At 36.4% G+C, this 72,089-nt stretch overlaps 3 protein-coding genes and 1 long non-coding RNA gene across 4 annotated transcripts in view; 2 read left to right on the forward strand and 2 right to left on the reverse strand.

Annotated features, from left to right (window-relative positions):
- The window catches only part of LOC114172498, a 1,788-nt gene extending 339 nt beyond the window's left edge, over nt 1–1,449 (forward strand). Inside the window, exons 2-3 of the mRNA XM_028056952.1 lie at nt 1–171; nt 319–1,449. The exon at nt 1–171 is cut by the window's left edge and continues 90 nt beyond it. Coding sequence (XP_027912753.1) covers nt 1–171; nt 319–1,449 — 1,302 coding nt within the window. The remainder of the gene's footprint in view (nt 172–318) is intronic.
- Nucleotides 1,450–42,264: 40,815 nt separating this feature from the next.
- Nucleotides 42,265–42,813, reverse strand: LOC114172497. Its single transcript, XR_003602096.1, has 2 exons — nt 42,610–42,813; nt 42,265–42,499 (listed from the first exon to the last, which is right to left on the reverse strand). It is a non-coding gene; the product is annotated as an uncharacterized LOC114172497 (long non-coding RNA).
- Nucleotides 42,814–44,335: 1,522 nt separating this feature from the next.
- On the reverse strand, nt 44,336–46,445 carry LOC114172499 (GTP 3',8-cyclase, mitochondrial-like). Its single transcript, XM_028056953.1, has 4 exons — nt 46,428–46,445; nt 45,370–45,990; nt 45,008–45,175; nt 44,336–44,389 (listed from the first exon to the last, which is right to left on the reverse strand). The coding sequence occupies exons 1-4, from the start codon at nt 46,443–46,445 to the stop codon at nt 44,336–44,338; spliced, it is 861 nt and encodes a 286-aa protein (XP_027912754.1).
- A 4,246-nt stretch (nt 46,446–50,691) lies between these two features.
- LOC114172500 lies at nt 50,692–52,445 on the forward strand. Its single transcript, XM_028056954.1, has 3 exons — nt 50,692–50,820; nt 50,907–51,362; nt 51,522–52,445. The coding sequence occupies exons 1-3, from the start codon at nt 50,692–50,694 to the stop codon at nt 52,443–52,445; spliced, it is 1,509 nt and encodes a 502-aa protein (XP_027912755.1).
- The last annotated feature ends 19,644 nt before the right edge of the window (nt 52,446–72,089 follow it).

Consider the following 72,089-nt stretch of genomic DNA (forward strand, 5'->3'; position numbering starts at 1 on the left):
GAAGCTGAGTTCCTTACCCTGCAGCAAGGGTCAATGTCAGTGCAGGCGTATGTGGATCGATTTGATTACTTGGCGAGGTTTTACTCCCAGGCGGTGACGGAGGAGTGGCATTGCAGGAAATTTGAAGGTGGCTTAAAGCATGAGCTGAGGCGTTTCATTGTACCACTGAGGGTCAGGGAGTTTCCTGTCTTGGTCGAGTAGGCCAAGAGTTTGGAGCAGCTGGAGATGGGACCCAGCAGAGTTAGCAGATCCCAGATAACTAGTGTTGAGGGGAGACAGTAGAAGACGCCCTATAACCGACCGCCATCATCCTCACAGAAGTTGCGGTGCTATAATTGTGGAGAGGAGCACTTGAGGAGAGATTGTACACAGCCTGCGGGTAGTGCGGGGAACAATGCTAGCACTCGCAAGTGCTATGCGTGTGATCAGCCAGGGCAATTTGCTAATAGATGTCCTAATAAGAAGACTACCACGGGAGCACGACCTCCACCATCTTCGTCAGACAGGCCTGGAGCAGCAGGCCGAGTCTTTGCTTTGACCAACACAGAGGCCACTCAATTAGGTAGTCTTATACTCGACTTCTGCTTATTGTTGGGTAACCGGGTGTTAGTGTTGTTTGATTCAGGAGCTTCGCACTCCTTTATATCTCATGACTGCGTGAAGAATCTTGGATTGTCGACTCGTGATCTGGGATGCGAGTTAATAGTCTCAACACCAGCATCTGGACAGGTTTCAACTAATTCTGCCTGTGTTGGATGCTCGATGGAGATAGAGGGCAGGCGATTCAAGGTGAACCTAGTATGCTTGCCTTTGGAGGGACTGGACGTGATACTGGGGATGGACTGGTTGTCAAGTAATCATATTGTTATTGATTGCGGACGACACAGAGTGGTGTTCCCAGAATCGGAAGGGTTAGAGTTGATTTCAACCCACAGAGCTTTAAAGGAGATTGAAGAAGGAGCTACTTTCTATATGATAGTGGCTGAGGGAGAAAAGAAAAGCTTAGAGGAAAAGATCAGGAGTATACCAGTAGTTAACGAGTATGCTGATGTTTTTCCCGATGAAATACCCGAATTGCCACCTAGCAGGGACATAGATTTCTCTATTGATCTAATCCCTGGGGCGGGTCCAATGTCGGCGGCTCCGTATAGAATAGCACCCGCAGAGTTGGTAGAACTGAAAAAGCAGATTGAGGATCTGCTAGAGAAGAAGTTTATCAGACCTAGTGCATCGTCGTGGGGAGCCCCTGTGTTACTAGTGAAAAAGAAGGATGAGAGTTCTCGGTTATGTGTAGACTATCAGCAGTTGAATAAACTGACGATAAAGAACAAGTACCCACTTCCGAAGAACGACGAATTGCTTGATCAATTAAGAGGGGCAGCTGTGTTTTCCAAAATTGACTTGAGGTCTGGATACCATCAGATCTTGGTTAAACCGGAAGATGTTTAGAAGACAACATTCAGGTCGAGGTATGGACATTACGAGTATGTAGTAATGCCATTTGGAGTGACTAATGCTCCAGCGGTCTTTATGGACTATATGAATCATATTTTTTTTGAAAAACCCTAGCCTTCACTTAATACTAATACCCTCCCATTTTGGATTTTTGGATATTTGGTTAAGATTCTATAAATTAAAACCTCTCCCTTTTTATTAGCTTCATGTAGCATCAACAAGTCTTTGAAAATAAAAACATAATACAAATGTTGCAAGTTGCAGCAACGAAGTTCTGTTTTTATTCTTTTGTGGCAGCAAAGAAATAGAAAGAAGAAAAAAAAAAGAGAATTGAAACCATGTTGCAACCACGTAAAAGTAGAGAGAAAATTATAAAAAGGTTTGAACACTAGCACCTTCGCACTACTGGCACACAGAACAACCATTACACTATATGCATCTCAATGATAAATTGTGCACTACAGTGTTATAAACACATATATTCCACATGCTATAATTAAAAAAAATAATTAAATAAAATAATTACTTGAATCACTCAAATTATCATTCCATAACCCACAATTAAATAAAATAATTAAGTTAGAATAAATCTATAGACTTAATCAAATCGTTAATTTTTCTATGTGTTTACCTTTATTCTAATTCTTCTTGGGTCTTACATTATCTCAATGAGGAACACTTGAATTCTATCCTCATGGCCCTCAAACCAAGCTTCAAGCCTACCATGATTTTCAATAATTGGAGAGGATAGTGTAAGAGGGGTGGAAATCTCCTCATCAAATTGGGTATTTCTTTGTTTGTGGGGCATGTTGTATTGTGGTTTGACTCTTACTAGTAGATATGAAGCATGATGCAAAAGCTAGTATTTATAGAATCAACATATTGAATTTTATAATCAATCAATTAATTTGTATAGTGATTTCGTATTCAATGAAGCATAAGCAATCAAAGCCAATTGAATGCATTATAATCTATGTATGATCATAAATCATGATGTTTCCCAAGCGTTTTATGTGTTATCTACTCAGTTTTGATCATAACAAATGCTTGCACACTGAGAATCATGTAATAAAAGTGCTTTATGGTCAATGTAATATGAAAAGACAATTTTAGCTTATGCAATAATTTTTACATGATGTTACCATAGTACATACAATATCACGTGATGAATTATTTGAGTCAACCAATTGAATTTAATTCATGTAGTTACAAATCAGCGTAAGTGAAATCAACACATAGAAAATGCATATTAAACATAATGTATGCATTGCTAGTTTAAGTGAAATCTATGTGTTGTTTTGTAGAATCAACATATTAAACATTTCACAGATCATATGTATTGCCTGTGGTGACATTTTAAGTGAAATCTATGTGTTGTTTTGTAAAATTCACAAATTAAAAAATTGACAAATCACACTTTATGTAGAATTTGACACTTTAAGTGAAATTTATGTGTTGTTTTGTAAAATCAACATGTTAAAATACTAACAAATCACACTTTTTGAAGAATTTATCAGTTTAAATGAAAATTAACAGTTGATTCATAAGATTAACAAGCCATAAATGTATCAAGTCACATTTTTAAGTCTAGAATGGCTAATTTTGTTATAAGCTTGTTAAGTCTATCATGAGCAAGTGGTTTAGTGAACAAATCAGCTAGTTGGTTTTCTCGTTTGACAAACTTTATTCACAATCACTTTTTTGTACACAATCTCTAATGAAATAATGTCTTATCTCAATATGTTTGGTTTTATAGTGGTATATTGGATTCTTAGTTAGATTAATTGCACTAGTGTTATCACAATACAAGGGTACATATTGCTGTTATATACTCCAACTTCACACCATACTCCAAGAGGTGATGTTTTAGCCATATTATTTGAGCACAACCATGACCAACTGTTATATACTCTACCTCAACTCTGGAGAGTGCCACACAAGCTTGCGTTTTGCTATTTGTAACATTCAGGTCTATATTACTAATTTAATAAAAGAAAGTAATATTTTAAGTAAATTGGCATGAAATATTCTTCCCAAAGCGCGAGAAAATTAAACTTTATTATTCACGCACAATTCAAATTCATACTTCAACCTTAAACATTACAAAATCCAAAGTTCCAAAAGCATAATTAAATAGATTACAAAATATATAAAATGGTCTTTAAAATATTTCCCAAGCTAGCCCCTTTCCGGCTTTATGCATCAACATCGTCACCTGCAACACATCTCCTCCTGTGTAACAACTTACACGATCATTGCCAAACACAAGCAAAAAGGGTGAGCTCAATATAATTAACTTGCATAAAGAATTTTATCATAAAACCCTCACCCAAAGCATTTTAACTTATCCCTAAACCCCTTTTGAGAACTTTTATTCTTATGCATAAGCAATCATGGCCTCCCACCATGTTCGTCCAGGTTCTACACACTTTGACAATGACCTTAAGATGACACATGTTGCCACAAGCCTACCACTCGTGGTTCATCCCCTATGAGAGTACCACTCGTAGGTCAACATGCATGGAAATATCATGTTAGGAACCACCATCTGTAACAACCAAATGGAGCTAACCAATACCAACCACCATCAGTATTCTCACACAGGATTCCCAACATCACTGGCCTACCCCCCGTGAGTGACAATCAAGTGGAGCTAGCCAATGCGAGCTTCCCACTCGTATGCTCACATAGGATTTCCAACATCACTAGTCAACCACTCGTGATTGTCGCGTATTTACAATCCATTACGAGCCACCACTTGTAAATGGGTTTCAACATGTCTTATACCCAAAGCCATTACCATAAGTTGTGTAAAACTCTCAATATCATCAACCTGGCCTATATAATATTAGTATATACTCAACCTTGGTCATAGATATTCCATATGCTTCTACAAACCCCCCCGTTCGTAGTCCAACTCTATGAATCTCCCCGCTCGTTGTCCAACATGCGTGAACACCTACTATGAACCTCCCCACACCGTATTAATCACATGTTTCCAACTTCATTACGAACCTCTACTCGTAAAAAGGATCCAAGCATAATTCCCACACCAAGACCATCACCCAAATCATGCAAAACAGACCACAAAAACCCAATGTCCTTACACTATCGCCTATCGTAGCTTAAGCGTTGCCAGGCGAAATGGTACTATAGACTGCATGACGATCTCAGATCACTGCCAAGCGCCATGCGGTGCAAGGTCTCCCTGGTTTTTCCTATCACCTAACGGTCCCCCCTTAGCCGCCAGGCGCAATACTAGTAGTGTGACAATTGTTAGTTTAACACCCCCAAGGCAGGTTTTAACATCTCAAACAGTCAAGTTACACATCTAGAACTCAAAATACGTGTTCATGCATCTCAACTTAAATCAATAACGCACTCACAAATCTCATATGCAACGACCATGTATATGTATACATGCATTAACAATTAAGACCATGCTAATGCTCAAACCATACAATATTAATCATGCTTTTTAGGAACACAAACCAGGTACCAATAATGCCATCCAACTAATGCAATGTCATAGAAGTATCTCAAACGATTCCCAAGATTATTCACTTTAACCCAGTCTCTCATGCCAACCCAAGCTTTAGCTTCAACATAATGCATTAGTCTCCCAATGGTTGACTTAGGCCCATTTTATCTTGACATTTTATGCATTGGAGTTACACCCAAAACCAAAATTTATGTTCAGCATGCAACTTCCACATAGTCATAATTTAGTAACTCTTATCTACACTATTTTCATTATTGCAATACTTCATGCCAATGTAATTTTAGCACATCCCACAAATTTATCATATGCATTAGACTCAACAATTGAATACACTTCCACAAATTTATCATATGCATTAGACTCAACAATTTAATACACTTGTCCATATATTACCGCATGCATAAACCAAGTGATGCATGACAGAACCCCAACCTGAAACCCAAAACAACCAACCAACTAGGGTTGCTAGATAGTGGCTATCGCCTAACGGTGACCATGTACTACCAGGAAGTACATCAGTTTCTAGAAAAATTCCCAGATTTTCCCGCACCTACGAGAAAATCCCTAAAACCACCACATACATAACCCCCCTTATCCCCTTGTACACAATTCACCTCAATCATATTTCCACCTTTCTTATAGCTTCAATTAAATAAACAAACACAATAGCAAAATAATTACAACATGGCCATCACATTTCCAATTCATTCCTAAATTCCAAAGTTAACCTGCATGTTTGTGCAATCATCAATTCACCAATATAGCATCCAACAAAGGCATTTCCAAATATTTATAACATGAGAGATCAATCTAAGGCAAGGAATTGATTACAACACCCAAGCATGCTACATAACTCAACCAAAAACAAAAATATGCCAACGCTGCTTACGCGCCTGGCAAGTCTCCAATGTCACTAGGCAGTTTTTGGGAAACCCAGAAACTAAGTTCAAAATAGCTTGTGTCGCCTGGTGACCCAAGAACATCGCTAGGCAATTTCTGGGCAAAAACATAGAAACACGATTTTTTTAGCACAAAACAAAAGTGGAAGAGGCTATCATGCATTCAACGTACCACGAAATATATACTTTATGAAATACACATAGGTGTAACTCCCCTTACCTGGAAATCTCGCTCCAATTGCACTCCTAACGCTCCTCTTTGTACAAAATTGATCCCCTTTGGCTCACATCACTTAGCACACATTTTGGCCTTCTAATTCTCTCTTGGCTAAACCCTCTCACAATTATACTTGTTGACTATATGAAAAGTTCCTATTTCCCTTCACCAAACTCACTCTTTCTCCTACTTTTCAGCCCTTTAATTTTAGTTAATAAAATTAAAATGAAGATGGAATAATATGTCATCAATAAACATTACTCTGGTGGTTTTAGCTCATCAAAGTCCATAATTTCCATCCTTCTGACTTCTCCACAAACGGTTAGGGTTTCTAGGTTTTTCCTAACATAGGAAAATAATAAAATATGAAAAAAATCTATTTCACGTAAGCCAAGGTTCGAACTCACCTCTACACCGCCAGGTAGCACGGGGCTGGCTACTAGGCACCATCTCAGGAAATTAGAATTTTATGTTTTGTGAGAGTTGTTAGGAAATGTTGGTTCTTAGAAAAGTGTTGGTTCATGTTATTCTTGAAGTTGAAAGTGGTAAATTGATGATAACACAGATTATGATGATAATAACTATATGATAGTAGAGGTGAATGAAGTAGAGTCTTGAAGGATTAAAACTAGAATGGCAAAGGGATATAGTCATAGGTTGAATACACTGGTCGTGGCATAAACGATTGACTGGGGATTTATGTAAAATGGTGGGAAATGCTGGCATAAAAGGGGCAGGACAGTGGATGGCACACTATGAAACAAGGAGTGTGAACTTGTGAACTCTTTCAGATTGTGAACCCAAAGTAGTAAATTGGAATATCGTGAGAAACATAGCTAAGTAACTGATTTTGTGGTTTAAACCAAATCCATTTGAGTGTGAACGGTCTAGAGGTGAACTAATTGGAGTGGAGTGAAATTGTTGAAGTGTATAGGACCAAATCCGAGACGGCAAACTATTTTGAGTGCTTGAACTTTTGTATTGTGCGAGTACTGGTATAGCGCCTGGCAGAGGTATTGAAACCGTCAGGCGATAGCTAGGAAACAATGAGGTCCTGGTGCGGGTGGCGCCTAGTGGAGAGGGAGGTCCCGCCAAGCGATAGAGGTAGGAACAATAGGCTACTGAAGTGCTGACGCCTGGCGGTGTGAAGAGTCCCGCCAGGCGGTGGTTGCAGAGGTTGATGGTTTAGAGGCGGTACGCGCCTGGCGGTACGCATCACCCGCCAGGCGGTCTGGAGGCGGCAACGCCCGGCGGTTTGTGTCCCCCATCAGGCGATTTTACTGTTGCAGCCTTGGGTTGTTGGATTTCTGCGTGCGTGATCTACATGGCTTTTGGTGATGCGTCAAAGGTGGGATTGCTGGTGTTCTTTGAGTTAAGCTCGGAACGTATCCCTTGAGTTGTGGCTCGGGATAGGGGTTTAAGCACGTGGTATTCCTTAAGTTGTGGCTCGGAATAACATCCCTTGAGTTGTGGCTCTGGATGGCGGATGAACACGAGGAACCATTGAGTTGAGCTCGGGTTGACGAGTGTTGTTAGTGTGAGTGTGCTGGTTGTGGCTAGTACCGATGGGTCCAGATAGATTGCCCTCCTCAGTAGTTGACTAACGAGTTTGGTAGTCTTGGGACGTTATGAACTATGTTCGTATTTGGGAACTCCACCTGCGTTACAGTGTATAATCCATAGCAATGGTTTCCCGCACATGCTCTATCGGTTGTTCGTCGATAGGTATGGCAGCAGGTCATCTTGAAGTACTAACTAGGAGGTGTAGAATGCAAATATCATGGTTGTAGCCATGCAAGATGGCGTTACAGTGTATGATCTGTAGCAATGGTTTCCCGCACGTGCTCTATCGGTTGTTCATCGATAGGTATAGCAGCAGGTCATCTTGAAGTACTTACTAGGAGGTGTAGAACGCAAATATCATGGTTGTAGCCATGCAAGATGGCGTTACAGTGTATGATCCATAGTAATGGTTTCCCACACGTGCTCAATCGGTTGTGGCCGATAGGTATGGCAGCAGGTCATCTTGAAGTACTTACTAGGAGGTGTATAACGCAAATATCATGGTTGTGGCCATGCAAGATGGAATCAAAGGAGAGAATTTCTTTGATGTATATTGGTGATTAATATATGTATATGTGTTTTATATGATTAATCTGTTAAGCTCACCCTATTTGTTTGTGTTTGGCGATGATCGTGTACGCAGTACACATGAGTAGATGATGTTGATGCAAGTGGTACTGTTGGAGCTTAACCACAGAGAGGGGATATCTCAGGAGTTTTATGTTTTTATTATTGGTGTTTGATATAATTTGTAAACATTTGCGAGATGTTTTTATATTATTTCCAGATGTTATAAATTATGGATTTTTGCTTTATTATTGGACGTTAATAAAAGTTTTAAATTTCCCGAGTTTTGGGAAATGAGGTATTATTAAATGCGACATGTTTATTTATTTTCTTTATTTTATTAAAATCCGTAATATCCGTCCGGGATGTTACACAGGACTGGAACCCAAGTCCTCACAACATCACCAAGTATTCTCAACTACTTGAGCTAGTACTGTTCCTTCTCATAACTCTCTGCATTAATTACTATAAAGATCCCTTCCATTGCATTTATATTAAATAATTTTATTTATTTATTTATTTTCCTGGGTCTTACACTATTCCATGATATCAAGCTTGAGCCAAGTAGATTACATGTCCCATTTATGCTTTTGCTATCCATAAGATAGTTTGTAGCAATTAGAGTGACAGCTTCTCTACAATTCTCCAATTCAAACTTTTTCAGTAGATCAAAACAGTATTTTGACTAACTTAAAAATATTCCTTACTTGAGTTGTTTGACTTGTAGCCCTAGAGAGTAGGTTAACTCACCTATAAAAAACATTTCAAATTCTCCCTACAAACGCTTCACACATATACTTATTATTTGAACCGAATATAATATCATCAATATATACTTGAACAAGTATGACATCACTTTCATGTTTTCTAATGAGGAGTGTTTTATCAACAACACCTCTAGCATATCCTTTTGAAAACTTAGCCTTTCATAACATTGTCGTGGTTCTTATTTTAAACCATACAAGGCCTTTTTCAAGTTGAAAACATGATTAGGATATAGGTAATCTTCAAAGCCAGGAGGTTGTGATACATACACTTCTTCATTTAAGAAACCATTCAAGAAGGAACTTTTAACATCCATTTGAGACAATTTAAAATTACACATGCAAGCATATACTAATAGTAATCTCATAGCTTCTAGTAAAGCCACATGTGAATATGTGTCACCAAAATCAATGCCTTCATCTTGATTATACCATTTAGTCACTAGCCTTCAAGTTCAACTTTGTAAATTTGTTTTTTTCACATGTCATATGCCTAGAAGAATCACTATCAAGGTACCCTAAGTCATTCTTTTGACGTTTTATGACCTGTAAAAAAAAGTTAATATTACATGGCACCCTTTGATAAGTTATGTCCAATATGGATAAACCTTCTCCCGATCCTTTTGGGATCCATTTCATAAAGCCTTTAGGAACATCATATTTCCTTGCATTACAATTCTTATAAACATGACCTTTTCTTCATACAATAATTCCAAGAAATAAATGACATTATTTGGCTCACTTTTTGAAAAGAAACTAGTAAAGTTCTTGGATTTCTTTTCAAAAATAGGGTTGTAACCTAGTCCATCATTTCCAAAAACACAATTTTGAGAGTCAAGAACAACTACTACATTTGTTTTCCCTCGTGGGAATTTTGCACAAGTTTTTAAAAGATATTTAACTTAATTTTTCAAAATAGTGTAATTTTCACAAGGTTTTGTAGTCAGCTAATTTTTGTAACAATAGGTTGAATTACTGTAAGTCATGTCCAGGTATTCAAAATCAACTTTTAAATTGACTATTTTTTATTCTAGTTGATTAACTGTATTTTCTAATCGGTTGTTTAATCCTTTCAATCGATTGTTTATGACAACAATTTTGTTAGCTTCACTATGCAATTCTTCAAAGTCATGCAACAGTTGATTATAGTCATCCTTGTCTTTTGATGATAGAGAACTTACTTGGCTTGATGAAGATGACTCATATACAACCATGAGACACAAGTTTGCTTCTTCACTTTCATCTTTTGATGAGCTACTTGTTGAGTCATCATTATCTTCTCAAGCTATGTAGGCACGTCTTTCCTTGGGCTTCTTCTCCTTTTTCCTATCAACACTATTCTCTTTTTCTTTGTTAATGTTTGGACATTCAATTTTGATATGTCCTTTTTTTCCACAATTATAACAAGAGAAACTAGGAGTGTTATTTGAATAATTACATTTAGAGTTGTACCTCTTTTGATTACCTTTGTTACCTTTCCTCTAGTGATACTTCCCAAACCTTTTAAACAGTAGATACAAGTCCTCATTGTCACTTGATTTAGCCACCTCTTCCTAAGGTTCATCACTCTTTTTGGGGCTAGTATTTAAGACTATGTTTTTAACCTTTTTTCTCACTTCATTCTTGCTTATTTAGCCTATGCATCTCAATTTCATTCTCCCCTAGCTTACCAAATAATGCAGTTATGGTCATAGTGGATAGATCCCTTGATTCTAAGATGGCACTTACCTTGGGTTGTCAACTTCTATCAAGACACTTTAGCACTTTGATATTTAACTCTTCTTTATCAAACTCTTGTCCCAAGCCTATAAGGTGGTTGAGAATATGTGTTAATCTCTTTTGCACTTCAACAATTGGTTTTCCTTGTTGCATCTTGAACAACTCATGTTCCTGTATCAAAGCATGCTTCCTTGCTGTCTTCACATCATTTGTTCCCTCATGTGTGACTTCAAGCACATCCAACATGTCTTTTTCACTTTTGCATTGAGAGACTTTAAAGAACTCATTCATGCTCAATGAAGAGGTGAGAATGTTCTTTGTTGAACAATCATATTGTGCACACTTTCTTTCCTCCTATGTCCATTGATTCCATGGCTTGTTAACTTGCTTGTTATCAAAAACGTGTTTAGGAGTGTATGGTCCATTCATAATTGCATCCCAAATGCCTTGGTCAATCGATTCAATGAAAATTTTCATGCGAATTTTCCAAAATTGGTAGTTAACACCACTAAACGTAAGTGGTCTATGTGTAGAGGCACCTTATGCAAAAGCAAGCTTGTTTCAACCATTTTAAAACTATTTTAGTATCAACTTGAATAATTTTAAAAAACCTTGCTATAAATAGCAATTATAAGTATTGAAATGGGTAACTTAGTCAAGAAGAAGGGGTTAAATTAACTTTTTGAAAACTTTGATTACTTTTAAATTCTTAAAACCCCTTTTGATTGAATCAGATCAACCACAAAATTAGAATGCAATTGCAGTTGAACTGTACTCTTTCAGTCAATTAAAAACAAAAATAACTAATTAATCTATTTATGTAATGTAATTCAACAAATTAAAATGTAGAGACAATCAATTGATATACTAGAATTCTACAAAGTTATGAATTTAAAGATAAACTCAGAACCAGTATCTAAAACATATCAAGATTGATTTCAATCAACACAATTAATAAAGATATACTCCCAGATAATGTCAGATCACTCAAGAACTATTAAAAGACTACTATACACAAGTTTCTTGAAATTTTATATTAAAATCAAGGAGATAAAGAAAGATACAACAACAAGCATACACATTTTTATACGGGTTCACTTAAAATTGAACTACATCTAGTTTATCAAGACAACCTAAGCCTAATCATGCATTATATCAAAAGTTTTACAAAATCTTTCAAAGATTACACTTTTGAATAAAGCAAAAGACCAAGATTTTTGAATCCGACAATAATCTTATCCCTTACATTGTAAGATCCCTTTATAGTCCTAGAATTACATTAGGAACCACACAGAAGCACAAGAACAACCAAACCTAAGTGGTAGCTCTCCTTAGGCAACCAAAACATGTGTTCTTCTAGTTTCAACACAAACAAAATTGCTCCAAGATTCAAAAAGATCTTCAAACACTACCTGCACATTGTGTAATTCAAAGAGAGATAGTTTTCCAAATTCATATCATTGTTTTCGAACTCAGAAATCTCAAGTTTTTATCAACTGCTAGTACAATTTGACTTTTTAACTTGGGTGAGATGCCTAAGTTTTATAGAATCTGGGACATATAAAATCGTTGTGGCAATTTTGAAATTTCGCGAATTTATACGCCCTGGTTGCTAGATAACCGAGTATATGCCTCAATTGTTTTATAACCGAGGCCTATAAATTTGCTAAAATTTCAAAATTGGCACTCTTCTTTTAATTATTTTATTTTGCGTAGACGACTATGGCTTGGTTGCTAGAGAATAGAGGCATGTACATGCTATATACTTCGATTATTTTAGAACCAAGGCATATAAGTTTGCTAAAATTTCAATATTGTCATTCTTTTTTTAATTATTTTATTTTAAACAGAGGTTTGTTCCTCAATTGTTTAAATAACTGATGCCTAAAACTCTGTTTAGGGTTAAACTTGGAACAATTGTAGAGGCTTAATTTCTTCACTTTCTCTATGCCACTTCTTCTTCTGCAACCACTTTGTGATTCCTTATTCTTCTTTTTCTTCTTCTTTTTCATCTTCTTCGTGTTATACTTTGTCGTTCTTCCCAACCTCCATTCTACGTCACGAAAATGTAGAACTCTGCCAAACCGCCACTCAACGTCTAACTTTGGTGAGCGTTTGTTTCAAATTTTCTTGCGTTTTTGTAAAGTTTGAGTTTTTTTTTTTTTGCAGTAAATGATTTCTAGGAACCCTTGGTAGGATTGATTAGTTCTCCAAATCATGTCCAACATTGCATCCTTCGCCATCTCTATTATTGTTTAGTTTTCTTGGGTTCTTTTTTTTATTAATCATTTTATGCCTCGATTCTCTAGAACTGAGGCCTAATATTGAAGTTTATACCACAGTTGATAATCGAGGCCAACAATCCACCCCTTTCTACCTCGTCTAGATATGCCTCAGTTATTGAACCGAGGTATAATAGCCAAAACAACCGGTGCCAAAACCCTTTTCTGCATTAGTGAACTCTTGATTGAAGGATTATCTTGTTTCTTCTTAAGATTATTGAATATGGTGTGAGTTGATTAAGAAAGCTAAGTGAAATCCGTACTAGATATTAAGATAACATGCTATCTAGATTTGAAGGTTCCTTTCATAGAGCTTAAGAGAAGAAAATGATTTATTGATTCAAAACCAAAAGGAAATTGAAGGCACAGAAACCATAGAAAACCAAGTAAAAATAAAGGAAGAAGAAAACATAAAATGGAAAGGAAAGGAATGGTAAAAATGTTAGAAGCACGCCACTACAAGGCTAGGCTAGAAGCCATGGCAACCTTGAAGATGAGTGGATGTGTGCTGCCACTTGCTATGCAAGATAAGGCTTAAAAGTATTCACTCCCTAGGGAGGAAACTCTCACAAATGGTTGAGACACAAGAGTGTTTTTACTTCAAAATGTTTAACCCTTTTACATGTTTAGGAGCACCCCTTATATAGAAGAGTTTAGGGGCCTCTAAGCAAATAAAAGATACCTAAGGATGTCTCTACAAAAACCTAACCCTAGCTTCAAGATACTAGGTCAAATAAGGTTACAAAAATGAGAGACAAAAGAGATAACTATGGTGTGTGCAAGGCTAATTTCGTTCTAGCACAAAAAGAGATAAAGAATGTGTCTCATATGTCTCCAAAAAGTGGCCAAAGTGTGCTAAAAATAAAGGAGACCAAAGGTACATAGGTACACTTGTTCTATACCTTTTACTTTATACTTTATGCCTTTGCTTTACTCTCTCCTCCACATCATTTATGCTCCCCAATCACCACGTGGCACCTAGCATTGCTTTCTTACTCCTAATTAACCTACAAAGCAAATAAACATAGATTAGCATGTTGGCTTAAGTCAAGTCAACTATAGTCAACAAGTCAAACCTAGTCAAAGGTCAACAGGTCAACTAAAGTTAATTCAACTAAGTCAACTTAGGGAATCAAAAATAACAAACACAAATGAAAAGGGATGAAGGATTAGTGAACTTCCTTTCTAACACATGCTTAGTCTTCTTAAGCATGTGCCTCCATCCTTGGTTGAATCCTTCATCATCCTTGTAAGACCCGAGAAATTTAAATAATTAATTAATAAATGTGGGTAATAGGAGTCTTTATGGCATTTAATACAAATGTTTGTGGTGTGGAAAAGTACTAGCTCAAGTGGTTGAGAGTACTTTGATTGTGTGAGAGGACTTAGGTTCGAGTCCTATGCATGTAAATTGTATGTTATTTTAATTGGTGCAATTTTTTTAGGTTATATATTCAATGGGAATAGTGATAATGTAATTCTAAAAATTTAAGAGTTATAACGAAACATGATTGGTTGAATTGGTTATGCACTTGCTTTGTGATTGAATGGTTGTGGATTCAAACCTTGCTCAGAACGAAATTAACCTTTTTATTTTTTTGCTAGTATAATTGTGGTATGAATGTGAAAGGGTGGGGAAACCCTAGAGATAGTGGGCTCCCAAAGGGAGGCTGGGAAAACAACCCATAATGGGCTGTTAAAGGAAATTATAGTCAATTAAAAACATTTTCGTTTCTTTTTATTTAATCATAATTAGGACCATATAAAAAGAGAAAATAAGGCATTTGGGAGGGTTTTGAGACTGCAATTTCGTGAGGGGTTGAGAAGAGAGTTTTACAGAATCATTCTAATAACTTTGGGAATGTGAGAGTTGAGTTTTTGGAGTGGTAAAGGAAGGCTAATTGGTATCATAAAGAAAAAGGGATAAAAGACCATTAAGAGCAAGGATTTTCCAGGTAAGGGGAGCTATTTTAGTATCTGTGGTTATGTGTATGTTTGAGAGCCTTGTCTCATAATTTTATGCTTTATTTACATGGAATTTTTGTGCCTATGTAAATATGATGTGAGAATTGTTGTTCTAACAGTCTTGGAAAAGCCTATTATATGTTTGGGTATGAATAATTTGGGGTTTTTGCGTTATATGGCTGTTGTTAATCAATCTCAAATTGTGATAGTGAAATTGGTTTTAAAACACATTCATGATAAATATTGGTGTTCTAGAATTGCTTGGTAATGTTTGAAACAAGATTTTGCATGGTTTTCTTGTAGGGAAGACATATGATATTCTCGCCCAAGCGAGCAAGGCTCGCCTGGGCGAAAGTAGTAGAGTCTTGACTCTGATTCTACTCGAGCCACTCGCTCAGGCGGAGTGCCCAGGTTTTGGGCGACATGTTATCTCGCTCAGGCGAGTGCATCATAAATCCTGAGTTCATGGCTAAGTATGTTGTGTGATTGGAAGGTTGAAAAGCCTTGGGGTATTAAAGACTTGGCCAAGGTCTAACTATAATAATATAACTGGGTGTATTTATATTATTTAATTAACGTGTTTTCTTTTATTATTAAGCTCACCCTTTCTTTTTGTGTTTGACGATGATCATATAATTCTTTACACAGTAGTAGTTAATGATACAGGTGATGCTGTTAACGCCTGAGACGAAGAGAGGGGCTAGCTTGGGTTGAAGCTAGGAATTTATTATGTTACTGCTATTTTATTGGATTTTGAAAAATTGTAAAGATCTTATTTACTATTGTTAAATAGTTTTGGCGCGTTCAATGATATTTTGAAATTTTCGTGTTTGGAAATAATAAAAGATTTAACGTTTGATGTTCTTTTCTTATTTTCTTTATTTTAAATAAGTAATATCTAGTAGGGATGTTACAATCCTTCCCTCCTTGGAGAGAATTTGACCACAAATTCTTTAAGCCTTTGTAGATGGAGCTTGACTTGATTTGGGGGAGGATTTGCCCCTCCGTTTTATGAACTCTTGTTCCATCTTTTCTAAGGGTATTACCCCTAGCTTTAGTTAGGCCATCTTTATTTTCTAGACTATTGTTCCTCTCCTTCTTGCGCTTTGGGCCTTCCTTTTTGGCTTGGGAAGAGAAGGAAGGGTGATGCACATCTTGCTTTGGAAGAATGTTTTTGTAGGCAAGTAACACCTTAGTGAAAGCTTGCCTCTCTTTTTTTCTTCTTTATCTTTTCTTATTATATTTCTATCGTTATTAACTTCTTGAGGTGATAGAGGCTGTAAAGTGGTCTTTTTCCCATTTATGAAGAAAATGTATTGGTTGGTATGGCTATCATTTAAGTTTGTTTATCAAATTGCCATGGCCTACCTAGTAAGATATGTGTGACTTCCACGGGAACAACATCACATAGCACCTCATCTTTGTAGCTTCCTATAGAGAAGTTAATTAGGACTTGTTTACTGACATCTATTTCTCCCTCTTTACTTATCTAAGCAAGCTTGTAGGGCTTAGCATGAGGAATGGTCTCTAAGCTATGCTTTTCCACCAACCTTGTGCTAGGTACATTGGTACTACTTCCTCCATCAATAATTAGAGAGCAAATCCATTTATTAATTGTGCATCTGGATTGAAAAATGTTTTCTTTTTGAGTTGGCTCAAGCTCACTTGATCTTGACCTATAATGCGCCTTAATAACATAGGGTCTTTCTAAAAAATTTTAGTTTTACTAGAGGAAGAAGATTCTTTTGAAATAGAATGGGGAGATGAGTGTTCACTTTCAACATCATTACTCTTCTTTAAGATCATGGTCCTCTTCTTTTCCCTTTTTTTTCTTTTCAATTGAATTTCAATCCCAAGGGCAAGTGTGAAAAAATTTTCAAGAGTGGAGTACTCATACAACTCTACTTGGTGTTGTATGTCTCTCCTAAGACCACTTACAAATCTTTTTATTTTCTCTTTATTCGTGTAAGACCCATGAAAATTAATTAATTAACAAATGTGGGTAGAAAGCGCCTTATGGCATTAATTATTGTTTAGTGTGATGTGGAAAAGTACTAGCTTATATGGTTGAGAGTACTTTGGTTATGTGAGAGGACTTGGGTTCGAGTCCTATGTATACAAGATAAGGCTTAAAAGTATTCACTCCCTAGGGAGGAAACTCTCACAAATGGTTGAGACACAAGAGTGTTTTTACTTCAAAATGTTCAACCCTTTTACATGTTTAGGAGCACCCCTTATACAGAATAGTTTAGGGACCTCTAAGCAAATAAAAGATACCTAAGGATGTCTCTACAAAAACCTAACCCTAGCTTCTAAAAACTATGTCAAATAAGGTTACAAAAATGAGAGACAAAAGAGCTAACTATGGTATGTCTCCAAAAAGTGGCCAAAGTGTGCTAAAAACAAAGGAGACCAAAGGTACATAGGTACACTTTTTTTATACCTTTTACTTTATGCTTTATGCCTTTGCTTTACTCTCTCCTCCATATCATTTATGCTCCCTAATCACCGTGCGCCACCTAGCATTGCTTTCTTACTCCTAATTAACCTATATAGCAAATAAACATAAATTAGCATGTTGGCTTAAGTCAAGTCAACTATAGTCAACAAGTCAAATCTAGTTAAAAGTCAACAAGTCAACTAAAGTTGATTCAACTAAGTCAACTTAGGGAATAAAAAATAATAAACACAAATGAAAGGGATGAGGGATTAGTGAACTTCCTTTCTAAACATGCTTAGTCTTCTTAAGCATGTGCCTCCATCTTTGGTTGGGGTGAATCCTTCATCAACTCTCCAAAAAACCAGCTTATATAGCTTGGTCATAAGTGAACAACAGGTTGATTTGTCCATATAATCTGTTGATTTCACTTGTCTTACGTAAAATAAATCGATTGATTAATAATTCAACTATTTGAATACATTCATACACGAACTATATGTAGCAAGCCTTTTAGCTTGTTAATAACCTTTTTAACAGATTGAAAATGGCACATATAAGACAAAAGACATCTATCATATGTCATATAATTTACGAATACAGTACAATATTTAAACTTTTAAATCTTTATGATAACTTTGGATGCAACAAATCAGAAGCTTGATCAACAAAAAATCTTCAACAATTCTTTATCAACCACATATGATCTCATGCACTTGCTTCATCAAATTCATATACCAAGTTCACTTGTGGTAACAGATTAGAACCTTAGACTTTTCTCACGAGGAACAAGTTGAAACATTAAGCAAAAAGATCAAGTATACAAATAATTTTATACAGCTTCACCCACACGGACTATATCTAATTCTCCTTAAGCAGACATCTTAATAGGTTCTATTAAGCAAAAAACGTTTTATTACAATGAGTTGTCAACCTCTCCAGGTTACAAATACAAAGATCTCTCTAGCTTATCCCGAGTACACAAACCTCTTCAAGTTATACGTGTGATGACCTAAAAAAAATTCTATTTATTCCTTTATTATTATTATTTTCTATAATATACTTATAAAATTTATAGACAAAATTATACAATGACATCTAATTATACTTAAAATATTTACATATATATATATATATATATATATATATGTGTGTGTGTGTGTATATACATGTATATATATATACATGTATATATATGTATATATATATATATACATGTATATATATATACATATATATAAATACATGTATATAAATATACATGTATATATATACATATATATATATATATACATATATATACATGTATATATATATACATGTATATATATATATATATATATATTTACAACACTGTATGCATCTTATATCCACACCATTTAGTACATCTTATATTTCTTACACTAGAAGAGGAAGATATGTTATTTATTTACAATTTCCCCCTCATATACTAGCTTTCAAACAAGTAGAGGAAAAAAGTTATGGATAAGGTTGACTTGGATTGTTGGGGGTAAATAGAAGGTAACTCCGATTTGTCCTTCGATGACAATCGTCGCGTATGGAGTAGAGAGAAAAATAATAGTAGAGTTTCTTGTTCCCTGAAATGTCATAGAATTATTCACTACATTGGTTTGCCATGCATTCACCAAGAAAACAACCATAATGTCGGCGAAGAAGGGATCAAGCATGTTAGGAGCCGCTATCTATGATAAGTTTATAAAAATTATTTTTTTCACACATAATCATAAAATAGAGAAGTGAGACAAATATCACATAAAAAATATACAACATATCATAATAAGATAAAATGAAATGAAAATTCTCCCAAATCCATAAAATGGATTTTTTTATACTTTATAAAGATATTGTGATGTGAATTGCATATGACCCAAATGGAGTATAACTAACCCACCACGTTGATGCAATTTCTTTTATTTAAATAAGGCCCCAATGCTTTGTATAATTGGCTGACCAAATCATGTTTTGGGTAACCAATTAATGGGCTTTAGTTTTTCTTTATGTTCAAGTTAAATAACGGCCCATGTTCCAACTTAAGAACCAAACTTTGGGAGACCAAGAGGACCTTTGTTGAATGCTTGTGGATAACTTTTGGTTGCCTTAAATTCAGTACAATCATCAATTCAGTTACAATCAGCAATTCAGTAGTGGATCATTATTAGCTTGAATGGATCATTAATAACTTTAAGTGGGTTGTAATTGAAAATTAATGGGTCTTTTGTAATTCTAATGGTTAAAGCTCCTATATAAGCTGAATCATTTTTATCAATGAAATCAAGTTGATTTTTATTCAGAAAATATAAGAATTTTATCTCTTCTTTCTTAGCTAGAGTGATTCTCCTAAGTTCTTTAGTAATTCAAGAATTCTTGAGTTTTATCAAAGGTCATTTATCCCTTTGTGTGTTTAAACTCTTAGGCTTATCTTCCATCCTTGGAAGTATGACGTCTATCAATTTTCACTCCATCTTCTTATCTATTTCTGTTTTCTTATTTTAAATAATTTCTCAAATTTCTTACTTATTAGCATTCCAACCTAAATTGATCCATAAAACGAATCCACCCCTTTGGATTCACATCATATTGATTAATTTTGTATTGACTAGTCAAGATAAATGAGCTCATGGCCAACAAAGTAACTCAAGAACATCTCATCTTGAGTAATACTAACTCGTTTAAATCGCCAAGGTCATACCTCCAACTACAATGATCAAATCTTTATTTATCATAAATTTTAGGTTTAATTACTCGTATGGTACCCACTTTGGGTCAAGGGTGTCAAATTGGTACCCGACGAAAAAAATGTGTCAATTTGGTCCCCAAATAAGGTTAAGTGCATCAATCAGGTGCATCCCATTGGATTCTCAGAAACGGCATTAAGATTGTGGTGATGTGGTAATGCAGAACGGATACATGTCATTGAAAGAAGAAGACATGTAAAAAAATAATTGTACAGTGTTACGTGTACAAATTATTTAATGAATGGTGAAGTGTGAATTTGCCCTAACTCATTTATGGTCGTTAGCATCTTATTCTTGCTCTCCATTTGGTTTGTGGTTCAGACCTAAAGAGGTGGTTTCGTGGTTGGTGGTTCGTAGCTTAAGAGGTGGTTTCCAATCAATTTTCTAATGTCTTGCAATGAAGGTTGTGCGTGTTCTTCGTGGGCATCACAAAATAGTAGTGTCTCCTCCCCTACTGTTTCATATATGGGTGTGGGTGGACTAAAAATCTACTATTGTGGGGAGGTTGTAGTTGCTAAAACAATTAAGAATTATGGAAAGCAATTTCTTGGTTGCCTTAACTACAAGGTATGAATTATTGTTTTAATTTTTGGTTTCCATAATCTTTGTTTGTGGTAAGCAATTTTGTGGGTTTCATTTTCTATACGCAGCGAAGTGGTGGCAATGAAGAATCTAAAGGATGCAATTATCTCAAGTGGTTCAACGAAGACAATGGGGATGAAAGAGATGCAACCATAGGAAAATAAAGGAGAAAAATCTATGCTCTTGAAAAATCAGTTATGGTGTCTGAAAAAAGGGTTAAATTTTTAACAGGGGTTATATGTTTTCTGGGTTTCGTTAATGTAATATTGGTTTGTAAGTTGTACAAATTTTTTTGATATGTTGTAAACTGGATGCAGTTATGTGGGTCTAGATGTAGTATAATGGGTTCGAAAGTATGTATTTGGTTTTTTTAATTGTTATGGATTTTGATTATGGAATGAATTGAGAGTTTCAGTAAATTCTCGTGTAACTTTATTTCAAGTATAATTGTGTAATGAATGAACATTGTAAGTAAATTTGGTGAAGAAGCTTCACATGGCTGGATCATTAAATAAAGACATCATGTTGCAGTAATATATTCCCTAGATCATTAAAGTCAATATGTGCATAATAAGGCAATATCATATTCATCCAAAATGCATCCCAATATCGAAATATTTTTAACTGAAAGCACACAAACTCAATTTACATTGGAAAACAATGTCAATCTGTGCATAATAAGGCAATATAAAATTCATCAAAAATGCATCCCAATATTGTTCTCTCCTAAACACAAAAGTTGGTAATTGAAGTGGGTACCAAATTGATGTTCAAAATACATAATTCTAACCAAAATACAACAACAAATAACAATGTTCTTCCAAGATATCCCAATACTACAGGTGTGCTTGTTTATTATTTTCCTCAATTGCCAAGTACTTTGGGCAGCCTTATAAGCATAGTAGACATACCACTTGCACTTACCTTTCGCACCTAAACATTTAACACAAATTCTTCTTTTATCATTTCTAAATATTTTCAGCTACCTCCCACTATGCACCCCATAAGTTCTTATTGCCTCAGTGAAGTGTTCCCTTTTGTGAAGTAAGTCCCAACCTCCTAGTTGTAGTCCCCCATATTTTTGGGCTGAGAAAATATACCAAACCTACCATATTTGTCTCTATCTTCGTCACTTGTATCATTTTCTAATGTTTCAGACTCCCATTCAGTATCAGAGAATCCTCTTTGATCCGCATGTTTAAGGTTGGGCTTTTGGGTAGATGAACCTCTCACTCCACCAACCTGACCTTCTTTAATTCTGACTTCAAAAAGATCATCTTCCACTGTATCATCGCCTCTAATAGATACATCAAAAAGATCATCTTCCACTGCATCATAATTCCTCCTCAGATTCCTTCCAACTATGTACATCAAACTCATCATCACTGTCACTATTTTCATCAAACTCCTCCATAGACTCCTCATCATCCTCTTCCATAAACACTTATGCACCACGCTTAGTGAACACACCAACATCTACATCAGTTGGATCAGTTGCAATTCCACCCTCCAACCCAACCTCTTCAGCAGATTTATTCTCACATTCTACCCTAAACTTTGGACCAACTACAATTCGACCATCTTCTCCAACCTTTACACCACCTGCAATCCCAACCTCCACATCAACCTCTGGACTAGCTTCTAATCTAGCATCCTCTACAACCTCTGCACCACCTCCATTCCCAACCTCTAGAGCAGCTCCAATTCCACCATCCTCTCAAACCTCTGCACCACCTTCAATCCCAACCTCCACATCAACCTCTAGAGCAGCTCCAATCCCAACCTCCATATCAACCTTTGGAGCAGCTCCAATTCCAGCATCCTCTCCAACATCTACACCACCTGCAATCCCACCACCGTCCACACTAACTTATGCATCAGTTGCAATCTCAACAACACAATATTCTAACAAATGAATTATTTGAGGTTCGGACACCATGTGTACAACATAAAGATGCACTTGGCCATTCAGTATGGCAATATTCACCATATGGCGTGCACCTTTGTCATCACTTAACAACTTCAACCTTCCTTCCAAAATGAAACCTCCACCCACTGAATACAACATCTCCTTCACGTTCGCATATCCCATTTCCTTCAGAATTGATAATATTTCAAAGTAGCTCCATCTGTCTCGGTCACATGCAAGGTATTGGTCTCACCCACTTATTTCAGTGACCCATAATTTATAAACTTCCCCCCATGGTGGAAGACAACTTCAAATTATGGGTCGTCCATCTGCTAATAATCAATACCACCTACACACCGACAAACACTTTAAAATGGGGGACCACAACTATAACACCATCACTTTCACACAAACAGTGGACCACCAAATTCATTAAACAACTACACACCCAACCGCATTAAGAAAAAGACACATTGAAACAACAAACGCATATAAAAATAGAACCCTAAAAAATAACATCACACCAAGTAAAAAAAATGCATACCAATCAATAAACCCTAAAAGCATAATGTCACTATCAACACCCAATTTCGTCCGGGTAAATAAATTTATTTTCAAAAAAATAGTAATAAAAGTAAAAAATAAGGTGAAACAAAATTTTCTTCAAATATTTTCAAACTTTAATTTTATAAAAAAAAGAAGAAAAAATCTAGAAAAAAACAAGAGAAAGAAAAAGAAAAAAAAGGAGGAAGAGTCCAATTTGTTATGAGCCTAATAACTCAAATATTTTCTACCTTTGTTCCTGATAGAGAAATTAGTTATATAATAATAATTAGAAACAATATTTCTTCAAATGGTATGAATCAATATTATTAATTGGGATTGATTTTGTGCTCTGATTTGTTACTGATTGTTCCTGCAGAAGAATCAATAAGATAAGTTAGGCACGAGTATCACCTTACCATGTAGTCCGCTATCTCTTCAGTTGGCCTCTTCCCATTCGATACATGTCGGCTTGAACCCAGGAGGGGTTACCTGCAGAAGAATCTCCGAAGCTCAAGTAAGTCAAAGCTCTCAGGGAGTCAAATCAGTGATTAATGAATGTGTACCTTTAAATGATGGGGTCCACGTGTATTTATAGAGCATTAATGACGTTTGACCATCCCATGGGCTGGGCTTTGACTTGGGCTCTAGCTAGGGCTTGTGAGTGGGCCAGGGCCGTAACCCAGGCCCTTAAGGTTTATTGGACGCGGACGCTTCCATTATTCTGAGTTCATTAGAGTGGTCAGCCTAGGCTCTAAACTTACCGGATATGCTGAGTAGTCGGTCTAGGCCAGCTATTTGTCTTGATGGCTTATGCTGGTGTAGGTTGTCCCTTTAGATGTTTAGTTTAGGTCAAAACTGGTATAAGTTAGGCTTAACACTAAATAATTATTCACATGACACTATTAATTTTCATTATTTGGTTTACCAACTCAACATTGAATCGTAGCACAAATTGTTAGTTTTGAAATGGTTGAAAAGCCAAGAAGGGGGGTTGAATTGGCTAGTTAAAAAAATTTAGGCCATTTTTGCAAGCTAAAAACCACCTTTAATTGAATCAAATAGATTACTAAGTTAAGATGCAAACAATACTTAACTGTACACTTTCAATCGATCAAAATAGAGTTAATTGATTGATTTTACTAAACAGATTCTGTTCTAGTATAATCGATCGATTGAAACAAGAAAACAGTCGACTGAAATACTGGGAAAAATGCAAAAATGCGAATTTGAATTTTAAACCAAGAACAATGCACAAGAATGATCAAGATAGGTTCCAAATGATTATGTAAACATGCTCAATGCTGCAAATGCTATGAAAACATGCAAGAACATGAAAAAGATTATTAAAGCACAAGTTCTTTAAACTTTAAAATGAAAATGCAAAGAAAAAGGTTATAGAAAAGAGGACACCACAAAATTTTATACTGGTTCACTCAAACCTGAGCTACATCCAGTTTGTCAAAGCAACCTGAGCTTGACTTTGAACTATTTCAAAAGATTTACAAAGTATCCACCCTTACACTTCCAAAATATGCAAAAACACCACAAAAGACTATTGAATCACACAAGAATCACACCAGCACAGCAAGAACCCTGTTGCAGACCTGGAAAACCACCAGGCACACACAAAAAGCTTGAGAAAGATCAAACCTCAGTGGTAGCACAACCTATCCTACCACAAACCACTTTCTCAAAGCTTTAAACCAAGCCAAAAGCTCCAAGAATTGATCCAAGATCAATCTTCAACAGCTGCAACACATATGATCACGAAGGAGAGAGTTTCCACAAGTTTCCAGAACAAATTCGTGCTTTAAAATGATCAACAAACCTCTCTTCCGAAAATGACAGGTTTTATAGTCAAATCAATCGGTTGATTTCACTTGACTTAAGTGAAATCAGTCGATTAAAAACTAAATCAACTGATTGAATTTGTTGCAGTTTAAAACTACTACAGCCAACCTTTTAACCTATTGAAAAACCATTCAACAGACTAAAAGAGAAATTTTAACCTGTTGAAAAACCATTCAACAGATTGAAAGACACACCTAAGACCAAAAACATCTAAAGATCTATTTTTCCTTTCTACAACTCCATTTTGTTGAGGAGTTCTAGGTGCAGAAAAATTATGCATAATTGTGTTTTCTTCACAAAAGTTTTCAAATAATTCATTTTAAAATTCTCCACCATCATCACTTCTCAAAACTTTAATTTTCAAATCTTTTTCATTTTGAATTACTTTTGCAAATTTCTTAAAAGCTTTAAAGGCCTCACTTTTTAATGTGAGAAAGAAGGTCCATGTATATCTTGAGTAATCATCAACAATAACAAGAGCATAATAATTTCCCCCAACACTTTTTGTCCTTGAAGGACTAAACAAATCCATATGCAAAAGTTCTAAAGGCTTTGATGTAGAAATCACATTTTTTGAATGAAATGAAGATTTTACTTGTTTTCCTTTTTTACATGCATCACATAGTTTATCTTTTTCAAACTTTATTTTTGACAATCCGATTACTAATTCTTTAGAAATTAGTTTGTTTAATTGTTGCATGTGAATATGAGCAGCTCGTTTATGCCACAACCAAGGATTTTCTTCTTTAACAACCAAACAAGTTATATCACTAGATGATGCAGTATCAAGATCAATCAAGTAAATGTTATTGTGTCTCATACCTTTTAAGGTTACTTATTTGGAGTCCTTTTGATGAATAGTGCAGTAGCCACTCTCAAATATTACTTTGAGTCCTTTATCATATAATTGGCTTATACTGATAAGGTTGTGCTTTAGTCCTTCCACATACAGTACATCCTTGATCTCAAAAGTATTTCTTCCACCTACATCACATGTTCCAAGTATTTTTCCCTTGTTGTTATCCCCATAAGTGACAAATCCTTGTTCCTTTCTTTTAAAGTTCTTAAACTTCTTTTTGTCTCTAGTCATGTATCTTGAACAACCACTGTCAAGATACCACATTGATCTTCTGGATTTAGAAGTCATCTGCAAAATAAGGAAACAATTCATTTAGGTCCCCAACAACTTGTTTGGGTCCTTAGGGTTAGAAGAAAAATATCTACTTATGAACAGGCACCCAATCATACTTCCCATTTGGAACACCAAAATGTTTAATATTGCATTTGTTTGAAGTATGGCCCTTTTTCATGCAATAAAAACATGTAGCAGTACATGCATATGTATTCATAGAATGAGATGTTCCTTTTTCTACCCAAACTCTACCAGTTCTTTTAGTATTATTTTGTAAATCATGATTATGAGCATGCTTGGACTTATTTGGATTTTTCTTGAGATCAAACTTTTCACAATTTTTATTTTCTAAGGCATCTTCAAGATGTTTCTCCAAAATACATATATCAAACATGTAACTTTTACATGAAGCACATTCAACCGTTTCTTTTTCTTTATTTTCTAGTATTGAAATTTTATTTTTTAGAAATTCTTCTTCTTCAAGAGATTTTTCAAATTTACTTTGCAAATCTTTAAAATCAGATTTTAACTTTTTATGAGCATTATCTAATTTACTAGATTTAAGAAGTAATTGTTGAAAAGCATCATACAAATCATCATACTCATTTTCATTGCAAGTAGAATTTACCTTACTGTCAGAATCATCGTGATTAGCCATCAAACATAGATTTGCTTCTCCATTATCAGAATCGCTAGAATTTGATGAGCTTGAGGCATTGTCTTCCCATGCTTTGTATGCCTTCTTTTTAAAGAATTTTCTGCCCTTCTTCTCTTCACTTTTCTTTGAATTTGGGCAATCAGCCTTGACATGTCCAGATTCTCATATCCGTAGCATTTAAAATTTGAGGATGATCCTTGATTATCCTTCTTGTTGTTCTTGAATTGATTTTTACCTTTGGCCTTCATGAATTTTGTAAACTTCTTAATCATAAGACTAAAAGTTTCATCGTCATCTGAATCATCTTCTTCCTTTTGCTTTTTGCCTTTAACCACTTCAGTTTTGAAGGCAATGTTCTTCTTTCTTCCAATATCTTCTTCTTCATTTAGTCTGCCCAGTTCAAGCTCATGCTCTCTCAGCTTTTCAAATAGGGCCGCCATCGTCATTGTCGCAAGATTTTGTGACTCTGTGATGGTTGTCACCTTCGGCTGCCAAGTTCTGTTCAAAGATTTAAGAATTTTTATATTTAATTCATCAGTATCAAGAGTTTTACCTAGACCTGTGAGATGATTGACAATGTGTGTGAATCGTTTCTGCACATCGTAGATAGTTTCTCCGTGTTGCATCCGAAACATTTCGTATTCTTGAATCAAGGAGTTCTTGCGTGTCCTTTTCACATTGTCTGTTCCTTCATGAGTTACACGCAATATTTCCCACATATCTTGTGCACTGGTGCAGACTGAGATCTTGTAAAACTCATCTAGGGTTAAGGCTGATGAAATTATATTTCTAGCTTTTACATCATACTGAGCGTGTCTATTTTCGTTTATTGTCCATTGCGAGAATGGCTTTGGTTCCTGCACATCATTTACAATATTAACAGGAACAAATGGACCATTTAACACAGCATCCCAAATACCTCTATCAACAGATTCCAGAAAAATTTGCATCCTAACTTTCCAGAAAGGATAATTTTCACCAGTAAATAGAGGAGGTTTGTTGATAGACGCACCCTCAACAAAAGTTTGATTTTGTCCAACCATTTTCGAAAAATTTGAACAACTATCAAAGCAAGCTCTGATACCAATTGTTGGTATCGCGCAGCGAAATGTTTAAGCGTTTGAACAAAAACCAAGAGGGGGGTGAATTGGTTTTAAGTGGTAAAATTAATACTTTAAAATTTTTCCAAAATTTTATCAATTAAATCAAATATTAATTCCTTTAAACATAATAGTAGATGAAACAAAGAGATAGAGAAGAAGATTGAACACAAGTATTTATACTGGTTCGGATCAAAAGACCCTACATCCAGTTGTTAATCTCTCAAAAACAAGATTAACTAAATCACTAACAAATATCAGATTTACAATCAGATAATAAAAAGAGTAAGGAAAGAAAACACCTCTCTTGAACACACAAGCAATGAACACCTTTCTCTGAATCACACAGAGAACCTTGACCTTAGCTTTCCTAGCAACAGCAGCAGCACTCAATCTCCTAGAAAACCTCTCAGGAAAAGTTATCGCTCTACCCACACTAGGTTTTTCAAAGCTTCTTTTAAGAACACTAAGAGAACTCTCTTGCAGTCACAGCATTAGCACTCTACCTTCTCAAAAAGGTAAGTTAGAAGTAACTCTAATGTTCCTTAAATAAAGGTTCTGAAAATTAGGTCAAAAGTTGAATAGTCGCGCCCAACTGACCAAGATAATCGATTATCACAATTGATAATCGATTATTCTAGTGTGTTTTTTGAAAACAAATTTTTGAACAGATAATCATTTATCAGAGGTGATAATCGATTATTCCAGTGCTTTTTGTGAAAAAATTAACTCAGCTCAGGATAATCGATTATCCTAAGTGATAACCGATTATCACTTTGATTTTTCGAGAAATACCAGAATTTGCTTTTTGCGTATTGATTATAACTATTCTAATTACACTTTACAAGATAGCTTTATACATAACAACACATGTTCTTCATATTGACTTCCAGATGGCTTTTAGGCTTCTTTTATCATCATCAAAATCTTGCTTCAGCATTTAGACTTGTATTTGCTTTTGCCAACATATAGTAATTTTACTTAATTTTTTTTTGGCAGTTTGAACACGTCCAGTGTAGTGGATTTGTTTCCCTCTTGACTTCAATTCAAAATACTACACATCAAACACAAAATGTGTCACAAGGAACAAATTTTTAGGTATAGTAAAATAACTTATGCATGGCGTTCTTATTTGTGGTATTAATCAATGTAAAGTCTCAATGAATTTGTTGGCGTTCTCACTTTTAACCAAAGTACAGTCTCAATTAAAAGTGAGAACTTTTAGATTATCCACAGTAAATTCAACCAAAGTACAGTCTCAATCAAATTTTACTATGCCTAATCATGTCTATTCTTTTATCTCCTCACCAAATAAAAAGCTTAATTAATCAAAGTAAAGTCTCAATTAATTGTAGTTAGAGTAAATACCTTTAACCAAAGTAAAGTCTCAATTATTGGTAAAAACTCATTTAATCATATGAAAGTTTCTAAATAAAATCAAAGTAAAGTCTCAATTCAATTTAAAAACCCTTGGACTCATATGATCAACATGCATATAGATTTAAAATCATTACTTTTTACGAGATTAAAAGATAAAAGACATAGATGAATTAAAACCTCAACAATAATAAAAAGAACAAAGAAATTAATTCATTCTAACCTCAAAATCCATAATGAAATTACAATGGAATCAACCCAAGAAGTTTAGCAATCCATGGAATACAAAAGAAGAATAGAGAGAAGAAAAGAGAGAGAAAGGAAATTAGCCCCCCTAAGGGTTCCTAAATTCCGAAGTGCCGAGCTTGTCTTCTCTGCTTCTCCCTTGGTCTCTTTATATAGGAATTGGACTGGGCTTTTCTGTTGCTAAAATCTCTCAAATATCTTTTAAAATAAAGATAAAGATAAATATTTAAAAATATTTGGAGAGATATAGACTTTTTGACAAATATAATTGGTTGATAATATCAATATCTAATATAATTTAATTAATTAATTAATTAAAGATATATGATAAATTATCACCAATTAGTATTTGTATTAATTTTCCAAATCAACCCTTTGCAATCTCCTTAAATTATCTTCTAAATAATCCAATATCTTCAAGATATATTTGTTTGTTGTGTAACTAAAAAGATTCAAGAAGATCTTGTCATATTTAAACAGATTTGGTAGTTATTATCTTTTAATATTTTATGATATAATTAAATAAGATAATTATTTAAAAATATCAAATAAAATATCTAAAGATATATTTTCCCAAATTATCTTCTATCATAAAGATAAAGAAAACCGCAAGATCCAATTTTTTTGTTCCTTTCTTCTTGGTTTAGCCAAACTTTTTCACTTTTCCAGGTTTTTCTTGTTGTCTTCATGCAATGCTTGGCCTGAATTTTTGTGCTTTTGATAATTTCTTATTCTTTGATTTATCTTTAAGGTGTCATGAAGCTTTAATCAATTTATTTCCACACCTCTAAATGAGCTTAAAACTTAACTTCAGCTGCATCAACAAACGTTAAAATATCCAAAAATAATTTATGCAGCTAAAAATCACTTTTTAAGACATTTTTATCACACAAGCTCAAACAACCTAATTATCAGAATTATCAATTAAATCACTCTTTAAGCACACAAATTCAATTAAATACCTATAATTAAACATTAAATGAGGGCAAAAATACGCACTCATCAGTATGTTGATTTCTGGATGTTTGAGAATTAAATGGTTGAATTCTAGGAAATGAATTAGAGTACCTAAAACCCAGTAGTGTCACATTACTGGTGTAGCGCCTAGCGGTGTAGACTGAACCGCCAAGCGATAGTATGAAACAGGAATGTCTTATAAGTTGTGGCGCCCGACGGTGATGTGGAACCGCTAGGCGGTCTGTACTGCCATTTCGCCTAGCGGCGCTTAGGCTACGCTAGGTGATGGTGTAGTGGTAGGGTGCATTGTGATATGTTTTGCATGGTTTGTGGTGTGGGTCCTGGTCTGGGATATGCTTGATGTTGTCATGAGCGGGTAGGTTCATGACTGGTGATGAACACGTGATGATATGAGCGGGGAGGTTCATATTCTATTACTCTCGTGTGGGGATACGAGCGAGGTAGGTTCGTATGTTCCGTGCTCACACTTGAGAGATGCTGCGTGCGGGGAGGTACGTAGCTGGTGGATCACGTGTGTTGGACTACGAGCGGGGAGGTTCGTAGAGTTGGACCACGAGCGGGCAGGTTCGTGGAAGCATTGGAATCCCTAAGACCAGCTTGAGTATGTACCTTATGTAGGGTGGTGTGCTTTGGTTGTTTTCGTTATCATGTTGTGTTGTGAAACTTGGATCAGGGGATGCTGTGCCAAGAGCGGGTAGGTTCATGGATGGTGGTGAACACGTGATGATATGAGCGGGGAGGTTCATATCATGTTACTCTCGTGTGAGGATACGAGCGAGGTAGGTTCGTATGTTCCGTGCTCACACTTGAGAGATGCTGCATGCGGGAAGGTACGTAGCTGGTGGATCACGTGTGTTGGACTACGGGCGGGTAGGTCCGTAGAGCAGGACTACGAGCAGGGAGGTTCGTAGAGGCAGGACCACGAGCGGGCAGGTTCGTGTGAGCATCATAAACCCTGAATCCGAGGCTAATTATTTATGTGTTGTGAAGGTTGAAAAGCCTTGGGGATTAAGGTTTGGGCCAAGAATTAACTAGAATAAAATAGATGGGTGTATCTTGACTTTTTTTTATTAACTTATATGTTAATTGTTTATGAGCTCACCCTATCTGCTTGTGTTTGGCGATGATCGTGTAATGCGTTACACGGGAGCAGATGATGTTGCAGGTGGTGCTGATGAAGCATAGCATCGGAGAGAGGGTTAACTGGGAAAAGCTTTTACTGGAGTTTTATCATTATTGTTTTTATGAAATTTGTAAACAGTGTTTTACTGATTTGTGAATTTGGATACTGTATTGGAGTTTCATAAATTATGGATTTTTGGATAACATCCGATTAATAAATGTTATAAAATTTCCCACGTTTTTGGGAAGCGAAGTATAATAAATGAGGTTTTCATCATATTTCTTAATTTTTATTACTTAAATTAGTAATATCCGACCGGGATGTTACAATCAACATACATTTTAGTCATGAATAATTGAATTTGCCAACTACAGCAATTATATTAAGAAGTAAACTTACAATTGCATTGTCTATTATTTTTCTTCCATGTCGTGTCCTCCCAAGAGAGTCAAGGACAAAAAATTGGTGTGTGCGACAGTTGATTGCATAAAACCACCAATGCTGCTCATGGATTATAGAAGCAAATACCTTCCAAAAAAAACAATCACTAAACATCCACAATTACTATTTAATAAATAAAATTACAAATCTTCATTCTTACAAAATCTGCTGTCAATATATCGTGTACTGAAACCAGCCCACGCGTCCCCTAAGATCCATTGGCGTCTCTTTGCCTTTACCTTTCTACTATCTTCTACAACTACGGTCTACATTCAACATTTCACAATTAAATTTTGATAAATCATCATCAACAACATCCATCAAATATAAAAACTTAAAAAACAATAAGAATTATAATACCTTATACAGAGGACCAAACACAACTCTCTTGATCAACCCATTCAATTTTCTTTGTCTATACATGAAGGTATTGCAAGCAAACAAAATGGCCTGACAAAATTTGAAAGCAACAATGTAATTTGAGTAGAAAAAATAACAAATTTATAAATATACATGACTTAAGGACATTACCATGTTGCAAAGCTTTCCACAAGGATGAAATCCCCAACACTCAATTGTGGTTAGTATTTGTTGATTTATGTCAACCACAACTTTCCTGAAAAGTGTAAATTTAGAATTAACACTATATAACCGTGAAAATACAATCATGAAATTTATATCCACAACAGTAACTTACCTGTCATTTTCTGAGACAAGAATCCGATACAATTGAGTTAAGTCTACATCTAATGAACATTTTTCTAGTTCAATAATGGGAATAATTTCCATTCCATGATGATTGTATTCAGAAGTACATTGCTCTAATTGATCAAAATTACATGATTGAGGTTCTTCAACATCAAAGGCATCACCTTTATGAAATGAAAAGGCTAGAGGTTGATGAAAGAAAGATGCATCAAGTTCCTCACCTCCACGGGCATACTCTTCTTCCATACTGCTCAGTTGGTCCTAATTGACGAATGACCCAATAATTTCTTTTCAACTTCCTTTTGCACCATTGCTTGAATTCAGTAAAGGACATGTCATCTATTCCTTTCTTTGGATGTCATCTTCACCAATATTTAAGGCATCATGAACAACATCAATGTTTTTTTCCTCTTTAGTTAATTCCCAACCAAGAATAACCTGCATAATGATGTCCAAACTTTATACCTTATTGGTATACGGAATAGAACTTAATCAACTAAAGTAAAACGAATGCAATACAATACCTTGTTATATTCAAATGCGGATTTGATTCCATGAGTCCTAATCATCAAGGACGACAAACTCAAAATTCTCGGGAAAATAACATCACCTTCATAAGACCTTAACGAAAGTAGTCGACAAACCAAAAGCTAAAAAAATTAAGGAACTAATTAATCATCAACTTCACAAACACAAGGCTAACAAAATACAACTTAGCTAAAATAATAAATACCTGCAAAACAGCCACTGACCCAGCTACAATTATGGCAGACGTGTTTTGATCTTGCCTTAAAGTGTGGTAACCACGATTGAAACCTTCAACCAAAAACCTATGGACAGACCTTGACCAGTTGTATTGATTCAAGTTGTCAAGGTTATCCAACAATCTAAATGGCATGTTTGTCACAGTCCTAGAAGTCCTGGAAAAATACAAAAGAGCAAAACATAGCAACAAATATAAATGACAAACATTGTCTACATTGTCATTGTCATCGTCATCGTCACTCTGTAAATAAAAGTATATCCTATTAACAATGTCATCTATTGTTATTGGTTGATGTTCTAATAATGACTCGATCACCCCGCACACAACACTATTGAATTCTACATCAACCCCAATAGCATTCAAACCCAAACAAACACAAACATCTAAAACAAACAACTATACCAAATGTTGCCTGATACATATACTTTCATGTTCAAGGACACACCGACTAAGAGTATGTTTTAACAACACTCCATTGATATCCAATGGTTTCACCATCTCAATACACCACCTAAATGGAGTGACTCCAATTCGAGAGCGATGTCTTGATCTCAATAAACCATTAACTTGAACAATGTAGTCTGTTTTACAACGGTTACAAACCACAAGCTAAAATACCAATCAAATAGTTAAAAAACATGTTAAAAAACATCAAGATATGAACTTAATTAACTATAATAAATAAATGGATCATAATCACAAACATTTACCTTCCTTGACTCACCCTCTTCTTCTGCCATAGGTATCTAAAATCTCCTACTCGGGTAAACACTTTATATAGGTAAGGTATTCCAATAAATAAACAACAAACACGACACCCAAATAATAGTTCGCGATTAACCAAAAATACTAAAATTTTAAATCTATTATAAAAGTTATATAAATGTTAATAATTACACCATACAATAATTTATTAGAATTGTGAATAACAATCTTATCATTTTTATAATAAAATCTTGGCTTCATGGTAACTTTTTGTAAACCAATCCTGATTTTAACTTTTTACAAAAAAGGTTGATGAATTTAAAAAATATATAAAATACCAAGTATGGATACATGTTTTCAACAACAAGCCACTATAATAAGCACAGATAACTAGGTTGAATTACTCATCATTAATTAAAGAGACACACTATGATCAATTAGCATTGTACAAACTATCCAAAATATTACCAAGGTCACTAAATAATAAAGAAACACCATATATTTAGGGAAGAACATCTTTCCAAAAATTTTCAATCCATCTTTTTGTCCTAGTTTGGGACTTCAATTTTTGAAACGAATATGCTCATGCACTATTGTGTACTGAACATTGAACGAAATCGACAAAATAAATGGTAGGGACACAATGTATTCATCAATTTTGTAAACATCTTTTCAATTCACAAAGTTTACACAAAAATCAAATTCAAAAACTTCTTAAATCCACAAAATCAACAACTTCTTTGCAATCATCACTAAATGGTGGGGTCAAATTGGAATGTCATTTATAAAAACAATAAACAACTACACAAAACAATGAAAAACCAACAGAAACTAAGCGTGCACAAAAACTAGTTAAAAAGGCAGAAACATTCAACCTTCTCACCAACGACAGCAAAATCAGGGTAACCCATTTCATAGTAGGTTCCAAAATCGTCCTTCTTGCAGCTCAGATTCGCCCTGAGGTTCGACAATTTCGCAATTCCTGTGTGGTGAAAGGAGATAACGGTGTGGAGGGGATGGGAAAGGAGATAACGGGTTTTGTTTCGTGTCTGTGTGCATAGCAAATGTGGGTGGGGGTTCGTAATTGTAGATTCAGGGTTTGAGAGATTTTGAAAATTAAAAGGAGAAAGGGGTTTGGGGAAAGGGTTTTTCTGATGAAGTGAAAGGGGTTTGGGGTTTGAACATTAAAAGGAGAAAGGGTTTTTCCGTTGAAGTGAAAGGGGTTTGGGTTTGAACATTAAAAGGAGAAAGGGGGTTTTGATTTTTCACGATGGAGGAGAGCAGAGCGGGTTTTGTTTCGTGTGTGTGCGGGTTGGGTTTTGTGAAACGTGGTTGGGGAGGTAATTGAAGGTTCAGAGTAAAGAGATTTTTGAAAACTAAAAATGAAAAGAGGGGTTTGGGGAAAGCGTTATGTGATGAAGGGTGAGTTTCAAACACGCACGCATCAAAACATTCAGCTTTAGTATTGTGATTTCAAATTTTAATTAAATTATAAAAAATTTGAAAATTAAATATGTCAGACCACATCAAGTTGGTAAGAGAAGTGGTAAAAAAATGAGTCATTTGATCATTACTCATCTAGTTATATCTATTTATACTTTATTTTTTTTATTATTATTATTTTATATTACTTTATTTTATTTTAGTTATTTTATTTATTTTATATGATTTTGTTTCATTTTCGTTTAAGTTTATGTTATTTTATTTTATCTTATTTTATTTCATTTCAGTCTATAGTAATTTTTTATATTTTATTTTATTTTATATTATTCTATTTTTAATTTTACTTTTATTTGATTTTTAAAAGAAAAGTGAACGAAAAAAAAAACAAAGTGGAACGGATGATTGAAACGAGATGCACAGAAAGATTCATGTTCCTGCACACTACCTATTCTCTTTTGGTGACAATCTCCACCTTTTCCTCATTTGGTGACTCCCTCCCATGCACCAGTTACTGAGTTAGGCAGTGGTGTACAAAATAGAAAAAACTGGCATTTTGGGTGATTGAAAAGAAATAGATTTTTTTCCAAAAATGGGTGCCTTTGATCCGTTTATTACAAAAATCAGTTAATTTACTAATTAATTATATGGTAGAGTTAGTTTCTTAATGATTTGACTAGCTTTTTTACAAAATTAGATTATTTTGATTTATTTATTATAAAGATGGATCAGTCTACTATCACAGATTTGATTTGATTAATGATATGATCTTTTTCTATCTTTTTTTAAACTTTTATAATAATTTCTAAAGTTATATATATATATATATATAAATAAATAATTTTTTAATAATTTGATTAAAAATATTTTAAATAAAATTTTATGATTGTAAATTTTATAATAAAATAAAATAATAAAATTTAAAATATAAGTTTTAAAATATCAAAATTTTTATAAAATTTTATTTAAAATAATTTTAATCAAATTTTATTATTGTAAATTTTATAATAAAATGTAATAATAAAATCTAAAATATTAAGTTTTAAAATATCAAAATTTTAATAATTTTTTTACAATATTTTTAATCAAATTTTATAATAAAATGTAATAATAAAATTTAAAATACAAAGTTTTAAAATATCAAAATTTTAATAAAATTTTATTTAAAATATTTTTAATCAAATTATTAAAAATTTATTTTTTTAAAAATATATAAAATTTTAGAAATTATATAAAAGTTAAAAATAAATAGAAAAAAGTCAAATTATCGTTAAACTGATTTTGTTATGTAATTAATTAATAAACTGACCTATTTTTATAATAAAAAAGGAAAAATGACCTTTTTTGTAAAAAAAAAAAGCAAAGAAATAAGGTGGCAGAAAACAATGGGAGGAACTAACCACCCCTTCCCATTTACGTAACCTAATGTTGAGGTATCAAGGACCTTCAGTTTTGAATCCTGAGGGATCCCTTGGTTAATATTCATGAGCTTTCTCAAAGGCCCCCGTAATTCTGTCACTAAGTGTTTGATCACATAAATCTTGTATGAAATGGTTGATGCCGCATGGTTGTTCGCCTACTGTTACTACTTCCCATTCTTCCATCATCATGCCTTCATGATTAACCACGTTGAGACCGACGCACACTACCCATACCCGAACCACATTTTTCTTCCTCCCGCTAAACCGGTAGACGCTAACTTTCCTCATAATCCTACAACTCAGACCCACATTTTTCATCTATCATCATTCTCCATAACCAACAAATACCATCACATAAAAACAACAGCTCCCTCTAGATTCTCTCCCCATTCACGCGCACACAAGCACTCATCCTTTCGCATTTCCAACTACACATTGTCGCCACCCATTCCCTCACCATCTTCCTCACCTCCCTTTTTCATCCATCTTTCATCTTCTTTCATTTTCTTCACCAAATAGAGGACTCGCTCACGCTTATCGCCTTATCACTCACATCTTCCACTTGCACAATAGAAAACAGAATACCAAAACAGTTTCCATCACTCCCAAGACTATTCCATCATCCAAGTAACAGAGAACAACCATCACCCAAACGAACAGATAAAGGGAAGAAAAATTCGTCGGCCGCATTGCCGGAGGTGTGTCAAAGTTCGATTGGAGAAGAGCGATTCCGGTTGAGGGCGCGACAGTAGGGCTCAGCGGCGTGGCTCCCAGACCTGGTGTGGCCGGCGCAAGAAGAAGAATGAGGGAGTTGGAGCGCCGTGGATGACGACGACGCTTCTGGTAGCAATGAGTGGAAGGAGTGTCTCGTGTTTGTGAGTAAAAATGAGATCAAAGGAGCACTCGGACGCGAAAGGGAATGAAAGAGAAACAGTGACGTTAACGCTGGCAGCTCCTTCGGCGGTGATCGGCGTCGGCAACATTGGCCCTGGCCAGCCATGAGTGGGTGAGGATTGGTGTTGCTCACGCAGAGGAAGAAGAAACCCTTAAGGGATTTTTATGTTTTGATAGTTATTTTGGGGTTGGGCTTAAATTGGGTTATTTTGCTTTCCGTACCCCACTTTTAATATTCTCAACCTCTTGTCTATTGGGTCTTGGGTCTAGCCTTGTTTTGTTTCCTACGCGCATCCCCATTTTAATATTTACACCTTCATCATTTGTATGTTTGTTTGTGTTTTCTTTTCCTATTCCTATTGACTCGTTACACCCGTATTATTTAAGTCCTGCACCCCTTTTGCCATTGGTTCTCGTCTACTTACTGTACCCTGCTTTTCACAATTCGCAGCCTCAATCTATTTTAATTTTATTTTCAGCCTTTACTCCTTGCATGCACCCTTCCATGCATCTTATCCCATTTTTCACCTTTGTTTTTTTATTAAACCCCATCTTTTTTACACACATGTTATTTTTTTTTAAAAGTTAAAAATATTTGAAAATTATAAAAAATTACCAAAATAGAAAAATTTTACAAAAATGAAAATTGTTTTCTTTTAGTGTTTATTCAGCCTTTACGTCGTGTGATACTAATTTTCAAATAATTTAAAAATATCAAAAAAGATATAAAATTTCAAAAATTAAAAACATCAACACTTTCTAACAAACAATTTCTCTAAGAACTACGTGAATCTTGATTTTCACTACGCGTAACGGACTTACGGACCTAAAATCTAGTTCTTGTATAGCATGTCTTATTTTACTGTTTTCCATACTTTTTCTATAATAAACTATGGTGACAACTTCAAAATCTCTTTTTAAGCTCGTCTCTTTTTTGTTCGTCGTCTAGTCGAGATTTTGGTTGTAATAGATGGCAACTCCACTAGAGATTCAAGCCATCCTTTTTTCATGAGTTGCTCTACTTGCTTTTGTATTTCTTTACTCTCTTGTGGATTGCTCCTATAGGTTGGCATGTTATGAAGGATGTCCTTGGAATGAGATCCATATTATGTTCAATACATCTTTTAGGAGGTAAACCTTGAGGAATATCTTTGGGAAATACATCTGCATTTTCCTTGAGAATGTGCTCCACACCTAAAGATAAAGAAACTTTTACAGAAGACAAATAAATATTGTTAGGCATAAGCATATATAGGGGGTGTTTTTGTCATTAACACTCTTTTTACCTCTTTTTCTCTCAAAAAAGGACTTTTACCACTATTTGATTTTTCAACTTTACTCCCCTTTTCTTGCCTTTTTTGGGTTTTCTCTCCCACTCTTAGTTTCTCTCTTTCTTCTTCTCTCTCTTTCTTTTTCTCTCTCTTTCTTCTTTTCTCTCTCGCTCTCTCTTTACCCTCATTTTTATTTGGTCCTCACAAACCTCTATAGTTGATAAAGGTGTTACGGGCACCTTTTGCCCTTTAAGCAAGAAAAAATACTTGTTGGATAGACCATAATGTCACCTTTCTATCATATTGTCAAGGCCTTCCTAATAACAATTGACTTGTTTCCATAGGAACCACATCACATACCACTTAATCTACATACTTACCTATAGAAAAAGTAATATCCACCTGCTTATCCAGCACCAACTCTCCATCCTCACTTAGCCATTGCAAAAGCATAAAGACTAGGGTGTATAGATGTCTCCCAAACCAAGCTTTTCCACCAGCCTTTTACTTGCTACATTGGTACAACTCTTTCCATCAATGATGATTGAGCTCACCTTTTCCATAATTTAACATCTAAAATAGATAATATTTCTTCTTTGTGTCTCATCCTCCTCCTTGTTCATATTACCCAACAACCTCCTAACCATTAAAAGATCTCCCTCCAAAAGTGGTACTTCGCATTAGGGGTGGCAATGTCAGTTGGCCCGGCCCGTTTAGGCATGCCCCGCACTTAGCCACACATGGATAGACTCAACATAACGTTGGAAACTTATAATCTAAATCTCATATTGAGTCTAAGTCTTACAAGTAGAAATGAAAAAGTTGGACAACTTAGGTCTATAAACTCATTATCTTAAAATTTAATATTGAAGGTGGTGTTAATCAACTCTTATATGGATTGAACTCAGATCTGCTTGATGTTACCCCTGAATATAGTCATTGTATTGAAAGTCTTCTTAACAAAGAGTTTAAGTAATTGTGGGTTACTCAATTTCAAGTGAGTAAATAAAATTTCGTATTAAATATTATAGATACATATAAAATTTTGTGGAAAGTCGGAATGGCGAAACTTGGACAAAAACTTTAAGAGTGTCAAATTAGATTTTTTATATACAAATTATTTTTTCTAATTAAATAAAAAAATTCATTTTCTTTGTTTCAATCATTTTCATAAAGTGATTCTTGTATGCATTTTTCAATTTATAATCTTTCTAATTCATTAAATTAACATTATAAGGATATTCTAATTTTTAATCCAATTCAAAGTTATTCAACTAATTCATTATGTGCAACGAAATTCGTAGTTCAACCCAAGATACATCCATAAAATCTTACAAAATTTACCATATGTAATGGAAAACAGAAAATTTCTAAATTTCATAATCTATGATATACTAATTTCAGGACAAATATAATTAGGGTTAGTGCCAATTTTAGAAAAGAATCCTTACCATCATAATTAGGCAAACTAATTCAGAAAAAAAAAACTTAATTTAAGAAAATCATCGTAATATGAGAATCATAAACACATAAATTATAATAAGATACTAATCTCGATTCATGAGAGATATTGTGCATTTTTCAATCTTTTGTTTCCTAATCTATCTCTTTATATTTCTTTCTATTCTCATTATTTTTTGATGATTTACTGTAAAAGAACCTCATCACTAGTGATAAAATTTATTACCTTTCATTAACCAATGTCCATCAAATTGATTTTTATTTTACTTTTTATACAATAAATATATATAAATTTTAATATATAAATAAGATAGATGATAAAATAAAATATTTTATTAAATTTAATATAAATAAAATAATAATCTATAAATATAATTTTAAAATATATATAACATATATAAAAAATAGAATTAAAATTTTTTTGGGGAGCCATGGCTCCCCTTGTCACAACAATGGTCCGCCATTGGAAAGTCGTATGTGTGGCTATGAATGAGATTTTTTCTATCTTTCAAGATCCACCCAACAATATAGTGCCAGAGCCAAAATAAGTGATTTTAGTTCTTATACAAGTTCTAAAAAGACATATTCCACCTTTTATACTCATGTCATGATGATCCAATCTATGTAATCAACTTAACATGTTGGTTAATTGTATTATCAATGTGGAAAGGATTCATTCTTGAAAAATATATTTTTGAAAATCCAAGTGAGTTTAAATTACTTTAAGGTTGTGCGTTGAAGATGGTGATAATCCATGTGAATTGAGCTTAGATTTCATTGTTGTTATACCTCCCTAATGAATCTTCCCCTAAAAAAACCTATCACAAAACTCTTATTGTTGGTTTTTAGGTTTTTAATGTTTAGAAAATATATTTTAAATGGGTAAAAAATGTATAATATTCCACATTATTTCATACATAAAGCAAATGTAACAAACGTTTAGTAATATCTCAATCTAACTCTCTAAGTCTAAACAATAGCCTAATTTTTTTTTCTTCATCCACTAAATAATATCTAATAATTAAAACATAAAACACTCCTAAAATCTAATTCAAATTATATATATCTAGACATATATTTAACTCTAATTAACACCTTTGGTCTCTTAAATTTCCATACATTTTGCGTTCCTAGAAAGTTGAGATATTAGAAAGGGTCTAAATGACAAAAGCAATGGTAGGGAGCATGAAGTGATCCCAAGAGTAGAACTTGGTAACATCTAGATTAGAGTTGTTCCTTCAATTTCCGGGTAAGAGTATAAACTAAGGAAAGAAAATTGGGAATGCCGTATGAAGTCTGAGAAGGAGCACTATGAAGACCTGGTCAACAACCTCACTGCATACATAGTACAAATTCAATGATGTAACAGGGCATAACCAACCTTTTCAAAATTTCATTGTCATGTCTACAACAAAACAAATAAATACAGTGCCATGCTGAAACTAAAGTTGACTGGTAAAAAAACAACCAGTGAAGAAAGATTAACACACGACCCAAAAGTCATAAACCAATGAAGAAAGAGTCACACATGATCAGAAAATTTAAGCCCAAATTTGCATTATTACTCGATACAACAACAATGGGTTCTATCCAAAGGAACAACATTTAACAGTATATGTGGCTAGGTATAGTTGAAAAATCTATCACCCTTCATGTAGTGAGATTGTATCAATGAAGATCTCAGATAATACTCAATTCAGGGTACTTCTCACTAGGACTACTCTGGTTGCCTGCTATGTAAGTAACTTTATCACTGTGTGATACCTGAAATAGAGAAAAATCATGATGTGCCTCAGTAAATTGTAAAATAAATATTTTAGAGATTGAATGGATAACCTTTATAGGAAAAATGAAAGAAAGGAAGAAGAAGAGACCTTATCCACCAATATGTATCATGGGCCTATTTGTAGTCTTTGCTATATCAAACATGCCAGCATGTGAAGCTTTCTTCTTCTTCACCTAGAACAAAGGAAAGATAACATTAAGAAATAGGATAGTACAAGACCACTCATAATATTGCTTACCTAAAGTTGGACACACAATTTCAAGTAGTCTATGATCCACTATTGACTATGTTGTTCAAAAGTAATCAAAGAGCTTACTAGGACAAGAGCAAACAGATGGAAAATCATAGGAAAGAAGTGAGTCAGTAACATATTATTCAATGGAAATGCTCACGTTAGTCTAGAGGTTGAAGGTGATAAGTTATGATGCACTGATACCTCAATCTGTGTCATGTATTCATGTTTGACACGTATCAATATCTGATACTTTACCGATATTTATCAATAAAGTATCTAATCTATAAACTTGTAATACTTTTTGTGATAAAAATAATTTATAACTTTTTATTTTGACAGTTTTTAAGATATTTGATTTTAATTTGAATTCACACAATAACAATATATATTTATCATGTTTTAAGGTTTTTGTAAAATTTTTCAATATGCATATATAATGTATCATACCTTATTGTTTTCAAAATAAGTGTATTGATATATCCGATACGTACCATATCCGATACACGCATCATATCCATGCATCATTATAAGAATAGTTACATTATAAGGGTCTACCGATTGCCAAATGAGGCTAAACTTCACCTAACTCTATCACCCCCACCCACTTTTTTCTCCATATATACATAATCTCTAACTAACTCCTTTTCAGTTAGGTTGTGGGGTGTGTTGTCCCTTCTTGCTATGCTCCTCTTATTCCTAAAGTATATCTTTTTTAATAAAGGTTCACTACCATGTTAAATTAAAATAGCAGTGAGTGAAATTCTATTGCAGCAGCATCATTATATTAAAAGGATGATAAATCCTGGTAAAGAAATAAAAACATTATAAATCATTACAACACAATTGAGATTTAGCAATAATAATCAGAAGAAGTGCATACCACTGCTCCTATTATCTCCCTAAGTTCATGATCCTCTGCACCACATCTCAAAGGATCTCTTAAACTAACCTGAAACACGATCCATATAAGAAAATCACAAAAATCTTTTAATGAAGCTCTCATTAAAGATGCTATATGTATGCCATGACACGTTTTATTGTCCCGACTGATGTCAACATCCATACATACATCAAGCACCTTTAACTTGAACATAAATGGTAGAGATAACATCCATAATGACCGGCATGTCTTGAATAGGGAAAATATTTATCAGTTTCATTGATAAGAAAATTTTCAAAAATGATTAAGAATTCAAAATAATGATGAAAGTATATTAGTGCGCCTAAAAAATCAATTACAAGTAATCAAATAAATAGAATATCAAATGAAATAGCATGTGCAATGGAAAGAAGGGGCAAGACAGTGCATGTTCAATCCAAAATATTGTATGAGGTAGAGCCATATTTTAATGTTCGCAAAGACCATGTCCTAATGTGTATCAAATCTTCCATTTACAGACAAATATCAAGATTCACTACAGGAATCCACTTTCTGCAGGGAACTTCAATCTTTGTAAACAAATATTTGAAGTTATGTTTTTCTATTATGAGTTGGCAGATAGTTTCCCTTTTCCCCATTATCGAGTATGTACCATATCAAGAATTCAGAACTGACAGTAGACATCACAGTTTCAAAGTACTAATCCAAAAGTAAACAACTCCCAGAACCATACTCAGCCATTGAAACAGCTAACTGCAAGAAATCAGTCACACTCCTTAAAAAACAAGACTGCTAAAAGTTTGCATAGAAAGTCTTGATTTTACTTGCCAAAAAATTTATAGGCCTTAAATACCAATTTCTTAATCCCGAGTCCTTCACCCTCATCACCAAACTATCTAATTCATTTACCGGTACATTTAGAAGGCCTGCAATTAATATGATCTACGATGCCCTGATACTCAAAATGGAAACATCAAGGTGTTTGTTCCCATGTCAAATACTGATACTTCTCCATTCATATCAATTTTTTAAATTAAATTGCGATCATCATAATCATGAATTAATGAGAAATTACCCCCACTCTCTCTTTCTTCACCGATATTATGCATCTATAATGTTTTGCTAAGAATCCAAAACATAGCATATCCTAAATTTCAAAAAGATCATCGTATTCCTGTAGTTGTACGTACTCATGTCGTACTAAGCATCCAGACTTCATATACTATCATCAAGTTTAGCGTTACAGATTCACCAAAAACATTAAGTATTCAAATAGAAGTGACATCACAGATTTTCGCCCAATTACCATCACCAGGTTTAGGGGACAAGCATAGTATAAAAGTTAGGCCTCCAGTCTGAATTCTACCTTACCACTGTATCCAACATTTCTGAGTAGGGTACAAGTTTCTTGACATTCCAAACATTCCCATCAAAAGGCATGAACTCTATAAAGCGAATATCAATTGGCTTGTCCCGGGTCAGCTCAACAAAATCACAGATCTCATCATCATTGAATCCTCGCATTACAACACAATTGACCTGAAATGCAGAGAAACATCAAAGATACCTTAAAATTCATCCATCAGTGACATGAAATTTACCTGAGGTTATGCACCCTTGTTGAAAAATTCATTTGATTAACTTAATGAATTTGAGCAAAAGGGTAGCTGCTCATGGGAAGGTGATCAATGAGAAACACTAGCAAAAAGTAATGATATGTAACCAAGAAATACCTTAACTAGATTAAATCCAAGGTCTATGGCAGCATTAATTGAATTCATAACTTTTTCATGCCCTCTGCGTCTGGTCATAAACTCAAACTTTGCAGGTACCAAAGTGTCTACACTAATGTTGAGGGAAGTAAGCCCACAATCTTTCAGCCTTGGAAGTTTTCTCGTTAAAGCAATACCATTGGTAGTCATGGACAATGTTCTCAGTCCCTTCAAGTTTGATAATTCCAAACATATGTCTTCAATATCCTTTCTAACAGTTGGTTCCCCACCCGTCAAACGTATTTTAGTTACCCCAGAGCTTACAAACAGATTTGCCAATCGTAGAATCTCAGTTTTTGTCAAAATTTGAGGGCTAGGAGTGAGTTCCACACCTTCTGCTGGCATACAATACTGACACCTTAAATTGCACCTCTCTGTTACAGATATTCTCAAGTATGTGTGAAGCCTTCCAAATGAATCTACCAACATATCAGAGACGGAATTATCCTTTGGCAGATCTTCAGACACCGAAGCACAAGATGTAGTGGCCAAAGCTCTTGTGGCACATTCATTCAAGTGTCCACCGAACAAACCTTGACGAATACTATTGGCAGCATAGAACGAACTCACATCACATTTCAACTGCTTCAAGAAAATTAGTGTCACATGCCAGCCACATTTTCATAAACAAAATTTGAACACATATAAACTCCACCAAAACCCCAGATTAATAAATTCTTAAACAACAAAAAATAATCATCTGGGTATCAATATTTAATCCTTCAAGTACGCATACGGTAAAAACTTAATTTATATTAAAATGGAACAACTAAGTGATTGATTTTTGCATTTTCTAGGTTGGTAGAACCAGAGGAGGAGTACAAGTTTATTACTGAATTTGCACATATATTAGTACCACCACACCCCAGATTAACACACAAACATGAATCTAGCACAGGCTAACCAGTACTCTTAGGACAAGAAATAAAATAACAGTTCTCATCTGCATGTAAATGGGTATCACTATAACTTATCATTGAAGTGAGCATTCGATAAAAAAAGAAACTGAATTGAAGTACAATGAGGGGGTTTTCCATGATCCTGATAGAACAGGGAAATTATAAGTTTATACCCGAAATTTGACATGGCATGAACGATTCAGTTAACTTCATAGATGTGTTCCAAAACGTCAATTTTCAATCCATTACAACCAACTTGATTGACCAGTTACATCACCAAAAGAATAAGCTAAACAAACCGAGAGAGAGAGAGGGGTCTCACCGGAAAGGAATTTGATAGGTTAAACCCAATTGGGTAGTGAAAGAATTTTGATAAGTGTCGCCTCATGGTTGACGCTGAAACAATGAATTTGGACAAAATATTGAGTTGGGGTTGGAAAAGTTTTTCTCTTTTTTAATAATTTTTGTCTGGGACACCAGAGACTCATAACATATGTATCTATATATACAAGGTAAGAGGAAGTTCTGAGATGTTGTCATGTTTGTTCTGAAGGGTAAGGTGACAGACACTGTGGCAAAGAGACCCGAAAGTGCAATGTGCCGACTCCATTGTAATATATTATATTCTATCCACACTATTAAAAAATTATTTTTCTTAAGGGCCATATGACCCCAAACATTTTTTTTTTCCTAAGGGATTAGTTGGTTCCAGTTTTAGATATCCACCACACACAAATTATCTTTTCGAGATTTTTTAAGATGTGGAAGTATATGGTAGTTTTCAACTAAGGATGTAATTGTTGATTTAATTGGATTTTGAAACTTAATTATTTGAATTAGTTTTTCAATTAACTATTATCATAGAAAATTAATTATGAATTGATTTTCATTTAACTATTGTCATAAAATATTAATTGTGTAATTATGTAAATTTATTGAAAGGTTGTTGTAAATAGAGGTTAGAATGTATTCACAATCCTAAATCAATCCAACTTATCGCAAATTCGAATCGAACTCACCAACTATAGAGAAATTTTAATTTTACATTTAAATTTAGAATTATAAATATATTTAATCTAAGAAATTAAATTTATTTTAATTATAATATAATAAATATATAAAATAAATTAAAAAATATTTTTTAAGTAAGTCAATCCATTTAATTGTTGGGTTAAATCAAGTTACAAAATTTTTAATTTATCAAAAAATAAGAATTGAGTTAACTTATTTCTGACTAAACTTGTTGTGACTTATCCCATTCACTCTTTACAAGTGCTTAAATTGAATTGTGAATTGAAAAATTATTTATAAAAATGTATTTGAATTTAGTGAACTTGTAGGGGAGAAAAAAAAAATCTGAAATAACGATTGCAAATTAAGGAAAATATATGAATTATAATGGTGATCGAAGCTTTAATCATATCTCCCCACGATGGGAAAGTTAATCGCATCCACTGGCTTTGATAAAGGTAAACTTAACGGATGAGAATTTTTGTTATTTTATTTTGTTTGGTATATTATAAAAAAATCCGTAATTTTGGTTATTAAATATTTTTGTCATAATTTTAATAGTTTAATTTTTCATTATATATAACCTTAGTTCCAAATCTTTGTTTTAATTTTATATTATAATTTTGTTTAATTTTTAACTTTAAAAATTACTAAATCACTATCAATGCACATTTATTTAACAAGTCTTTGTGCTACTATTTCAATTTTTCAAATACAATATGTTTTTTTTTAATTTTATTATCTTATATTTTACAAATTTCGTATATAGAACTTGTTAGACCGATGAAAATAATATGTCTTGGTCTTGAGAAGTCTCACATCGCCTAATATAAATTAGGGAGTGGGTGTTAGTGGTTATACAATGGGCTTTAAGTCCATGATGTTCTTTGTCTTAGTTAAAGACATTTTAAGTTTGTATTTGACTTTTCTTATACTCTTGTAGTAAAATGTTGTGAGGTTTTGTTAAATTCTTGTTTTGGAGAGTGTGTGTGTGTACTTGGAATCAAAAGGCATAAGAGAGTAGTCTATGTGTTGTACAAATTTTCACATAGTGTTATTCTCTAGTTGTCATTAGACAATGGTTGTGTTTTTTCTCCGATTTTAGGTTTCCATGTTATATTTGTGTATAATATTTTTTTTATCTTATTTCTCTATTAGTAAAGTGATTCTCATGGATAAATACAGTAATATTCTTAATTGATAATGCATTTTTCCCAACAAGTGGTATCATGGCTATGGTTTGGTAGAATTTTTTCTTAGTATGCTTTGTGGTTGCAGCTTAGATCCATATTCCACATCAGAAAAAATTAATTCCTTATTGTTGGAGAATCATTCTTATTTGTTGAAGTTGTTGTAAGGCCCAATTTTTCCTGCCCTAGCATTTTAAGGGTTGCCTTGCGTCTGTTGGGCCTGAGGGTTGGCCCAAAGGTTAAAAACCATTCCTAGTTGCCCTAATCTGCACTTTTCACTCTTGCAGAAGAATCAGTCATCACCTTTGCGCCTCTCGTACAGAACGCTCCGCTAGGGTTTACTCTGAACCTTCTTCGAGCCAACTCAAACCCAGCTCCTGCTTCACCTCTTTAGCCATCCTTAGGACCGCCGTGTTCACTGTGTTCGTATCGGAGTGTCCCGCTAGCTTGTTTTCCAGGTAAGGGAAGCTAGGACCTTCTGTTATTTATGTTTTTCCGCTGTTTTGGACATCTTTTCGTGTCTGTATGGATTGGTTGGTGTTGTGTCCATTTTGGATCGAGTTAAAGCATGATTTGGTTCGTGGTCTTGGCTGCTGTTTGAGAAAACAGTGGCGAGTACTGGTTTTTTCGCCCAAGCGAGGTAGTCTCGCCTAGGCGAGATTATCAGAGGCTCGCCCAGGTTTATGTTACGTGATTTGTCGCCTAGGCGACGCGCGTTCTATTTGAGCGAGGAGTGCTCTCGCCTAGGTGAGAAGGGACTCGCCTGAGCGAGACCTCGCAGGGTTCCCTGTTCCCTCGTTGTGCCCTCGCCTAGGCGAGATGGGACTCGCTTGAGCGAGAGGGTCCCTCTCACCTGAGCGAGCCCTGTTGGCTTGAGCGAGACAGCGGGCAGGTTTTGATGTTGTTATTGAGTGGTTCACCGATATGTGGCTTGTTTATCTGACTCAAATGCCTTACTGGAAGGGTTGTGTGATGATAGCATGATTAATATGTACATTTGAAATGGAAATGGCATGTTATTTGATTGGGTATGAATTGGAAAGCATGAATTGTATGAATTGTTAATTGTACATGATATTTGTGTTATGGGAAATTCTTGATTGGTGGGTGGAACATGTTTAAAGTATGGGTAGGGCATAATTCCATGACTCTTGTAGTGAGAGATCTTAGTGGCGTCTCATCGATTGGACGTAATTCCATGGACCCTCTTAAGGGGAGTCCCTGGTGGTGCCTCGACAAAAGGACGTAATTCCATGGGGGGTCGTGGTGTTGCCTAAGGGCCGGGGCGTAATTCCATGAAGGTCACGTGGTGGTGCCTCCTGTAAGGGTATAATTTCGTGAAGGCCTCGCGGTGACGCCTCATTGCTAGGTCATAATTTCATTACCATGTGGTGGTTCCTCAGTTACGTATCCGGATAGCTAAATCTTAGGGTTTTATATGAATGGGTACTGCATATGTGGGTGTCTGCTATGTGTGTTTGAATGTGGAATGGTATGTTGAGTGCCTGATATAATGACTTCTTCGCTAGCTTACCCTTTCACTTGCTTGTGTGTTATGCGTGGTCTCTTCCTTTGCAATGATCATCAACCTTGTTGATGTGAGCAGATGTGAGAACCCCTGGCAGTAGTGATGGTAATAAGAATGCTGCAGCTTAATGGATTGGACAGGTGTTGGGCCCACTGTGGGGCCCATTACTGGAGGATTTTATTATTTATGTTTTCTTGTCCGAACAAGACCTAGTATCTTTAATTGTGTTCTTTTCAATACATTTATGGTTGGGCCATGGGGCCCTTTTCTTGTAATCCGGGTATATTTGACGTATTGTATACTTTCTACCCTAAACCTCGTACCCTCTGAATATTCATGTATGTGATGTTTTATCAATTGAGGTTATTCAGTTTTTGGGATGTTACATTTATGGTAACAGAGCGGTCAACCCTTAGGTCTGTGGACTTGGGTGTCCACTTAGTTTTCTCTGTGTCGTTCTGGGTATTTTTTGCTAATTCCTGTCTTATCAAGTCTAATCAAGTGTTTTCCTGTGTGCCAGTGAACTATGGCACCATCCCGTAGAACTCCGCAATCTTCCTAGGGCGATGTGCCAGATATCGCCAGAGCGATTGAAGCAATGGTAGCTACTATGATGCAGCATAGTACGACAATGATGCAATAACATGAAGCATCAATGCAACGACAAGCGGCAGCGCTTGAACAGCAGCAGCTGGTGATGCAGCAAATGGAGGCTGTCAGGGCGGCTGCTGAAGATGCTCACAGGCAGCATATGGAGGCCTTCCGCCAGTTGGAGGAGAACAGGGTAGTGCCCCTACTTTTGGCCCGGAGCCACGACCTACGGCCAGGGAGTGGAGTCTGGAGGACTTTCTGAAACACCACTCAGTGAAGCTTAGAGGCAAGACCAGTCTAGACGCAGCAGACCAGTGGCTGAAAGACCTGGAGAGGATATTTGATGCCAAGATGTGCCCAAAGGAGAGTAGACTGGCGTTCGTAGTGTACATGCTCAAGGGTGAGGCTGAGCACTGGTGGGTCAGCATGAAGTCTATTATGGAGGAGAGACAGGAGCCAGTTACTTGGGACGTCTTCAGGAGGAAGTTCCTCTCCGAGTACTTCCCTGACAACGTCAAATACGCTAAAGAGGTAGAATTTTTACAGTTGGCCCAGGGAAGCAAGTCGGTGACTGAGTATGCAGAAAAGTTCAAGTACCTCAGCTGTTTCTACACCATGCCACTAGACGAAGAGTGGCGATGCCAGAAGTTCGAGAACGGCCTCCGTGGAGACCTTCGTTTGATGGTGACACCGCTATCCATCAAGGATTTTGCCGCCTTGGTGGAGAAGGCAAGGGTCATGTAGAAGATGAAGGTAGAGGTGGAAACTCAACACTCATCCCAGCAGAGAGTGGGAGGACCATCTGGGTCCAGGCACAGGCACGAGTAGAGGAGGAAGCCCTACACTAGGCCCTATTTCCAGTCTCAGGGGTCTAGGGAGTCTTTTTCCCAGTAGAACAGGATTCAGTGCTACCAGTGTGGGGGACCGCACAAGAGGAATGTCTGCCCCCAGCTTGCAGGCTTCAAGAAGTGCAACAATTGTGGCAAGGAGGGCCACTTTGGGAGGGACTGCCCCACCCTTGCTAGAACAGTGATGCGACCTCCAGTACAGGCTCCTACACAGAACCAGCAAAGGCACAGAGGCAACAGGCCTCAGGCGACCGACAGAGTGTACGCCATGACCGGAGCGGAGGCTGCAGGCTCAGGTAACCTTGTTATAGGCCATTGTTTGATAGTTGGGAAAGCTTGTTGTGTGCTATATGATTCTGGAGTGACACACTATTTTGTGTCAAATGCATGTGTGGAACGGTTGGGTCTGCCGGTGTGCGAGCTACAGTGTGAGCTTGCGGTGTCTACCCCGGCGTCGGGTTTGGTCAAGACGTCATCCTTGTGTGCGAGGTGTCCAGTGGAGGTAGAGGGACGCAGGTACAAAGTGAACCTAATCTGCCTACCTCTACCGGAGTTGGAGGTAATCCTAGGGATGGATTGGCTCTCTGCCAATCGCATTCTTATAGATTGCCGAGAGAAGAGATTGTTATTCCCAAACTCGAAGGAGTCTGAGTTGTTATCATCCCAAGGGGTTCTGAAGGAACTGCGAGGTGGTGCACAATGCTTTGTGATCTTCACGCATCTAGAGGTGGAAAGAGGAAAGATGGAGTCTGCCAAACCAGTAGTGCAGGAGTTCGGGGATGTATTCCCAGAGGAAGTGTCAGGGCTACCTCCTCACAGAGAGGTGGAGTTCTCTATTGATCTAGTATCGGGGACGGGTCCGGTGTCGATGACTCCATACCGCATGGCTCCAACAGAGTTGGTTGAACTTAAGAAACAGATAGAGGAACTGATGGTGAAGCAATTTATCCAACCCAGCACTTCGCCTTAGGGAGCACCAGTGTTGTTGGTGAAGAAGAAAGACGGAAGTTCACGTATGTGTGTGGACTACTGGCAGTTGAACAAAATGACGATCAAGAATAAGTACTCCCTTCCGAGGATAGATGACTTGATGGATCAACTACATGGGTCATCAGTGTTCTCGAAGATTGATCTGCGGTCGGGATACCATCAGATTTTGGTAAAGGCCGATGATGTACAGAAGACGGCCTTCAAGTCCAGGTATGGCCACTACGAGTATGTGGTTATGCCTTTTGGGGTGACCAACGCTCTGGCGGTGTTCATCGACTACATGAACATGATCTTCTGGCATTTCCTAGATAAGTTTGTTGTAGTCTTCATAGACGACATCCTTATCTATTCCAGAACTCAGGAGGATCATGCAGAACACCTGAGGTTGGTGCTTGGTGTTTTGAGAGAGAAGCAATTGTACGCCAAGTTGTCCAAGTGTGAATTCTGTATGGGTGAAGTTCAGTTTTTGGCATGTGATATCCGCCCAGGGGATTGCAGTGGACCTAGCGAAGGTCGAAGCAGTGGTAAAGTAGGAAAGCCCTAAGTCTGCCATAGAGATCAGGAGTTTTGTGGGGTTGGCGGGCTACTATTAGAGATTCATAGAGGGATTCTCCAAGATAGTGGCACCCCTGACACTTCTTACTCGGAAGGACCAACCCTTCACTTGGACGGACAAGTGTGAGGAGAGTTTCCAGGAGCTTAAGAGAAGGTTGACCAGCGCACCGATACTAGTAATCCCAGACGTGGGGAAACCTTTTGAGGTCTATTGTGATGCCTCTCACCTTGGGCTCGGCTGTGTGTTAATGCAAGAGAATAAGGCAGTAGCGTATGCTTCGAGACAACTTAAGGTGCATGAGCGTAACTATCCCAGTTATGACCTGGAGTTGGTCGCTATAGTTTTTGCCTTAAAGATTTGGAGGCATTATCTTTATGGTGCACAGTTCCGGGTGTTCAGCGATCATAAGAGCCTCAAGTACCTATTCGATCAGAAAGAGCTGAATATAAGGCAGAGGAGGTGGATGGAGTTCCTTAAAGACTATGACTTCGAACTGTTGTATCATCTGGGGAAGGAAAACGTGGTAGCAAATGCCCTGAGTAGGAAGACTGCACATCTCATGATTAAGGAGGTGGAACTACTGGAGAAATTCAGAGACATGAGGCTACCTTTACTATATGTAGTGACTTCTTGGACTCAGTCAGGGAGAGGCAGTTATTGGATGCCAATTTGAACAAGGTTAGAGAACAACTTGGATCAGATGAAACCAAAGACTTTGCTTTGGGTGATGATGGCATACTGAGGTTCCAGGGCAGAGTATGTATACCTGATGATACGGGGGTAAAACGGTTAATTCTTAAGGAAGGACATAAGAGTCATCTTAGTCTGCATCCTGGCATAACTAAGATGTACCAGGATCTCAAGGAAACCTTTTGGTAGCAAGGGATGAAGAAAGATGTGGCTCAGTTCGTGTCAGCATGTTTAACGTGCCAGAAGGCGAAGGTGGAGCATCAGAGGCTCGGTGGGATTCTACAGCCTTTGGAGATACCAGTATGGAAATGGGACAGCATCTCCATGGACTTCGTGACTCATCTTCCACGGACTTTTAGAGGACATGACACCATCTGGGTGATAGTGGATCGATTGACCAAGAGTGCCCACTTCTTGGCGATGAACTTGAGGATGTCCATGGCCAAGTTGGCCCAACTGTACGTCAAGGAGATCGTGAGGTTGCATGGTGTACCTTCGAGCATAGTTTCCGACAGAGACCCACGATTTACATCCCGGTTTTGACAGACCTTACAAGAGGCTTTGGGGACCAAGTTGACTATGAGCTCAGCCTACCATCCCCAGACTGATGGCCAATCGGAGAGGATCATTCAGTCACTTGAAGACTTACTGCAGACGTGTATATTGGATCATTTAGGGGCTTGGGATGAGGTGTTACCCTTGATAGAGTTCACCTACAACAATAATTTTCATGCGAGCATTGACATGGCACCATATGAGGCTCTCTATGTATCAGGATGGAGAAGCGGTGTTGGTTGGACTAGAATTCTTGGAGCAGACCACCAAAAAAGTGAGAATGGTGAGGAACAGAATACAGGCATCTCAGAGTAGGCAGAAGGCCTATGCAGACCGTAGGAGGAGGCCTTTGGAGTTCGCAGCTGACAATCATGTGTTCTTGAGGGTGACCCGAACCACTGGTGTGGGAAGGACTCTCCGCTCAAGGAAACTTTCTCCTAAGTTCCTTGGCCCATATCAGATCACGAGGAGGATTGGGTCAGTGGCTTATGAGATAACTTTACCCCCTCAGTTGGTAAACCTTTACCTAGTATTTCACGTCTCACAGTTAAGGAAGTACGTATTTGACCTGACTCATGTGTTGGAAGCCGAGGATATACATATCAGGGAAGACCTCACAGTGGAAGTACCACCCATCGCTCTAGAGGATAGCAAAGTTGAGGAACGTCGAGGAAAGGAGGTCTGCCTAGTTAAAGCATCTGGGATCAGAGGGCGGGTGACTCGACTTGGGAGTTAGAGGAGGACATGAGAAAATCACATCCACATCTGTTCACCTGGTGAGTCTTTATTTTCGAGGACGAAAATTTTCTTGTTGGGGAGAATATAAGGCCCAATATTTCCTGCCCTAGTATTTTAAGGGTTGCCTTGCGTCTGTTGGGCCTGAGGGTTGGCCCAAAGGTTAAAAACCATTCCTAGTTGCCCTAATCTGCACTTTTCACTCTTGCAGAAGAATCAGTCATAACCTTTGCGCCTCTCGTACAGAACGCTCCGCTAGGGTTTACTCTGAACCTTCTTCGAGCCAACTCAAACCCAGCTCCTGCTTCACCTCTTTAGCCATCCTTAGGACCGCCGTGTTCACTGTGTTCGTATCGGAGTGTCCCGCTAGCTTGTTTTCCAGGTAAGGGAAGCTAGGACCTTCTGTTATTTATGTTTTTCCGCTGTTTTGGACATCTTTTCGTGTCTGTATGGATTGGTTGGTGTTGTGTCCGTTTTGGATCGAGTTAAAGCATGATTTGATTCGTGGTCTTGGTTGCTGTATGAGAAAACAGTGGTGAGTACTGGTTTTCTCGCCCAAGCGAGCTACTCTTGCCTAGGCGAGAATATCAGAGGCTCGCCCAGGTTTTTGTTGCGTGATTTGTCGCCTAGGCGACGCGCGTTCTTTTTGAGCGAGGAGTGCTCTCACCTAGGCGAGAAGGGACTCGCCTGAGCGAGACCTCGCATGGTTCCCTGTTCCCTCGTCGCGCCCTCGCCTGAGCGAGAGGGTCCCTCTCGCCTGAGCGAGCCCTGTTGGCTTGAGCGAGACAGCGGGCGAGTTTTGATGTTGTTATTGAGTGGTTCACCGATATGTGGCTTCTTTATTTGACTCAAATGCCTTACTGGAAGGGTTGTGTGATGATAGCATGATTAATATGTACATTTGAAATGGAAATGACATTTTATTGGATTGGGTATGAATTGGAAAGCATGAATTATATGAATTGTTAATTATACATGATATTTGTGTTATGGGAAATTCTTGATTGGTGGGTGGAACATGTTTAAAGTATGGGTAGGGCATAATTCCATGACTCTTGTAGTGAGAGATCTTGGTGGCGCCTCATCGATTGGACGTAATTCCATGGACCCTCTTAAGGGGAGTCCCTGGTGGTGCCTCGACAAAAGGACGTAATTCCACGAGGGGTCGTGGTGGTGCCTCGGGGCCAGGGCGTAATTCCACGAAGGTCACGTGGTGGTGCCTCCTGTAAGGGTATAATTTCGTGAAGGCCTCGCGGTGACGCCTCATTGCTAGGACATAATTTCATTACCATGTGGTGGTGCCTCAGTTACGTATCCGGATAGCTAAATCTTAGGGTTTTATATGAATGGGTATTGCATATGTGGGTGTCTGCTATGTGTGTTTGAATGTGGAATGGTATGTTGAGTGTCTGATATAATGACTTCTTCGCTAGCTTACCCTTTCACTTGCTTGTGTGTTATGTGTGGTCTCTTCCTTTGCAATGATCATCAACCTTGTTAATGTGAGCAGATGTGAGAACCCCTAGCAGTGGTGATGGTAATAGAAATGCTGCAGCTTGATGGATTGGACAGGTGTTGGGCCCACTGTAGGGCCCTTTACTGGAGGATTTTATTATTTATGTTTTCTTGTCTGAACAAGACCTACTATCTTTAATTGTGTTCTTTTCAGTACATTTCTAGTTGGGCCATGGGGCCCTTTTCTTGTAATCCGGGTATATTTGACGTATTGTATACTTTATACCCTAAACCTCGTACCCTTTGAATATTCATGTATGTGATGTTTTATCAATTGAGGTTATTCAGTTTTTGGGATGTTACATTTATGGTATCAGAGCGGTCGACCCTTAGGTGTGTGGACTTGGGTGTCCGCTTAGTTTTCTCTGTGTCATTCTGGGTATTTTTCGTTGGTGGTGCTTGTGTGGCTTAATGAGTGATGCACGATGGAGATCTGATATGTGTGAGTCGCGGTTTACGGCATGTGCGTAGAGGAAGTGCTCTACCGGTTATAGGTATTGTTCGTGTGGTGTAGCTTACATATCCGAGCTTACATGGAGTGCACTTGGAGGTCTAGTGGTTACTATTGTTGTGAAGCACGATCTGGTCTAACGAGTGGTGTAGTGGCTCATGCATGGTGCGATAGAAGTCCATATAGTGACGACATTTCGTGGCTTGTGCGACAGTGGTACGTGGTTGGCGATTGTTGCATCTTGGTGTTATGACAGTGCAGTGAAGGCTGGTTCTCTAGCAAAGGCTGCTAGGGCAGGGTCCGGTGTTATTCCCATGGTGGTGGTGTTGTGAAGAATGTTGGTTTTGCTATGTAAGACCCGAGAAATTTAAATAATTAATTAAATAATTATTTAATAAATGCGGGTAGTATGAGCCTTTAAGGCATTTAATGCGGATTGCTATGATATGGAAAAGTATTAGCTCAAGTAGTTTAGAGTACTTTAATTGTGTGAAAGGACTTGAGTTCAAGTCCTATGTATGCCAATTGTGTGTTACTTATTTGTTTTCATTTTTAAATATATGTTGAGCATGAATATGAAATGATATAATCATTTAATTATATTAGTCATCACAAAACATGAATTGGTTAAATGGTTGAACATTGATTTGGTATTTGTATGGTTATGGGTTGAACCCTTGGAGAACCCAAATTAAACTTTATTTTTCTTTTTGCTATTTTGGGTTTTGGCTTGAATTTGAAGGGTTAAGGGAAACCCTAGATGCATGGGCAGCCAAGGGAGGCTGAAAAACGGACCATAAAGAATCAATGAATGATAATAAACATTGCCATTAAACCTTAAATTCATTTTTGGTTGTTATGTAGCTTTAAGGCACCTTTAAAAGGCCAATGTGAGGTAAGAAGAAGGGTTTTGGCAAGTTGTGAGTGTACTCAGAAAACAGAACACGAATTTTGAGAGTAGTAAGGTTGGAGTGAAGCTTTGAAGCTGAATTGGGAGAGAAAGCCAAAGGGAGATCATTGAGGATCAAGAGAGAATTCACAACAAGTCCAAAATTTAAGCCAAGGGAATCAGGTTAGGGGAGTTATACTGCGTTTAATTGTAGTTCTATGAATAATTGCATGATTTATAACTCATTATGTATGATTTATCCCTTGCATTGCTTGAGAATCGTGTTTCTAGAATTTTTCCAGAAACCGCCTGGTGGGTGATGAATTTTCGCTAGGCGACTCATACCATTTCAACTGCATTTCTGGGTTGCGAAGGGAAACCGCCTAGCGGCACGAACGAGACCGCCATAATTCAACCCAATTCTGGGTTTTTTTTTATGAAGGGCCTGGCGGTATTGATTGAACTGCCAGGCCACGCGAGCCATGAGGCTTGGTTTTGATGTTTTTTTCTGGATTTTGGGCAGATTTGGACTAGTAGGAAGTGTAATAAGATTATTAATTAACCAAATCGAATTGAAAACTTGTGAAATTTGGGGCGTGATAAGAATAAAAATTGGGGGAATGAGACATACTCACATTTTAGGGTTTCATAATTGGGAGTTTCTATAGTGGTAGCAATCTAAGGGGAAATGTGAATGAATACGTGAATGGGAAGTGTTAGGAATGAACTGGAGTCCCAATAACTGGGTTCATATCCTATGGACTTAGAAATTGAGGGAAATTAGAGTTGTTGTGAAGGGGGTAAGGTTCGCAGGTGCAGGAACCGCCTGGCGGCACCCCTTTAGCCGCCAGGCGCCATACCAGGCGATGCACGTGGTGTTTTGTTCACGAAAAACGCTATTTTTCGTACTTTTCGCGCACAGAAACTGCCGGGCGGTATTTAAGTCCCGCTAGGCGCCACATCCTCACTTCTGGGCGCTAGGCGCCACTATGTTCTTCTAGTTCGCGCAGTTTTCGTAAAACTGCATAACCTAGTTCGTTAACCGTCCGATTTAGGTTAAATTTTGACAGGTGGTCCATAACATGTGTTTCTTCACTTTGAACGGTGGAGATTGGATTTCGAGGTCAATTGCTAGAGATATACGTTACTCAATATTGCTGATTTTGGAGTCGTTAAAATGCATGAATAACCTCTTGATAAGTTCTAGTAACTTCTAATGAAGCACGATTGGGTTATGTGGTATGTCTCTATCAATTTGAATGTTCCTTTGGGTTAGTCACATGTAGAGAATTGGTTTGGTGAAGGCATGGGTGTCAATATTAAATTGCATTGGTGCATAAGATCATGTGCTTAAAATTGTTAGAATGCTCCTGCTTATATTTTGTTTGAGCACGCTTGGGATTGTCTATATGACTACGGGATGAATGCACATGTGAGGTGCTATAAGGCCTGGAACATTATAGATGGCAATGCCTTTCATTAGGGGTACTCTAGAATGAGAGCAAATGAGAGCAACCTGTGTGAAGTGTGCTTGAACCTAAACTAAAACCAGTATTGTGCAAGTACTGGTGTAGCGCCTAACGGTGGTGATCGACCCGCCAAGCGACAACGTAGAAACAGGGGGTTCAAGATCACGGTGGCGCCTGGCGGTAAGGAGAGGTGCGCCAGGCGGAGTCTGTAGTTTAGTAAATACTAAGGCACGCGGCGCCTGGCGGCATAGGAAGTCCTGCCAGGCGATAGTTGCAGTGGTAGTGAAGATTAAGGCGCTTGGCGGTACGTGTCCCCTGCCAGGCGATCTGGAAGTGGCAACGCTTGGCGGTACGTGTCCCCCACCAGGCGATTTTGCTGTAGCAGATTGGTGTTATACTTGTTATGATGTGCGTGATCTATAAGGCTTCTAGGATATTTTAAAGGTCGGCTTGCTGGTGTTCCTTGAGTTGAGCTCAGAACGTATCCCTTCTCGGGTAGGGGTTAAGCACGTGACATTCCTCGAGTTGAGCTCGGAATGACATCCCTCGAGTTGAGCTCAGAATGGCGGATGAACACGAAGTACCCTTGAGTTAAGCTTGGGTTGGCGAGTGTTGCTGGTGTGGGTGTGCTGGTTGTGGCCAATACGGATGGGTCTAGATAGATTGCCCTCCACAGTAGTTAGCTGACGAGTTGGTAGTCTTGGGACGTTACGAACTATGTTCGTATTTGGGAACTCCACCTGGCGTTACGGTGTATGATCCGTAGCAATGGTTTCCCGCACGTGTTCTATCGGTTGTGGCCGATAGGTATGGCACCAAGACACCTTGGGGTACTCATTAGAAGACGTAGAACACGATTAACATGGTGGTGGCCGATGGATTTCCTTTGGTGTGATTGTATGATTGTATATTTGTGCCATAGATATATATATGTTTATTTCGTTAGCTCACCCTATCTGCTTCTGTTTGGCAATGATCGTATACGCGGTACACGGGAGCAGATTATGTTGCAGGTGGATCTGGTGAGGCATAGAACCAGAGCGGGGCTAGACTGGGATAAAGAGTTTTCTAAGAGTTTTATTGTTTTATGATTTGGAATAATTTTGTAAACACTTTGCGATACTTATGATTTAATCAAGTTTATGATTTGGATTTAGTTTATTTGACTATGTAATGAAGTTTTTAAATTTTCCCGCGTTTTGGGAAATGAGATTTAATAAATGACGCTGACGTATTATTTCTATTTTATTTAATTTAAAATCCTAATATCCGGATGGGATGTTACATGTTACATATCTCCTTGAGGAAGAAGGACATGACATGGCAGCTCCTGGTTGGTCAGGGATGGTTTAATTCCAAGTGAAAATTCTTTGGATGGTATAATTACAAGTGAAAATTCTTTGGATAGTTTAATTCCAAGTAAGTATGCTCTTTATGGTGGAGTATGATTGTTGGTATCGGCAACGAAGATGTATTTATTTTAATCAGGATGGAGAATGTTGGGCAAATACGTCTTAAAAAGTTCTATATTGACTAGTATAAGTTGGGGAGTGGGCGTTAGTGACTATATAATGGGTTCTAAGTCTATGATGTTCCTTGTTCCAGTCAAAGACACTTTAAGCTTGTATTTTACTTTTCTTATACTCTTGTAGTAGAGTGTTGTGAGGTTTGGTTAAATTCTTGCTTTGAAGAGTGTGAGTGTACTTGGGGACAAAGGGATGGGAAGGTAGTCTATGTGTTGTATAAATTTTCATATAGTGTTATTCTTTAGTTGTCATTAGAGAACGGTTGTGGTTTTTCTCCGATTTTGGGGTTTCCTTGTTATATTTGTGTGTATCCTTATTTTTATCTTATTTCTGTGTTAGTAAGGTAAGGATGATAATGTTCTTAATTGATGTATTTTTGCCAACAAAACTAAACTCACACAAAATTCTCATGTGTAATTAAACTCGAAAATTTGAGTCACGTTGGCACTCAATCTTAACTTAATTTTAGTCTAATTTTAACTTGATGGAAATAGTTTTAGTCTATTATTTAGCATTATTTTTATTTAAGATTAATTATATAATATATTATTTCAATCTTAGTCTTGTTTATGTTTATTCATTTTTATTCTTCTTATTGAATATATTATATGTTTAAGGAATCCGTAAATTAACCGATAACATAATGAGCTTAGTGAAAATATTTGTTACTTGATCACTTGTAGGAATGTGAGTGATATTTAATGATCGGTCAAGGAATTTTTCCCGCACATAGAAGATGTTTGGTCTGGGAGTGTAAAACAAGGTTTGACTTAAAATAGTAGTGCTTTGATTACCACAATAGAGGATAAGTGTAGCATAATTCATGTTTAGCTCTTTAAGAAGAGACTACAACCACAAGATTTTTGACCAGTGACAATAAGACTACAATATTTTGACTTTTTGTCTTGACCATGCAACCAAAGTTTGTTTTTTAGACCACCAAGAAACAAGATTATTGCCAAAGAATATACAAGCACCAAAACTGGATCTTTTGTCATCAATATCGGATGGATCACATTTGTTGTGAACAAACCCAAAACCAATCAAAGTAGAAGTGAGTCTTTCATACCATGCTCATGAGGCATGTTTTAATCCATATATAAACCTGTGAAGTTTATAAACCATAGTACAATCTACATATTCAAAGCTAGGAGGTTAAGCCATGTATACATCTTCATGGAGAATTCCATTTATGAAAACATTGTTTACATCAATCTGTTGAATGGACAAGTTGTTAGTAAGAACTAAGGTGAGAAAAACCAAATATTAACCGACTTGACAATTGGAGAAAAGGTCTCAAGATAATCACACCCAAATTTCTGATGAAACCCATTTGCCACTAAATGAGCTTTGTACTTATTAGTTGTGTCATTCATATTTTCTTTAATACGAAAGACCCACTTACAACCTATTCTAGTCCACGCAAGATGAAGAATAATGAGGGGCCATGCATGATTAGCCATTAAAGCATCATATCCATGTTGCATTGCTTGGCATCAATGAGGAGAAATTAAAGCTTGTCAGATAATGTTTGGTTCTGCAATAATGAGAAGGTAGGAAAACGACGTGGTTTGACAATACTTGACTTTGAATGTGTTTGCAATAGATGAGTAGGTTTATAAGATGAAGAAACACCAGGGACCAGAGGAATTAATTGAGTGGATGGATTATAAATAGTGGAAGAATTGACATATTGAATGAATTAGAAATTGTGGGTGAAATAAACACATCATGAGGTTCATGCTAAGTGATAGGAAACTAAGAATTGGATGAGACTCATCGGAAAGATTAACGATAAGAGATTCTTAATATCATTCATTAAATATAAAAATATTTTAGTTACTTATATATTCGAAATAGTTCATTTTTAACATAAAAAAACAACTGCTGAGATTTTAATTTAGTATGATTGAGTTAAACCTAAACATATTTCCTAAAAAAGAATATTGTAATCAATTAATATGAAATCGGAAAAAAAATAATCTATTGAAATTTCAACTCATTTATTTAAGTTTTTAAAATTAAATATTTAATATTAATTTAATACCTCTATAAATTAATAACATTACTCAAGTAACACATTGCACAACATATTTCGAGGTAACGTAGTTCACAAATTGAATTTTCACTTTTTTTTTAGTTTTTTCTTTTTTTTGTTTAGTTTTAAGATCTAACTAGTAGGAGACCCGTGCATATGCACGGCTCGTGTTTTTTGTATTTAAAATTTGGTTATTTTGAAAAAAAAAGATTTTTATATTTTTATGTATAAATAAATTATTAGAAAAAAAATATTTTCAAGACTTCAATAGTTAATTTAATTATATGTACCGATTAGATTGATTTAAGAGATATATTATTGATATAATTAGGTTGAATTAATTATTATTTTATGTTATGTTTTTTTAGTATATTTCATGATGAATTGGTGATAAGGTAGGATTTAATTATATCTGTAATATGTATTTTTATTTTTTTGTAATATATATTGTTATTTAATGTTATGTATATAAATCAATTATTTCGATTTAAATGATTTTAAAGGATTGATTTGGTAATTTGAGTATATGTAATTATTACATTTATTAAGTAAATATAATTTTGATATAATAACGTAAAATTAATTAGTTTGATATATTATATTTAATTTTGGTTATATTTGTAATGTTATTGGTTTACAAGTTTATTAGTTACTGCTAAATTTTAATTTAATGTCATTATTATTAAATTTGATATATAATGTCATTAAGATTTTAATTGTTGATTGAACTTATTACTAGATAATTTAAATTGTATCACAAATGTAATTTTTTGGTTTAAATTAATATCATTAAATTCCAAATAAAATATTAATGGGAATATGAAGAGATGGTGGCAAAAGGAATTATTGTATGTCTTATCTATGTGTATAGACTGATATTCTGGAGCATTTTAATCTAAATGGTCAGGACGTTTGGATTTGGTGGAGACATTTCCTTTAGTTTGCTTAAAAGGAAGTTTGATGACTATAGGTTTTTTTGTTCAGAAACGAAGAAAGAAAACAGTCTTCCTCATGAGTTACAGAAGGGTCTGACGATCGAATATCTAACTCCAAAGCTTCTAGACTCAACATATGTGGCTTTCTCAACTACTAAGGCTGAATACATTGTTGTTGGCAATTGTTGTGCTCAGATCCTATGGATGAAACAACAATTAGAGGATTATAATATTTATCAAAATCACATACCTCTAAAGTGTGATAATACAAGTGCCATAAACTTAACCAAAAATCCCATAATGGACTATAGAACAAAGCACATAGAAATTAGACATCATTTTTTAAGGGATCACATAAGTAAAGGAAATTGTGTTATAGAATATGTAAACACCAAGCATCAATTAGTTGAAATTTTTACAAAACCTTTAGCTGAAGATGGATTTTATGAACTTAGGAGAGATTTGGAAATACTAGAAATATCTTGAAAGTGCAACAACTTAAAGTTTTCCAAATTTTGGTAAAGCATCGCTCAATAATCGATTATCATTAAGGATAATCGATTATCCATTCTCTGAATAAAGTTCAAATTCTTAAGGATAATCGATTATCAGAGAGAATAATCGATTATCAAGACCCCTATCCAAATTACTAAAATCTGTTCTGTAATGACTGATTATAACTTACAATAATCAATTATCTGCTCATCCAATTCTTTTTAGGATTCAAACCTTGAAATAATAATTGATTATCACCAAGGATAATCAATTATCGCGCAACGTTGGGCAAAAAAATTTCAAAAACTAGTCGTTGTAACGGCTAGATTTGCCTCGATTTCTTCAATATATTCGTTGGCAAACATCTTCCTATAAATTCTCGCCACCAATTTCAACTATTCACCCAGAAAAATCGACATCTCTCAATTTGCCCCCTTTTGAACCCTAAAGTTTCGCACAGCTCTCTCTCTCACTCTCAAATTTCTGTGTTATTCACAATGGCAAAATCATCCCGCAGAAAAATTCCCACTCGTCGACGTACTACTCCACGTTCAACTCAGCCTTCTCCACGAACTTCTTCCATTGAAGGTTGGATTTTCGATGAAGAAAGGAGAGATGAATTTATCCAAATCTGGAAACCTAAGGCCATCATCTCTCCCAACTACATTAGTACTCGCAGGTTCACAACTGCAGGTTTTGAATTTCCCTCTCTTTTCAATTTCCAAGGCATCAAGCATTTTGTAGAAATACAGGGATCATACTATCTTGATCTTATGAGAGTATTCTACTACAATCTCAAAATCAGAGATGAAGTTGTTTACACAAAGGTCAAAGGTGTTAGCATCATCATTGATAATTATATTTGGGAAAATGTGGCAAAATTTCCCATAAATGATGATGTTGAGTCTATCCTAAATGGTATTAATGGCTTTAATCAAATTTTGACTTACTAATCCTTCTTATGCAACCTTGCACAGGATGTTGGAAGACAATTATCAGCAATGGGTCTCAAAATGGATGAAAGACTCATCCCCTATTTAATTGTCTGGATTATGTGTCCTAGAGGAACAAATCATGCCATATGCTTAGAGGCTGATTGATCAAGGTCGTACCCAACCAAATAAAACATGTAAATGTAGTACTCAATAGTTCAACCAAGGTCGTCTCTTGGTGACCAAAGCTTTCATTGAAAGATATTTTCAGATGCAATTCAACACAAAGAGGGGGTGGCAGATTCCAGAATTATGATAATAAATTAAATAGTTTTGTAAATGTTAATAAAGCAGATTAAAAACAGTATTGACTTCCTTGAATTTGAATGCAATTTCACTCATAATGGGTCACGTAATTAGGGTTCTAGTCATACCCAATCCACTCGTTCAAACCTACTAAGCGAGGATTGAAAGCGTGTTTCAATACGCAATTAAGAAACAAACGTCTATTCATCTATGGCAGCCAACCTAATTCATTAAGCATGAACGAAATCAACCAAGAACACATTACCCAATCTGTAATTAAGAGGCAAAACACAAATACAAAATAGAACCTCAAAGCTTAATTGTATGTCCTTCAAGTAGTCAATACACTAAGTCAGAAAGCGGTGGAATTTGAATTACAAAGCAAAGGTAAAGAAAAATACATCACCAATATGAAGAAAACAGACTGAAATAGTGTGCAAAATGCTCAAAAACACTCCAAAACGTGTGGAAAATGCGTGAAAATGAAAACCCCCAAATGGGTGTTCTCTCAAAAAAGTAAAAATTGAGAATGAGGGAGAAAAAGAGAGGGATTGTCACTCTAAGGAAACCCTCCAAAAATGTGGTCACATTACCATAGGAACTTATAATTACAAATCACCAATCTACCACTCAGAATTACAACAATGCCACTATAGGTTCAAAATGGTGGACAAGTGACGTGGACAAGCTGATTGGCATGGTGCTCACATGGCAATGATATGGAAACTCTCTCTTCATCTTAAGATTATTGTCCAAGCTCAAAAATTTGCTCCACAAAATACCTAAAATAATTGGTAACAAAAAATAGACCAATTAATGTCAAATTACTCAAAATTCGAAATAATGGCCCATTGAAGCCCAATTGAGGAAAATGCTCTAGCAAGAGACAATTAAGCACTAAACAAGCATCAAGATGGGTACAAAAAGGGGAATGGGATAAGGAAAAATAATGACTCATCATTGATCTTCTTATAATGTATGGGATTTTAAATCGTGTGCCCATCAAATGGTCAAGCTTAATCCTTGATACTATGCTAAAAGCCAAAAGGTATCCACAATATCCTCTACCATATTCTCTCCTAATCTTAAGGATTTATGAATACAAAGGAGTCGACACAATTGGGGAGCTTTGTAAAAGTACAATTCGTGCACATGAAATTGCTGACAACTCTCTCAAGTAGTTAAAACTTATTCCTCTTGGTGATGTATATGTCCATAGAGATGATAAGCCAAATTATGAAGCTGAAAATGAAGAACTCCTCCTTCTGATCTTATAGCCTCTACTTCACAAAATGTTGGATCTTCTAGTGGTGCTGGATCATTTTTTCTTAGAAGACAACATATTGAGCATGAATAAAAGGCTAGAAGAATTATTTCTTCTTTCTAACTCGCGTCACGAAGAAGTTTTTGGACTAATTAGGGGGATAAATACTAGAATTTCAAATCTAGAAAATAGGTTTGATGAGGAATTCACTCATGCAAAAGAAGATGATGACATGAGTGCAAAATTTTAGGGGGAGGATTTCTATTTCTTATTTTATGATTTACCACTATTTGTACTTTCCCTTTTAAATATAATTATGAATGATTAAGCACATCTTTTTCTTCTTGTGGTATGATGATTATCTGATATAATGGGAGTTTTAGCCTTTTCTCTAATGATAAAAAAAGGGGAGAAAAGTTTAAAGAAAACATTAACTTATTTTAACCATTCTCTTTGTAAGACTCTCAACTATAGGAATCATCATAAAAAGGGGGAGATTGTAAAATAAGTTAATTGCTTTTGTAAAGTATTTTTAATTAACTTAGAATCAGCAACATAAACTTCATCTCTTTGGGTTCCCTCATTTTTGGAAAATCCGTAGTGATAATCGATTATGTTCAAATTTTGTTTTCATAAAACCTACTGGAATAATCAAATATCATAAGTGATAATCGATTATCCTTTGTAGTTAGAACATGTTTGTTCAGTTTTTAACCTAATTTTTTGAAATCACTATTTAAAGAACTGCAATTCTACTTCGAAATTACCTTTTTGAGAGCCAAAGTCTTAGTGTTGTGTTTGCAAAGAAGTTCTCTAGGTGTTCTTAATAGTGCTTTCAAAAGCCTAGTGTGAGTAGAGCGATAACTTTTCCTAAAAGGGTTTCAAAGAGATTGAGTGTTGTTGTTGTTGCTAGGAAAGCTAGGTCAAGGTCTCTGTGTGATTCAAAGAAAGTTACTTTCATCTCTTGTGTCTTCAAGATAGGTGTTTTCTTTTCCCTATTATCTTGATTATCTGATTGTAATCTGTTATTATTAGTGATTGAGTTAATCTCTCTGTATAAAGTGATTAACAACTGGACGTAGGATCTTTTGAGCTGAACCAGTATAAATACTTGTGTCCAATTCAGCCTCTCTTGGTTTTTGTCCAAACACTAACCATTCTGCTGCACATTTTCTATAGGGTGCAAAGAGTAGGGTTGCCTAGCGCTTATAGTAAACAATAGAGACGTGTGTTGTGAATTTGGAGGGTGCAAAAAGAAAAATAGTAAACCCAAAAATTTGAAAACAAAGCAAGAGTAATGGAACTAACATGTAGTGGTGCACGAAAAAAGGAAGGGGAACGCATGACAAAGATACAGAAAGGAGAGTGTGAGAAAGGAGAAAAGTATGAAAGAAAAATTCTTCAAAACTAGAGTTTCTTTCCTTCGAAGCCAGCGTGGTAAATTTTATCAAAATTAAAAAAATGAAAACATGTGATACATAAAGCCACCTCAGCTTTATCAAACTTTGTTTGTCAATTAATCAATTCTGTATAAAAAACTAATGAGAACCAAGGAAGTTGTACCAACACACGTAATATATTAAGTCGAGGAAAACTATTCATGGACCACCCCATGCATCAAGAAAAGAAACGCAACCTCCAATAATAAACCACCACAGAAATGCATGCACTACACCCTCAAACAAATGAGTTTTAGGAACGTAAAGAAAAGTCAAAACCATAAAATGAAGAACCCTTCTATCCTTTGATAGCACCCACTTGTCTTTACTCAAAGCCCCTCACCTGATCCATGAACGTAAGAAAACTCCGAACTAACCACTTCCAAAAGAAAACAATCCTAGAACCAATCGTGAAAAGTACTACACTATCCATCCACTACACACGCTATAACTCACACGAATTGGAACCCAAATGGTAGCACCCATACCACATATCCAACCCAAAACCCACAACATAAAAAGTCCCGCAACCACCTGCACCAACATGGAACAACCACGATTTCCTCGCACTCATTATGAAACTACCACGAACCAGGCTCCAAGTTTAGAGAAATGATACAAGGGTTGCGCCTATTTGCTTGCGCTGAAAACTTCAAAAAACCCAACTATAGCACCAGGAAAAGAAGAGAAGACCTTCTACGTGTTAAAGGGAGACTAACCCCAAAAAGAAACGCATGGCTGCACCGTAAAAAGAAAGAACCCTGAAACTATCCACTTCTAATGCAGGCCATGGGTTCCTCAGATTAAAGAAGCATGTGGTGTGTAACGTCCCATTTAATTAATAAGCGTAATTTAAAGAAATGTCACGCACAAATAGTATAGCAGTGCAGTCCTGGGGTATTAAACACAACCCCTACAAGATCCTAGGCACACCACGATGCCAAAGCAAACTAGTTACAACATCCAACTGAAAACCCCAAAGGGAATTAAAACAGTAAACTAATACATGGGCCATAGCCCAGAAAGAAAACCCATCAAGATACAGATCTAGTCCAAGCGAACTATGCAGCAGAACCTCCATCACCCTGATTATTTCGGGGAGTTCTCACCTCTGCTCACATCAACAAGTTGATGATCATTGCAAAAGAAAAGACCACACCACAGAACATACAACACCAAATAGTAGGGTAAGCTAGAGTAGAAATCAATTATCATGCAGTCACATACTATCATCCAATTCAAGCAGTATTTATAAATCACCCCACATGTTATGACTTTCTCAAGCAATACACTAGACCCTGACTCGACTCATCTGGATACATATAGTCTGGTCGGATTCAGCGGATGCTTGCACTTGTGGTTGATACCTCTGCTCACCCCCGAGCTATGTGTTTCAAGTGTTACGATGAATCAATCCCTCACGCACAAGGTTAGCCCTTAAAGAGTTTTAGGCCTCCGGCTACTCTCACCACAAGAGTCCGTCCGCTCTAAGTGACACTAACTGACTCCTTAGAGTGTCAGCATGCAACCTTACCTTGAATACTTACCAGACGATATAGATGGGGCACCACCATGGACACCCACTAACAGGGGCCATGGAATTACATCCCGACCACTAAAGCACGACCCTTAGATCCCACCTAGAGATCTCAAGGATTTATGCACTGACCATCAACCAATCATGTTCGTTCAATCAAGAAAGACCTATCATACATATATATATATATATATATATATATATATATATATATATACACACACACACACACACACGACATCAATCTATATAACCAATCCTTTTTACGTTCCAGATCAATTCATACCAATTCATCATACTCCATCCATGAATATACCATTCCAACTCATCTCGTTACCATGCCACTTTAATACCACCCTCCTCATTAAGATCACATGCTAAGTTCATGTCAAACACATTATTCACAATTCATGAATCACATCACTCATGCATATTTATTTGTCTCATGCATTTAACACAATACTCAAATTAAAGCAAGGATTAACCATTCAAGATTCAAGGAAACAATCACACATCACACTGCCTCGCCCAGCTCCTCACTTAGGCTGAAGGGTCTCGCTCAAGCGAGAGGCTCCCGGTCAGGCGAGCCCCCTTCGCCTAGGTGAGGGCTCGAAAAGGGGAACAGTAGCCTCACGCGGGATCTCGCTTAGGCGAGACCCCTCTCGGTTGGGCGAGATGCTCACTCGCTCAAGAGCAACGTGGGTCGCCTGAGCGACCACTTGCGTGAAGTAGCTTGGGTGAGCCTTTATTGATCTCGCCTAGGCGAGACTTGCTCATTTAGGAGAGAAAACACGTGCTCACCACTATCCTCTCGTGCACAAACACTCAACAGGTCACAAATGGCTCAATACTACCATACACAGGTTCGCATCAACACACCAAGCATATTAAAATGATGAAATAGTAGCACAATCAGCACAACACAAAAGAAAGGGCGAACCCTAGCCTCCAGTACCTGGAAAACAAGCTAGCGGAACACTCCGACACGCACATAGTGAGCACGACTGTCCTAAGGATGGCCAAAGAGCTAGAATAAACGGTAAAACAGAAAAAAGGAACGAGTTACTACCAAACCCTAATGGTAAAAATGGAAATAGGCCCAGAAAAGGGGAATCATGAGCTGAGGAATGACTTAGGTGGAGCGGAAACCTGACTTGAGCTAGCTTGAAGAAGGTTGACGGCTAACCCTAACAGAGAGCTGCGGTTGCTCAAAGGAGGCAAGGAGGAACATGTTTTCTGAAAATTGAATGAAAGAATGGAATTAGGGCAGATTAGGGTCTGAATCCCCATTGGGCCAACCCTTAGGCCCATTATATTAGGGCAACCCTTTTAATTTAGGGCAGAAAAGGAAAACGGAATTTAGTGGGCCTTACATTCTCCCCAACAAGAAAATTTTCAACCTCGAAAATGAAAACTTACCAGGTAAAAAGATGCGGGTGTGATTTCCTCATATCCTCCTCTAACTCCCAAGTAGAGTCACCAGTCCTCCGATCCCAGATAACTTTGACAAGATTGACCGGTTTTCCTCTACGTTCCTTAACTCGACTCTCCTCCAAGGCAATGGGTGGCACTTCCACAGTAAGATCCTCTCTGATCTGTATATCCTCAGATTCCAACACATGAGCCACATCAAACACATACCTCCTCAGTTGTGACACATGGAACATCAGATGAAGGTTGCCAATTGAGGAGGCAAAGCTATCTCATATGTCACTGGTCCAATCCTCCTAGAGATCTAATAAGGACCAAGAAACTTGGGCGAAAGCTTTCTTGAGCAGAGGGCCCTTCCCACGCTAGTGGTTCGGGTCACTCTCAAGAACACATGATCCCCAGCTGCAAACTCTAAAGGTCTCCTTCTACGGTCAACGTAAGCCTTCTGTCTACTCTGAGAAGCCTGTATTTGCTCCTCACCATTCTCACCTTCTCGATGATTTGTTTTAATAACTCTGGTCCAACAAGCACTGCCTCCCCATCTTGATACCAACAGAGAGGGGTCCTACACTTTCTGCCATAAAGAGCCTCATATGGCGTCATGCCAATGCTCACATGAAAATTGTTGTTGTAGGTAAACTCAATCAACGGTAACACTTCATCCCAAGCTCCCAAGTGATCCAGTATACATGTCTGTAATAAGTCCTCAAGTGACTGGATCGTCCTCATGGTCAACTTGGTTCCAAAAGCATCTTGTAAGGTTTGCCAAAATCGTGATGTAAACCGAGGATCCCTGTCTGATACAATGCTCGAATGTACTCCATGCAGTCTTACAATTTCCTTGATGTACAGTTGGGCCAA

Source organism: Vigna unguiculata, unplaced genomic scaffold (genome assembly GCF_004118075.2).
Source record: "Vigna unguiculata cultivar IT97K-499-35 unplaced genomic scaffold, ASM411807v1 contig_626, whole genome shotgun sequence".
Lineage (NCBI taxonomy): Eukaryota > Viridiplantae > Streptophyta > Magnoliopsida > Fabales > Fabaceae > Vigna > Vigna unguiculata.

Bases quoted from the DNA above. Each gene is read 5' to 3' on its own strand.
- LOC114172499 (XM_028056953.1), bottom strand. The intron at 45,176-45,369 runs GTATTTCTTGGT...TCTGCATTTCAG, and splicing joins TTGGATTTAATCTAGTTAAG to GTCAATTGTGTTGTAATGCG. The intron at 44,390-45,007 runs GTAAGGTAGAAT...GATTTCTTGCAG, and splicing joins CAGAAATGTTGGATACAGTG to TTAGCTGTTTCAATGGCTGA.
- LOC114172500 (XM_028056954.1), top strand. From the start codon at position 50,692: ATGCAACGACAAGCGGCAGCGCTTGAACAGCAGCAGCTGGTGATGCAG. The intron at 50,821-50,906 runs GTAGTGCCCCTA...CACTCAGTGAAG, and splicing joins GCCAGTTGGAGGAGAACAGG to CTTAGAGGCAAGACCAGTCT. The intron at 51,363-51,521 runs GTCATGTAGAAG...TTTTCCCAGTAG, and splicing joins CCTTGGTGGAGAAGGCAAGG to AACAGGATTCAGTGCTACCA.